Source organism: Petaurus breviceps, unplaced genomic scaffold, assembly GCF_028583685.1.
Source record: "Petaurus breviceps papuanus isolate PSGF00001 unplaced genomic scaffold, PetGlider_PUasm1.0 98, whole genome shotgun sequence".
Classification (NCBI taxonomy): Eukaryota; Metazoa; Chordata; class Mammalia; order Diprotodontia; family Petauridae; genus Petaurus; species Petaurus breviceps.
In genome coordinates, this window is record NW_027187460.1 from 48,701,374 (window position 1) to 48,773,462 (window position 72,089).

The window sequence follows — 72,089 nt, forward strand, 5'->3', positions numbered from 1 at the left end:
AAGATAACTGGCAAAATGAAGAAGAAAGAGTAGGACTGACCTATAACAAAGAAGGAAGAAATGGACTAGGGTCATTGGCCTAAAGTGTATGTTGGAGTAGAAGACTTAGGTCACTAATTCTAAAAATAAACTTGATGTTTCTTAAACTTACCCATATTATGATAGGAAGAGGTTATGGTAGCAGGCAATGTAATACAATTTCCTTCTTTACCTAACATTTTTGTGTCAGAATTTTGTGCTAATTACTATAAATGATGCAATTAGTAAAAATAATAGTCTATATTTATACAGCATTTTAAAGTTTAAAAGTCACTTTATAGATACATCATTTTTTCCTTACAAATCTGGAAGGTAAGTACTACTCTTGATCATATCTAAAATTTGCATAGAACTTATTCTATTCCAGATATTGGACTAAATACTTTATAATTATCATCTCATTTGATCCTCATGACACCCCTTGGGAGATAGATGCTATTATCATTCCCATTTTACAGATGTTGAAACTGAGACAAATAGCATCTAAGTGACTTCCTCAGGATCACAAATATGTTATTGTTCAGGAATTTTAGTTGTGTCTTATTCTTTCTCACTCCATTTAAAGTTTATGGTTTGTTTGGTGTTTGGTGTGTGTGTATGTGTGTGTGTGTGTGTGTGTTTCCCCAAGATACTCAAGTGGTTTGCCATTTCCTTCTCTGGTTCATTTTACAGATGAGTAAACTAAGGCAAACAGGGTTAAATGACCTGCCCATAGTCACATAGCTAGTAAGAATCTGAGGTCAGATTTGAATTTAGGAATATGAGTCTTCCTGACTCTAGTAACAGCATCCTATGCACTGCACTTCCTAGCTACATTGAGATAATGTTTGAAGCTGGATCTGAATCTAGGTCTTTCTGATTACAAGTCTGGTGCTCTATCCTTTGCACCATCTATTTGCTCTCCCCCCACCCTCAATACAGATGAGGAATCTGAGTCAGGCAGAGGCTAAATAAATACTCCATGTTTACACAGCTAGTAAATGTCTAAGGACAGATTCTAATTCATAGCATCCTGATTTCAAGTTCAGAGCCTTTCTACTATACCACTTAGCTGCTCAGAATTTAGTTATAATTAATTTTGAAAGTAAATTGAGGTAAAGAATCAAATATATACCTAGAAGTTCAGATTTTTTTTTCTTAACAAAGAATTCAGATTGCTAGTGATTGTTCTTCTATCTTTTTGCTTTAGTCTAATTTCCTACAGAAATAGTGGAGTGAAGGCCTCTGATATTGCCTCTGGGCTTAAAACAAGCTACTTCTTGTAATAGGGCAGGAGAAACAAGGAATCTTTTCTAAAAAACTCCATTTTATTAGATGTGTACAGCCAACCCCCATACCAAACACACACATGTGTTTAGGACATAGGAGAAGGCCCAGGAAGCTGGAAGAACCAACAGCTAACTCTTCCCCCTCTCCTACTAGAGTGCAGTACTTAAAGAGGCTCTCTATTACAAGCACATTCCTCAGGGTTCTCACCTCCATACATCTCAAACTATACCACTCATATTCCATTCTAACACTGTCTACCTCCTCTATTATGCCCTCTTCAATGTCCATTCTGAGCAAAAAAAAAATCTCCTTCATTTTGAATCTCATCATCTCATACTTCAACTAGTATATCTCATTTAAAACTGACTCCCTTTTGATGATAATGCATATACACATTCTCCCCATCAAAGGCCATAGTCTATCTTTCCTCACCCAACCACCCTATCCCTATGATACACTGGGTATGGAGTCAAAATATGATATATATGATATATGATACACTGGGTATGGAGTCCTTGCTAATCTCAAGGGTTTTCTGGATTGTTCAGATCTTTCAGTGTTTCTAACTCACTTGGAGGGATTTTTCAAACAATTTCACATACTCATAAAAATGAGTCATAAGAATAAGAAATTAGCATGTACATTTAAAAAACACACTCAACTTTTCATATACTCCCTAATTGGATGGTTCATTTTATCCTATTGATGAACTTGCTTTATTTTTTAAATAATGCAGATTAAAATTTATATAATTTTTAGGTTTTGAATTCAAATTCTTTCCCTCCCTTCTACTCTTTGCTTGCCCACTGAGAAGACAAGCCAGAAGATTTCAATTACACATTTGAAATCATGCAAATCATATTTCCATATTAACCATATGATAAAAAATGCAAGAAAATCTAGAAGGAAAACTATACTTTTATTTGTATGCAGAGTTCATTAGTTCTCTCTTTGGAGGGGGATAGCATTTTTTTGTTATTTTAATTCCTTTGGAATTGTCTTAGATCATTGCATTGATCAGAGTAGCCAAGTATTTAGCAATTGAATGTCATTACAACATAGTTATTACGTTGCACAAAGATCTCCCTCTTCTTCACCTTGCATCAATTTATAAAGATCTTGTTAAGTTGTTTTTATTTTGAAGCCATCTCCCTTGTAATTTTTTATAGCACATTACTCCATCACAATTGTACTCTTCAAATTTTTAATCCATTCCCCAATATATGAGCACCTCTTTAATTTACAATTCTTTGCCATGAAAAAGAGCTGCTATTAATATTTTTGTACAAATAGGGCCATTTTCCTTTTTCTATGACCTTTTTGGGATAAAGTCCTTGTAGGTTATTTGTGGGGGCAAAGAATATATAGAGTTTTTTAGTCCTTTGGGCCTAGTTCCAAATTATTCTCCAGAATGGATGGATCAGTTCATTACTTCACCAGTGTTTCATTACTACACCTATTTCCTCCTTCATCCACTCCAGAATTTTCTATTTCTGAGAGGAGTGGGATGGTACTTTAGGGTTGTTCTAATTTATATTTCTCTAATAAATAGGATTTAGAACATTTTATATGGCTGTAGAAAGTTTTGACTTCTTCTGAAAATCACCTCTTTATAACCGTTGATCATTTATCTATTGGAAAATGGCTGTAATTTTGTTTTTAGTAAATTTGACTGAGTTATATGATCAGTATATATGTCTATATATACATATATATATATGAAAAATGAGAGCTTTAATTAGAGAAATGTGCTGTAAAAATGTTTATATTTCTTCATTGTCTATGGTACATTTTAGCATAGTTTCCATCTCCACCTCTTTTAATTAATACCATATTTTACATTTGCTTTGTTTGAGATAGTGATTGCTATCCCAGCCATTTTTATTTCAACTGGAGCCTCCAGTTATTTATTTTAGTTTTATGTGTCTTTCTGTTTTAATTGTGTCTTTATATAAGAAGCACATTGCTAGATTCTGGTTTCTAATGGATTCTTTGGTTTCTGTTTTATGGGTGAGCTCATTCCATTTGTGTGTACAATTATGATTACTGTGGATTTTCCTCAATACCATTCCTTCTCCTTCTCCTTCTCCTCCTCTTTCTCCTCCTCCTCCTCCTCTTCCTCCTCCTCCTCCTCCTCCTCCTCCTCCTTCTCCCTCTTCTTCTTCTTCCACTCCTTCTTCTTCTTCTTCTTCTTCTTCTTCCCCGCTTTATTCTTCTCCTTCTTCTCCTCCTGCTTCTCCTCATCTCCTCCTTCTCCTTGTTCTTCTCTTTCTCCTTCTTCTTTTCCTCCTCCTCTTCCTCCTCCTCCTCCTTATTCTCCTTCTCCCTCTTCTTCTTCTTCCACTCCTTCTTCTTCTTCTTTTACTTTTTAAAATATTTTGGGCTTCAGTTCAATTTAATTTTTTTGAGGATTTGTGTGTAGCTGTTTTCAAATCATTGTTGTCTTCTGAGTTTTTGTCTTTGTCTTCATTGCCACTAACTTTTTTTAGGGCCAGGTCCTTTTTTTGCTCTTTGATTGTTTTTGACCCGATTTTTGACTATGGACTGAACATGAACTGCTAACCTGAAGATGGAGAATTGTTGTCTCAAGCATCAGATATTTTCATTCTGGTGTTTTTATAGCTAATTCTGGAAATCTAAAAGTTCATGATGCTTCCAAATTGAAGTGCTCTGAAGGGGTCTGGTCAGTGCTCTCCTGGTCTCCATTATCGTCTTTACTAAAGAAGGTCCTGTGCTCCTCTGCTGACACAAAGGAGCACAAAATCTCCTCTTTGCCCTGGAAATATGATCAAGCTCCCTGCTCCTCTGAAGCTACAGGATTGTTACTCCACTCTGCCTTAAAATTATGACCAGAGCCCCTACTCCCTTGAGTCCAAACACAAGTGCTCCTATTTGCCTTGGACTATGACTCAGAATTGCTTATGGAAAATAGAATTCCAGATAAGTTCCAGCTTCACCCATTGCAAGAATACATTCCCCTGTTATCTTTTTTTATGAATAATGTGACCCTCTTACCATATCTTGCCTGAACACTATCTTTAAGCTCTTGCTGTTGCTACTGTCACAAGTGCCTCTAATCCACACTGTTAACACTGTCACTGTGAGTGCTCCAGTCTACTCCAAGCTGGCCTCCACTCTGTCAAAGAACTATTATGCCAACCTCCTAAGTTGTCTTGGGCCAGAAAAATTAGTGTGGATGCATGCATGCAGACACATACACACACACACACTCACACATACACATACATGATTTCTGTTGATTCTGCCTCTCCAGATTTCAATTTGAGGTGTTATTTTAAAGTTTGAGGGCAATGTTGGGAGAGATCACTTGATTTACTGTCTGTACTGTCATAGTGATGAACTTGGTTTCTTGAAGGCTATGCCAAAGAAGTGTAAACTGTGATGGATTCTCCTTTCCTCTTCTTCAGTAATAGAAATACAACAACAGAAAAAGGAAATGGCCACTTAAAATCACACAAACTAGGCCTTACAACCTGTGTTCAGGCTACTTATGACATGCCAAATGATTTCAGATGGTCCAGGAAAAATGTAGAGGAAAGCATCCTTTGTATATAATAGAAATTCTTTGGTGTTCAACAAGTGGCCTGAGTGCTGTCAGCAGCCCGTGGGCCATGGATTGTGCAGGCCTGACACAGACTTTTAAATGATCCATAAATTCTACCTGAGTTCTTGGCATTCTATATGTTAGATGCTTGATCAGTGATCCATAAGTGAAATATAACAAGATGAATAAAATCATAGTCCATCTTGACATTGCAAATATAAATGAAACTAAGAAAAAGAAGCAAGTTGTAACTAAATGAAAGAATGGCTCACAGTATCTCAGGATAGAAATCATAAAAAGAGATGTTTTAGTTAGTTTTATATTACTTAGAAATGTAAAAAGAAGCAATACTTCATTAAGTATTTGAACATCTCAAATTGCATAAAAATAATAAGTATCCACAATAGCTACGATAAGAAAAACTGTGGCTTTGGAACAAACATTTTTTAAAGAAAAACATAAAGCATTAGAAAAAAGCCATGAAGAATTCAGTATATTCCTCCAAAATAGATCCACATTTTCTTTGATATGTGAAAATGTCAATGCAAAGGTAGGAATAGCCAAAATTTAAGCATGATCATCCTGAATGCATTTAAGAAAGAAAACAAGAGCCTACTCTTACCCTAAAAGAGAAAAAAAATGGAATTAATGTGCAAAAAAAAATCTCTTTTGAACATTAATAAACATTCAACAACAACTTATTGAGTGCTTACTGAATGTCAAGCACTGTGATTGGTGCTGGATAAAAATATATAACACATATAAAACTTAGTCCCCTTCATTGCGTTTACATTCTAATAGTTTGATTCAAGGTATAAAGATTAGTGGTATATAGAAAGGAGTTTAGTTCTATGTATCTTAGATTTTTTTCTATTATGTATGAAATTTTTAGCAATTACTGTGGTAGTGAATAACTGATAGTAAAGTAGAGGGTCATGCCTATCTCAGAGACAGTGGTACATTTTAATCTCATCATCGTTTCCATATTGAGTAATAGAAGTAAAAAGATGGTACAGTTCTATGCATGGTGTCAAGGTAAAGGCAGCATAAAGAGAATTACTTTGATTAGTCTTTGTGTTCTGATGACTGGATGACAAATCAAATATGTAGTAGATTAGTTTTAAATCACTCTGAAATCAGGATCCCTTATCATCAGGGCAGAATTATTCTAAGACTCAGTACAATTACCTACTCCTTCAAGGGTGAGGGGATATGGTCTTGGGATATTGTGATCTAGATCTGGGGTCAGTGTTATTGTAGATAGCAGGATGCCCATTTTAGATGAGCAATGAAACCTTTGCAGCCTTCCTAGACATTAATTTTTCTTGGATAGATGAATAAGATTTAAGAGGATAGAGTCATAAGGTTCAGATTATAACATCGCCATCTAAATGTGCTTGTAGAAAAAGATAGATTGACAGAAAAATTATTTGAAATAGAAAAAAATACCTAGGTGAGATTAGATGAAAAAAGAGGAGAACCACATCAGAAACTAATGTTCAATTAGTTGTTTTACAAATGAGGAAAGGGAAGCCCAGAGAAGTTAACCAAAGTTACAAATTTACTAAATGGAAGAGTCAAGATTTGAACCTATATCATCTGATTCCAAATAAGGCATCCTTTTTCATTATACTAATTTACTACTGGCTAATTTATAAACCAAAACAGGTTCATTACTTTTTTTTTCCTCCAAATTTGATTCTTTATTGAGAACCAGAATAATAACTGACATTATGTGAAACTTTTTTCTTCAAATGTAAATAAAATAGAGTGCTTAGCCAACTTTATCTCTTACCATAATTTATTAACGTATATGGGGAAAAAATCATTATTTCTTTCATGGAAACTCATAGAAAATCAAATTGAGTCTCATCTGAATCCATGACTATAATTAAGGTATTATGAGAACAAGCTTTAACACTGTGAGTGGACAAAACATAATTTATTCTGTTCTGTAGGAGTCTTACAGTCCATTAATTATTGAACAGGCCAAGGCAGCTCTTTATACTGCATCTTTATTCCTTTTCCTAATCTTTTCTTAAAAACAAATAAGTAAAATAAAATTTATCATTCAAAAGTGGCATAAATTCATACACTAAACTTTTTGTCCTTTTAAAAACAGAAACTAAAAAAAAATCTGTTAGTTTGCTAAAAGTAGATATGTGTGTCATAGAATAATTATTTTTGAGACTTTCAAAAGATAAAAAAGAAATCATGTGGTAATCAAATTCTTGCATTCATCCTTTTTCACTCTGTTTTCCACTGCATTCAGGGCCATATCCAGTCATCCTGATCTATTTCTTGCCAATGGACTCATATGGCTGTAGAGGAGAAAGTGAAGTTGTTGACTTTGCAACACTCTCCCTCACTTAAATGCAATTCCCTTGCATGTCATGGTGTCACCTTCCTGCTGTCAAGGTCTTCCTTAGATACAAAGGACAACATCAATAACAACAAAAATAACATAGACACTTCATTAGCTCATCAACTCCATTGCAGATCTCCAGACCTGAATTCTCTATTTCAATCCATCCTTTAATCAGCTTTGTGTTATTTTCTTAAAAGTCATGTCTGATAATATTTTCCCCCTATTCAATAAATTCAGATAACTGACTCCTTCTTGCCTCTGGGTAAAGATAGAAACTTTGCTTGGCTATTAAAACCTTCCACAATTAATCAAAAATCTAACTTTGCAGGTTTCTTATGCATTATATCCCATATTCTTTTTCTGTCTTTCAAAATCAGAGTGGTTTTCTTGCTATTCATCATTGTTGGCACTTCATTCCATAAGTGACTTTGCATGGACTGTCTTGTATGACTGTGATGCACTCTTTCCTCATCCCTCTCTGTATCAGGAATGCCATATTCACAATGCCTATGGAAATTACTGATATGCTGATATAATTATCCATCACAAAATACATCATGCTTGCCATATGGGGGAATAAGCTAGAAAATTTTTTAAGATACCAAAACACTGAGTCCCAAAACCAGAAATTGAAAACCATCAGAGTTGTTATGAAATTGGCACAGGTAGATAAAGTAGAAAGCACCCACATTCTCAAGCCTTTAAAACAGAACAGCCTACCTCAGGCAAAGGTCCTCCTCTCCCCACTCACAGCAACCACCCAGCGTCCAGAAAGCGCACTCACAGCAGCTCCAGCCCCTGGCAGTCCTCAGCAGGAGTCCTTAGCAGAAATTCTGGCTGACTCAAAAAGGGCTTCGCACTGCCGCTGCCTCTGCTGCTGCCGCTGCCGTTGCCACCACTGCTAGCCACCGCAGGAACTCTAGCTTGGCTTCCGCTTCCTCTTGCTCCACCCCTTCCTACTACATCAGCAAGTCCAATGGGGCATGGAAGATCTTTAAATCCCATAACCCTTACACTCTCTTGTAAAATCTCTTATTTCTTCTAAGAGTCGATTCAAGCACAATTTCCAAATGAAGATTGAGCTGATCCCTTTATCTGTTAGTTTTGTTCCTCCAATTTTATTATATTATTTTTATTTTGTGTCTACACTGTATGTAGTCTTCTGCACAGCAAAGGATGTTTCAATTTTGTCTATCTCCAGAATTTGGCACAGTCCCTAGAATATAGTAGGAACTTAATGAATGCTTTTTGATGGGTCACTGATTAGATCCCTAAGTGGTAACAAGTACCATGAATTTTATGGAAAAGTTTTCAATAAAACACTTTTATTTTTAAACTTGATTATTTATGCTCAATAATTTATAATTTTCATCCCCATACTTCTAGAAATCTAGAGGCATTGTAGCACAGTAGAAAGAAAGCTAGATTTGGAGTTGAAAGACCTATATTTGGATACCAGGCTGATAGTTATTACTCATATGACTTTGAGCAAATCACTATTCTCCTACTTCAGGGAGCTGAAAATATCTTTGTGAAAGAGACAAGGGACTTCTTCAAAATACAGGTTTACACTATGTACCCTGGATGTAGTTGTCAGACCCCAGGGTCCAAGGACTTCATCAAAAAAATCATGCTGCTTTCAAATGTCTAGTGAAATAACCTGAAGAAATGAACTTTCTTAAGCCCTTCAACTTTGGTATATATGATTTCCACACAACATATACTAAAGAAGAGGTCTAGGGAGAATATCTAGGAACATCTAAGACCTTCACAAAGGTCCTCCTATTCCAAATTCAGCACACATAATTCTTCTTCTACCATGATGCCTCACATCTCATTGACAAAATAAAGGAGAAGAAATGAAGAAGTGAAGTCAATTAATTTCTCATATTTATGCATTTTCTGTCCCCTTTGCCTTTAATAGTAATGGAAAAATAGGAAGAGGAAAGAGCTTGGAAGGAATAGCAATAATAAGTTTAGTTTTTAGCATATTGGGTTTAAGATAGTAATACAAAATCAAGTTCTTTAAGAACTTGGAAATTTCTTGATTCTTAATGACTGATTGTGTGTTTTCATATATAGAATTTTAGCAGAGCAGAGAAGGAAAAGAAAAAAAAAGTATTATTTTAATGTTTAAGCGAATCACACAGGATTGTAGAGATAGAGAGCTATCTAGAAACAAATATCACATGTTTTATGCTCCTCAATTGAATGTAAGCCCCTTGAAGCAATGGACTTTTTTTTTTCCCTTTGTGATCCTTGTGCCTAACAGAGTGCTTGTCAAACATGAGGTGCTTAATAGCTACTTGGCATATTGGAAAGGACAAGACAGAAGATATATATATATAAAAAACATAGTCACTATATCTCAAAAAACTCAGAAGCTATGGCCAATTTAGTGATAATTTAAATGACATTCTGTGCCCTTGAAGCCCCTTGGGGTATGACTTTATTACAGTACAGCACAATGATTGACATTTACGATGATGAACAATCAATATATAGTTAAGTTTTATTCAGGGGTGGCCAGGTAGCACAGCGAGTAAGAGCACTGGCTCCAGTGTCGGGATGACCTGGAGATCGAACCCCGGGCTCAGACACTCAGCACCACACCCAGAAATAACTGACCATGTAACCTTGAGCGAGTTACTTCACCCTGATTGCTTTAAAATATATATATCTTCAGTATCCTCTATTATGAGATGAAGAATGTCTCTCGTCAAGGCAATGATATGCAATTGTATGAACAACATCTAGGCTTATCCTTCAGTATATCTGAAACCTGAAGAGATTTAGCTAATGATCTAGTGCCAGAAATGGAGACTTGTAAAGATGGCTTGACATGCCTTTGTGAAGTTATGCTGTATTTTTAATGACCCCATGCTTCTTCCTGAGACAAAAATTAATCCTTAAAACAAATATTTTTTCCCCAGTGGTGTTGTATGACTCTGAATCATGGTATGTTATGAATTCCAAAATACAAGTTACTAACAATAGCACCAACTCCCATTGTTGTTGTGATGATAAAGTGAGATAAGATTTGCAAAGTTCTTTTAAAATCTCAAAGCCCCATAACCTGAAGAAGTTAATGAAGGACCTAAGACACCAAACATTTCCTAAATACATGCTAGGTGTCAAGCACTTTGATAAGTGCTGGGGATATAAAGGAAGGCAAAACAGTCTCTAGTTTCAAGGAGTTCATTGAATAATAGAGGAAGGGTACACAGTCAGGTCTACTGGCTAAAACACATTAGAAATAAATAATTACATGGCAGAAGTAATGTGAAGAATTATATAATGGAAATGTAAAATTGAAGGAAAAAAGAAAAGATACCCCAGTCATATATAAAACATAAGTGATAAACCAATATATAAACCATATACTCCATTTGTATCCTTGAAATGTCACCATAATTCAAGTAAGTCTCCAAAATGCTAGGAAATATATTGTACAATAAATGCTATATGGCATGGACAACAGTCACAAAATTTGTAAACACATGTATGGATCATAATCTGTATCCCTGGAAGAAATAATCATATTGATGGAATCATTCTTCACTCTGCACTGCTGCTTTGCCTGTTTTCAACTCCACAGACCAAGATTCTACTCCAAGATTAAATTCATTACATAGTAACTTATAACAATAATGCTGACTAAAACTTTAACGGACACCACCATTCAGCCTCCTCTCCTCTCAATTTGGAGGCATTGAGTGGGGAATGCCAAACTCCTAGCAAGGTCTTCCATTATATTTGCTAAGACATAAAATTTATAATTAAATGTAAAAAAAATGTAGAAATACAAAACAATCCTTCATAGACCTAATAAAATTGCCCAATAAAAAAGCAAACAACAATTCAGACAAATTAAAAGCTATAGACATAAATTGAGATTTACTAATGGTAGCTCAAATAAAATAAAATAAAAATTAATAATGTAAATAAATAGCTTTTTAAAAGAGAATGATTCCAATTAGAAGAAAAACAGTCTTAATGGAACATGTATCTTTGAAAAAATATAACAATATAAGTTAATGAATAAGAATTATATTAGCATATAAGCTATCCATATGAGAAAAAAAAAAACATTAATAGCAAGCAAAGTGGCATGGCACATATGGCACTGGTCATGGAGTGAGGGAAAGTTGAACTCAAGTTCTACCTCAGACATTCAGTAGTTATATGACCTTGGGCAAGTTATTTAACATGTTTGCCTCAGTTTAAAAAACTTTACAGTAAGGATAATAATAAATTATATCCTAGAGTTACTGCGATGATAAAATGTGATATATTTAGGGTACTTATCTGGATTTCTGAAAATAACAAACTATATTTATTATTGTTATAATTAATTTTACTATCGCATTTTATCTCCTAAACTTAGAATAATGCCTGCACATAATATGATTTAATAGGTTTTTTTTGCCTGATTGACTGATGAACAAATTTTATAATTTTTTTCTTTTTTTTTGTTAAGCAACTGGGGTTAAGTAACTTGCTCAAGGTTTGACTGCCAGTTATTATTTCTGGGTGTGGTGCTGAGTATCTGAGCCTGGATTTGATCCAGGTCATCCCGACACTGGAGCCGGTGCTCTTACTCGCTGAGCCACCTGGCCGCCCCTAGGCAATTGGGGTTAAGTAACTTGCTCATGGTTACATGGCCAGGTGTTTCTGGGTGGGTGCTAAGTGTCTGAGCCCGGGATTCGATCTCCAGGTCTTCTTAACACTGGAGCCGGTGCTCTTACTCGCTGTGCTACCTGGCCGCCCCTCAAATTTTATAATTTAAAAACCCAACAAAACATCAAATTAAAAAAACTTAATGACAGATTTAGTCATTACATTAGAAATGTTGAAAAAATAAAGTAAAAAAACATTAATATAATAGCAATTTAAATGTTAAAAAGCTTTAAATAATACATAAAATCCATGCAACAAGTATAATAAAGAAGAAGCATGATAGGAAAACATTTTCATCATAAAACCTCTGATAAACTGGAGAAGGAAATGGCAAAACTCTCCAGTTTCTTTCCCAAGAAAACCCCAAAGATTGCTGTGATTGAATGTGACTGAAACAACTGAACAACAACTCTCATCAAGGTTTTACATACAAAATAAATAGGTAATTGACAAAGGCTTACAAAAATGGGAATGGATAAGTAGTCAACAAATATGAAAAAAAATTCTCAAAATTATTTCAAACTGTTAACAACCATGTAAAATATTGCTTCAGATCATTCAAAATAGTAAAAATTCCAATCAAGACCATTCTGAACTACCACTTTACATGTAACAAATTGGGGAAATAACAAAATATGAAAATAATTTTGGAAGGTATATGGAAAGAAAGAAGTCTGATACATCTTTTTGATAAAGCTGTGAATTGGTTCCATATAAGAAAATGAATTGTATGCCCATATGATTTCACACTAAATAAATGCTTGTTTATTGATCCAAATTTCTCACTTGTAGGTATATAATTTTGAGAGTCAGAAATGGAGAAAATGGTACCATATCTACTAATATCTTCATAGCAGCACTTTTATAATAGCAATATATTGCAAATAAATTTTTTGATCTTTGATTAGAGAATTACTAAACAAATAAAAATGCATGAATATAATGGGATATTACTACATTATAACAATTGGCAAGTATAAAAATTTCATATCACCTTGATAAGATGCAGATGAAATGATGCAGAATGAAGCAAGTTAAAGAAGGTAAGTAGCATATGCATACGTGAACAAAGGCAAGCCAGGCTAGGAGACTCAATGAGAGAAGAAACAAGAAGCATTTTGTGCCAGTCAAATCAAACCATCATCACCATCTTCTCACAGATGCTAGTAAAGATAGCCCAGGACTTACGAACCTAGGGAGTATCAATCACACCCCACCCTAGACCAGAAGTTACTCTCCTAGCATAATAATACAATTCCTAGCAGGGGAGCCCAGTAGAGATTCAATCTGGCACCTACTACTGTGGATACTGCAGCCACAATTACTGAAGACTCAAAAAAAAAATAAAGTTGTCATTACCAAGGTACTGTCATTAACAAAGTATTCAATATCAGAAATTGATACAATTTTACAAAGAAATACCATTAAACAAAATGCATCACCACCTTCTTGGCTGGTGCATCCTTAAGATTATGGGAATTTTACATCTGATTTTCAACTGAAACTTAAACATATAGAGAAAAATATGTAACACAATGGATAAAATGCTAGATTTGGAATGAGGAAGACCAAAGTTCACATTTTATCTTTAACATTAATTATGAGTGGGCTGGCTACGTGGTGCAGTGTGTAAAGCGCCAGCTGCGGAGTCAGGAGGACCAGTTTGGTTCCAGCCTCAGATACTTAACACCCACACAAAAAAAACTAGGGCAGGTTAATTAATCCCAATTGCCCTCCAAAAAAAAGGGGGGGGTGGGCAAAGTAAATTACTTAAACTTTCTTTATTTGTTGTTTTCTTCATATGTAAAACAAATATATCAAGAGGAACCCTGCATACTGATTATTATGAGAATAGAATGAGTTATTATCTATAAAGCACATTGCAAACATTAAAGGAATATATGTTGTTATTGGTAGTGGTATTAGTGTTAGTATTTTGTTGTTTCTCGTTTATGTGTAATATACTTTAAAGCAGGGACTCATTACTTTTCATAAATAGAAAGATTCTTGACCCCAAAGAAGAGTTACAAATTATGAACAAACACTGCAAGTATTAGCAACCCAGACACACTTTTTCATTTTTGACAGCTTTGAAAAAGTTTTATAAACTTATAACAGATGTATTTGGGCCTCCATTCTATTAACTAGGTGAGACAATTGATAAAGCATGGGACGTGAAGCCATGAAGTCTTAAGTTCAAATCTGGCCTCAGACAATTAACTAGGTGACTGATCCTGGCCAAGTCACTTAACCTCTATTTGCTTGTTTTATGATCTACACAATGGGAATAAAAATAGCACCTACTTCACAGGGATCAAATGGGACAATAATTGTGAATATTTTAGCATAATATATCATATAAATGCTACCTTTTGTTCTCTGGTGTTGATTAAGCTAAATAACAGGGAATACTTAAAAGAGAAAGTATTTCCCCCAATGAGATACCATACCTTTGTAGAACACTTGTTGCAATTCCATGATACTGTTTCTAGAAATTAACTACTCAACTAGTATAAAATAGAAAATCTAATTTTAGAGTTTTTTGTCTTGACCTGTTTTCATTTATCAGTATGGGAATCTTATTCTATACTTTATAATTAATACAAATGGATATCTAGCTTGAATCAGAGGTAAGAATTGAATGCAAGTCTTTCTGTCTCCAGGGTCTGCCATCTATGTTTTACTCCATGCTGCCTCTGAAAAAAAAATTGCCTTTTATACTAGGTAGAAGGTTAATTTAATATCAACATTCTATATTTTGTGAACTAATGATCTTGCCAGTAATTTAGTGGTGGCTAGTGTTTCAGTTCTTACACCATTGTAGAGCATGTTGTTCATATTTCTGAACACACAAATTAAATACTCACAGTATGTACTTCCTTCTCTCCCTTGCTCCCAGCCCTGTGCCTTAGATCACATGCAGAATTAGGAGTATTTGAGTACTTAAGAATACTCTGGGATGGCAGAGTTGACAGCATTTCCAAGGCAACTGAAGACTCCTGAAAATCTCCTACCTTTCATCTTTTTTAACTTCCAGCCTTTCTTTATGGACTTGAGCAGTCTATGTTAAGTACCACTTGATGAAAATCATAGATTGTGTAGAAATGTAACTGCATTCTCAATTAGACACAAAATTGTCAGTTATAGACAGTATGCTAGACCTTCCTTGCTGACAATAAACCCACAAAACCTGTATGTTAAAGCAGCCATTTCTTCATAAAGCTCTACCTGGGTACTGAATGCCAGACTCAAAAAGAAGCATAGTTTCAGAAGTCAGTGCTTCGGGCACATGTTGGATATAAAATTTAAAGGGTAAAGGGACAATGAGGCTATGTTTTAAAAAATCAGCACAGGGATTTCTAAAAATCTTTGCCACTGACAGCTCTTTCCTGATATATTGGTCTGGCAAGTTTAGGAACCCTCTAGAGCATAAAAATGGAAATTTTAACCTCTAGTTAAAAATTATATTAATCAATGGACTGATATTTTTAAATATTAAAAAAATACTTTGATATGAACCTCTTTTCAAATGATATCAGATGAGTCAGAAAGGTAAAATTATAGTTAAGGTACAAGGAGCTACCTTAAAAAAATTCCTTTTTATATTTCCATAACCAAATATTGCAATCAGTTGGCAGGACACGATCCTGTTCCTTGTTTTCCATTTCATATACCAGGAATAAACAGAGGAAATTCAATTTCAGGTTAGGAGGAGTGACAGAAAGGTACATCCAATCCATTGTATTTTAGTAAATATTAAGCACTGTGTTAAGCCTTGAGGATACAAAGGAAAAAAAAAAAGGAAGAAAGCGATCCTTATCTTCAAGACCCTAGATTTAGGTGTTTTTCACCTAGATAGAGGTAAATTTCAAGGTCTTTCTTTGACTTTATCTCTTCATTCCAACTTTCTCTTGCTTTCTTTGAAAGGTACAACTGAAAATCTCCTACCTTTCATCTTTTTTAATTTCTTTTTATCTTTCCTCATCTTTTTTTCATCTTGCTTTCAAAAATGCTACTTTTTGTTAAGTCTATTTAATAATAACGTATTAAACTTACTCTGGAGAATACATATATAGTAGAAATCTAGATTGCTTATCTCTTAGAATTAAAAGAAAGACTTGAATAGAAAGTAACAATGTCTAGTATTTTCTCGTAATAGGATAGAGAGCTCTCATACTAGTTTAATAGAATAACATAGGAGTGGAATCCATGGTCTGAGTAACAGACTTCAAGACATGGGCTGGACACTACCTTTTTGGGCCTTGGACAAAGCAGTAAATAGATTATGAGTAGCAACTTCCTCATTTGTAAAATGTATGTGATAGCAATATTAACTGCCCCATAAATTTGTTTCAAAGAAAATGCTTTGCACATTTTAAAAGCCCATATAAAAGTGAACTATTGAAATTGGTAGAGTCTTAGACATACTTGTCTTATGACTCCCTTTTTAAAAATGTATAATGACTAAATCTTCCCTACCAATTAACATCTAAACCCCTTATCTCCTATTAAAAGTACTCCACAATGTGGACTTACATACTTTTTTCAAACTTATTTCTTTGCATCCTTAGATAAGAGAACTGACTTTTACTAAAGTTGTCTGCTTCATTTTCTTTACATAAGTCTACTATACTTTTATCCTTCTTAGCCTCATTATATTTTCCCATAATATTACCTTTTCATGTATTTTCTTCCTCTTAGCATATCTCTACCTAGTAAAAGCTTACATAGTTTTCAAAGGCCAATTCCAAAAGCAGCTCCTATGTAGACTTTTCTGGTCACCCTAGGTAGAGGTAATCTCTGCTCTTTCATCAGTGAGAACCTTTTGTTTCATTATGAAAAATCTGATAATTTCTTATATTTTAGTTATGTGATTATTTCTATCTTTTTAAATAGAGGGATAACTTCCTACAGTTTATTTCAGTGTTTAAGTATTTTTATATAATAAAGACCAAATAAATTATATTTGAATTGATTAATGAATAGATGAATGCATGAATGAACGAATAAAACTTTTTTTCCAATTGCATTTTTCCCTTTTCCTTTCCAAGTATAAAGTAATGATAAAAATATGATAGTTAGCAAGTTAGTAACAATAACAACACATAGTAAAGGTAATCATCTTGTTCATGCTCATTCTGAAGAGCTTCTAAACAAGAAACAGTCCAGAAATTAAAATGGACAAAAAATACACAATCTAGTGTAATAATTCATATGAAAAACCTGTTGAAACAGGTCTGCTAGATAATGCCAGAAGTTAATGAAAAGCACTTTGTTGACTTTTCCAAAGGCTTAGCCAAATGGTTTCCCCCTTTTCAAAGATGTCTTTAGTGTTTATTTCTCATAAGCCTGAAGACGCAGTAGCATAGTTTTTTTCATTAAACTAGTGTGCCACTTATACAAGTTAGCATATGGTCAGTCTGTTTAAAATTAAAAGCGATGTTTTCTCATAAGTTGGAGAAAATTAAATTTCCATAAACACCAGTGTAATTATAATTCCACTAAACATGAAGACCCAAATGTTTAAGGCAGAGATGAAATAACTAAATTAAATTTTATGAGTTAAACCACAAAAACAATTTCTTGTCTGTGATTAATTTTTTGCAGATAGAATCAGAACTGAAAACCTCAATAGAATAAAAGGAATTATCTCATCACACATATGGGAAGGAATTCAGATCAAGTTAATTGCATCTCCTGAAATTAAGTAGGGGTTTGTATACTTATGTCAATGAAGTTTTCCTATATCCTCAGTGGGATTATATGAGAATGGACAGCATTCATATGTTCACTGACAGAAGGATTAATGTGATTTAAATTGATTGGAGGGTAATTTTTCATTCAGTGATTGGATCCATTTTTTTTCTAAAACAAGCACCCCTACATTGGCATGTCTTTCACCATGCTCTGCCTTCTAGAGACAAATAACTTTAGTCATGGTATTCAAAATGGAGCTATGGTTCTACTCAACTCAAATAAGTGAGATCCCAATAAATCCCAAGTGAGATCATGAATTAGTTGGGACAGGGAGAGAACAGCACACAGGGCCATTCCACAAAATGAAAATGTATTACATAGTGGCAACCTTGGTAGCTCTAATTCAAGGTGATTTGGAATATTCCTAGGAAGTTGCATCCATGGTGAAAAGGATTTCAAAGAATTAATCATATATACTGGCATGTCTGGAGATTCAGCACAATTTTCCAGTAGTTAATAACTGAGTTGAGATTGCCATGGATCAAACGCAGAAATAATTAAAGAACACATTTAGCAAGGCAAAGTAGCAGGGACTAAATAAGATTATAAATGACTGCTGAATCTTAGCCATAAGATTGTATACACTACAATGAATAAGTGATCAAGTATCCTTACTAGAATAATAGATGTATAAACGCTCTCTGGTTTTCACTTCCTTTATTTGTGAAATGAGATGCACTGAATCAGACGACTTCTAAAATAACTTTCCTCTCTTTTTTTATTTTTTTAGTTTACATTATTCATTTCCAAAAGATTTTGAGTTAAAATTTTCTCCCCAATTTTCCCTACCCAACACCCCAAAACAGTGTTTCCACTGAATATCCCCTCCCCCAATCTTTACTCTCCCATATCTTTCCACATTCCCCCTTTTACTTTCCAGTAGGGCATAGTGGATCTCTATGCCTCAGTGCATGTATATCTCATTCCGCAGTTATATTTAAAATATTAATAATAATATGTACATATATATGCATATATATATATTAAACATTTGATTTTAACATTTTTCTTTCCAGATTCTTTTCCTTCCTCCCTTGTCACCCACCTTCACTGGGAAGATAAGCAATTCAATATAGGTTGTAAATGACTAGCTTCACAAAACCTTTCCAGAGTGGATATACTGTGGAAGATTGACTATATTTCCCTGTATCCTATCCCACCCCTCACTTGTTCTATTCTCTACTTTGATCCTTTCCCTTTTCAAAAGTGGGTGCTTCCAACTTCCCTCCTCTCAAGCCTGCCCTCCTTTCCATTGTGTCCACTCTCTTCTCCTTCCCCTCTACTCTCCTGCAGGGTGAGATACCCTATTATTGTGTATGTCATTCCCTCCCTAAGCAAAATTCAATGAGAATAAGGCTGAATCATTCCATTTTGCCTTCCTGTTCTTCAGCTCCATTATAACAATTTTACCTTGCCTCTTCTATATTAGATATTTTACCCTATTCTGTCTCTTCCCATCCCCTCTCATTATATTCCTCTCTCACCTCTTAATTTCACATTTTAACTATCATCCCTTCAATTCAACCTCTGTCTATGTATACTTGTACACATATATACACACATTCACATATGTATTCATATGACCATATACCCTCCTATATAGACACATATATGCATGTATACATATATACACACATACATATATATATACACACATATTCACATATATACATTTCTATTTCCTTCAACTATTCTCAAACTGAGAAAAGATTCATAAGTTACAATTATTTTTCCACGTAAGAATATAAGTAGTTCGACTTTCGTAAGTTCCTTATGTTTTCTTTTCCCTCTTTACCTTCTCAACCTTCTCTTGCTTCTTCTCTCTGAATGTCACATTTTCTATTCACCTTTGGTTTTTCCATTAGGAATGCTTGAAAGTCCTCTATTCCATTGAATGACGATATTTTCCCCTGGAATATGACACTCAGTTTTTCTGAGTAGGTGATTCCTGGTTTTAATCCTTTAATCCTTTGCCCTCCAGAATGTCATATTACAAGGCCTTCCATCCCTCAATGTAGAAGCTGCTAGATCCTGTGTTATCCTGATTGTGTTTCCACAATATTGAAATTTTACCTTCCTGGCTGCTTGTAATATTGTCTCCTTGATCTGGGAACTCCAGATCTTGGCTATAATATTCCTAGGAGTTTTCTTTCTGAGACCTTTTTCAGGAGGTAATCAGTGGACTCTTTCAATCTCTATTATGCCCTCTAGTTCTAAAACATCAGGACAATTTTCCTTGAGAATTTCTTGAATGAAGATGTCTAGGTTCTTTTTTTGATCATGGCTTTCAGGTAGTCCAATAATTTTTAAATTATCTCTCCTGGATCTATTTTGCAGGTCAGTGGTTTTTGTCCAATGAGATATTTCACATTACCATCTTTTTTCCATTTGTTTGGATGTGTTTAATACTAATTTGATTTCTCATAAAGTCACTAGCTTACATTTACTCCATTCTAATTCTGAAGAAATGATTCTCTTCATTGAGCTTTTGAGATTCTTTTTCCATCTGGCAAATTCAGCTTTTTAAGGTATTCTTCTCCTCATTGCCTTTTTGAGCCTCTTCTGCCATATGAATTAGTCTATTTTTAAGGTGTTATTTTCTTCAGTCAGGCTGTTGACCCTCATTTCATAATTTTCTTGCATTGTTCTCATTTCTCTTCCCATTTTTTTTCTCCACTTCTCTTATTTGATTTTCAAAGTCCCTTTTAACATCCTCTATGGCCTGTAACCAGTTCATATTTTTCTTGGAAGCTTTGGGTGCAGGAGTTCTGATTTTGCTGTCTTCCTCCTGTTTCATGCTTTGATCCTTTTTGTCCCCAAAATAGGAGTATAAAGTTGGGTGGCTCTGCTTGCTTTGCCTCTTTTGCTTGCTTATGTTGCCACTCAATTACTTGATTTTTGGGCATTTTGCCACTGTAGAACTCTATTACCAAAAATGGGAACTTATCCCCAACACTGGTGTTTTTGCTGCTGCCAAAGGTATTAGTTGTGTGCACTCTCTGAAGCCTCCACACTCTCTGGCAAGCTGGTCATGCACCCCAGGACCTCCACCCTAGACAGTAATCAAAATCCAAGCAGGTTAAAGGAAGAGTGATTACCCCTCAGACTGTTCACTTTTTCCCCCTACAATCTGCAGACCAGGAGCTGAAACTGCCATGTGGTGGCAGCTGCACATTCACAGCACCTCAGCCACTTCTCACCCTGTGGGCAAAGGCTGGTTTGCACTCCAAATTCCCAGGTCCCAAAGTCCACACTGCAGTGACCTCTTACTTTGTCCTTGGTATCTATGGGTTGATAATTCTGGAAACTGCAACAGCTACTGGTGATCTGAAGTCCTTCCAGGAAGAGACTGGTTGGGCTACCAAGGGGCTAAGACCTCCAGCTCAAGGTGGACTGTGGTCGGCTCCCAGCCACACTGGCCCCTTGCTGCAGACCTGCTGAGCTGTCCTCAATGGGGGGTTAGCTTCTCTGTGACATTTTGTGGGTTCTATAGCTCCAAAGTTTGTCAAGAGTGATTGTTTTACATGAATTGGGGGAGGTGGGAGCCAGAGCTGCAAGGAAGTCCTGTTTCTACTCTGCCATCTTGACTCCGCATCTCCAAAAATAACATTCTATTCTAAAACTGAGGGAACCTGTCTTAATTTTGTCCAATAAAATATATGCTATTTCATATTCTGTCTGCTAAGGCAGAGTACTCCAAATACTTTTCTAATCTGAAGAAGAAGCATGGAATAGTTGATAGAGTGTTGAACATGGAATCAGGAAGACCTGGATTCAGATTCTTCTTTCAACATTTACAAGCTCTGTGACTATGGGAAAGTACCAGTTTTCTGGGGTTATTTTGCATTTTAAAAACTGTAAATAAAATAGTACCCAACCTAACAAAGTTATCACAAAGTTATCAAAACTAATCACATGTGGAATATTCTTCGTATGTATGATAAAGATCTTATTAGTGTACCTTAACGTTTTCTAATAATGGTTTTGATATAGCCTTCAATGAAAAAGTGAATGTTCAACATTAAAAACCAACAAACAAAACTGCATTTGTATTCTCTTGCCAACATCAAAGTATTCTGTGGTTGTTCACATCAACCATTAGCAGAGTCCAGGAGTATGCATGTTAAGAATGCTCAAGTGGCAAAAGAGTTAATTTATACTTTCTGAAATTCTCTTTTCTGAAATCCTCAATATAATCCCTTATGTATAGCATAGATTTCTGATGCATTCCTTATAAGGTACTGAAGCTGCCTTTTTTCAGTGTTTCTATATATTTCTTTAGTTCTTTGTACAAACAATGCTGTAGAAAATAGATGTTAGATGCTTCTGATTTAGCAAGTATATAGATACACACAGACACACACACATACACACACAGAGAAAGAGACATAGAAAGACAGAGAGAAAGAGACAGAGAGGCATAGACAGAGAGTAAACATTGTAAAACCTACAAAAAAAATCATCTTCCATTATTGTATTGATGTTGTTAGTATTTTATAGCAAGGTACTTCTTTTATTCATTTTAGCTGCTCCCCTAAGCTTTTACCCATTTTGTATCTCTTCTTAAAATAAAAATTGGAAAATGAGAATCCCATGTATTCACATTTTAAAAAGAAAAAGTCTACTTCTTTCCACTTTAGCATTCATTTCTTCTTTGTCCTAAGTTTTTCATTCTTCCTTTCACTTTTGTTGCAATATCTGTGGATATTTTAGCTAACTTTTACTTTCTTTCAAGGATGGGGTGGTGAAACTCCATTTTTTTTTCCTTTGAATTCCTTGAAATACATCCTCTTAAAATCAAAGGTATATTCAAGACTTTTCATCTTTATTTTAATCATTCTCTATCTATAAATTGTGGAACAAAGAAATGAAAAGGTAAAAGTCTATGTTGACTATTCAGAATTCTCATGTCTTTATATAACTTTATATAATTTATAACTTTATAAAATTTTTTTGAGTCTGAAGGTAGTTGGAATGGTGAACACTAAACAAACTACTCCTGCTCCCCCATGCCAATAAATGTAATAATTTACTTTAACACACAAAAACTCACTAGTTATCTGAGTGTGATTCATTTCAGAATAAGCTATTTGTGCTAGAGATGTTTAAATCAAACATCAAAATCACTACCATGTTAGATGAAAATAAAAGCTGAGAAAATGGAATTGAATCCAATAAACAATACCAACCAGACCTATTTAAATAAGCAATCTATATCAGTAATTGGAAAATAATAAGACATATTTTTCTTGTACAGTTCTTGTGCAACTTTCTCTGACCCTATTTTGGGTTTTCTTGGCAAAGATATTAGCTTATTTTAAGACGAGGAAAGCAAGGTAAATACTGTTAAGTGAATTGCGCAGAGTAGCAGCACTAATAAGTGTCTAAGGATAGATTTCAATTCACAAAGATGAGTCTTCCTAATGCTAAGCCTTGTGCTCTATCCACTGTGCCACCCAGCTTTCTGAGAGACATTGGTTAAGATATTAAAATTCCTTAGAAAGAGTTAATCACTGAGAACTGAGTCAAATTTATGAGAACACAAGTCATTCCCCAATTGATCAATGGCCAAAGGGACAGACAATTTTCTAAAGAACAAATCAAAGTTAGCTAAAGTCATATTTTATAATATGCTCTGAATCATTATTGATAAGAGAATGCAACCCAAAATGACCAAGAGATTCCACTTCACACCTAACATATTTATTAATATGACAGAAAATGGAAAAGATAAGTTTTGGGAAGGATGTGGGAAAAGTGGGACATGGATCAAACCACACGTGAGAGAGCAATTCAAAGGCAATAAAACTGTACATAAAAGAGACTTTTTTAAGGCAAAAGGACCTAATTATGAAAAAATAAAATATTTATAGCAGCTCTTATTGGGGTGGAATTGAAAATTGAGTGAATTTCCCTCAGTTGGGGGATGACTGAACAAATAGTGGTATATGAATATAATAGAATACTAATAAGCTATAAAAAATTATGAGAAGGATAATATCAGAAAAAGCTTAAAAGACTTTTAAAAACGAATTCAAAGTGAATTGAGAACAAGAGAACATAGTATACAGTAACAGCAATATTATATGATCATCAACTATGCATGAGTTAGCTATTCTCTGCAATACAATGATATAAGACAATTCAAAATTACTTATGATGTAACTGCGAATGTGAATGGGATAAACTCTCCCATAAAATAAATAGCAGATTGGATTAAAAACCATAATCCTACAATATGGTATTTACAAGAAACATTTGAAGCAGAAAGAGAGAGATGAAATAAAGGTAAAAGACTGAGGTAAAATAAATTATGCTTTAGCTCATGTAAAAAAAATCAGGGGTAGTAATGCTGACCTCAGACAAATCAAAAGCAAAAATTCATACAATTAAAAGAGATAATGAAGGAAACTACATCCCACTAAAAGGTACCATAGACAATGAAATAATGTCAATACTAAATATGTGTACCAAGTGGTATAGCATCCAGATTCTTAGAGAAGTTATGTGAGTTCCAGGAAATAATACACAGCAAAACTATATTAGTGGGATACCTCAGTCACCCCTTCTCAGAACTAGATAAATCTAACCATAAAATAAACAACAAATAAATTAATGGGGTGAACATAATCTTAGAAAAGTTAGATATGTTGGACTTCCACAGAGTCAGCTGACCCCAGAGCTGGGGCCAGAGTTTCCCAAGCCCCAGCCCCTGAGCTGAGTGCATGGGAGGATGCAGCTGCAGTAGCTGGGGCAGGGGGGGCAGCTGGGGGTGCTGGGGCAAGATCTGGCACTGGGACATGGGCAGGGGGAGGGGCCAGGGCCCGAGGTCCAGTGGCAGGAGGGAGGGCCAAGTGGCTGACCCAGATCCCTGACTGGGGAGGGAGCTGAAGCTGCTGCCGTCCATCTTTCATTGTGTCCACAAGCACTTCCATATTGCCAGGGCCCACCTGGATGAGTTGAGCTGTGAGTTCCTGATGGTCAGGACCAGGTCTAGGGTGTTAGGAATGACAGGGGTGGCACCCAGCCTACATATTCCCCCACAGGACCTTGCTCCAGGGGACTCCATCTGCATCCATTACAACATCACAGAATCTTATTCTGTGGTGTCCCCAATCTGGTCTGTGGAATCTGATGACCCTAAATTGGCTGCCATTCTGGAGAGTCTTGTGGACATAAAGAAAGAAGGTGAATGACTTAGCTTTTGCTAAGATAGCTAATATATTGCTGAGATACTGCTGTTGCAGTATATGAAGATGATCATTTCAGACTTGTAAAAACTGTAGAACCTCCCTCAGCATCCAGATATTGAGATGCTGGACCAGTCACTTCCGGCAAAGCAGGGAACACAAGAAGATGTTTCTTCTGAAGATGAAGATGAAGAAAAGCCTAAGGGTACAGAAGACCTAGATTGCTATGAAATGAAAGAAGAAGAACCAGCTGAGGGGAAAAAAAATTCTGAGGATGATGGCATTGGTAAGGACAACTTGACCACATAAGAGAAAATTAAAAAGAATCAGAAGCAAGATTACTTAAATGGTGCTGATGAAGGAGCTCAGGGACATTTATCAATTGCAAAGTTTTATAGGGAGAAACTATGCAGTCAAATTAGTAGATTATAGCCTGCACAATTGAAACTTCAAACTCCTCAAGGTTTAACAGGACAATGTTTTGTACAACAATCTCCAAATCCTCAAAGAGGAGCTTATTCATTCTCCTCAAATTTTCTCTTTTAAAGACAATTTTCACTTTCACCTGCCATTTGTTAGGTCTGTCTCTCCAGTCCTCTCAGCAAGGTATGTTCTGGGTGGAGGTGCCATATGCATGGAACTTCTTACCAAACAGGCCTAGAGCAATGCCTACTCCATAGAGTCCATGATCATGTGGATCAGTGCCACCCTTATGAAAGGGAAAGCATGAGTACAGTATGGAGCTAACAAATCCAGTCTGACAAGAGCACAGCAGTCCTACAAGTCCCTGGTGCATATCCATGAAAAAAAAAATAGCTGGTACACCACCCCTTGTAATGTAATGCCAAAAGAAGGCAACTTCCCAGGTTCAAAATACCAGCATAGGTGCTCTCCATTTTATTCAGTAACAAACCCAGAACAGAGAAGATCAAAACATAACATCATTCAAAATACAGCATTTACTAAGCATGATTAAATAATCTCCAAGTACTATCCCACCCCAGGACCTTCCAATCATTCAATCAATTACAAAGTCCCTGTTCTAAATACTACTCCACCCCTAGGCTATACCTTAATTAAGTCCACCACAAAGCCCCTCTTCTCAAATGGAGATTAGTTTCCAAACATAAGGTCAAAAGTTCCCCACCCCTGGATCACAATTGAATCTACCCCAGAGTTACATCAAGTTTAAACACAGCACTTAATACCCAAATGGAGGTCTTTTCTTCATCTTGACACGAGGCAAATTCTCAGCAATCTTAGTTCCTGGGGAGACAAGGCTTAGCAAGGCCATAAGATACATTGCCAGTGCCTTCATGAATTTATCCTCTGTCTGTAGAACAGCCCTAGAACCCCTGAACACATTAGCAAAGCCCTCTCCCAGGATTTCTGTAAACATACAACAAGAAAATCCTTCTTCAGGGCTTCTGAACCAACAGAAAGGCTCCCAGACCCCTGCAACAACAGCACTGTCCCTCACCAGTGGACAGTATTCACTCTCTGTCTGCAGGACAGTCTCAGGGCTTCTTAGCAAACAGCCAGGTTCCAGGACTTCTTCAACAAAAGGACTGTCTTTCACCAGTGGACAAATCTGGCAAAACAACATCAAAACAGACAGACAAAGTACCAGCAAAACAGCCATGTCTCCTCAGTCCTTGGCAGCTCAGGGGGCAGGTCTCAAAAGTCCAGGGCAATTCAAAGCGGCCACCAGCAATTCTCTTAGTGTCTCTCTCTCTCTCTCTCCACGAGGTGCTGCTTCCAAAAAAAGATCTTCCGCCTCTCTCTAGTGTCTCTCCAAATCTACATCACCAGCTCCTCCCAGTTCAGGACTTTCTTTTCACATCAACAAGCCCATCCCACAGGTGGGATTAACAAGCTCTGGGTTTTAACACAATCAATTTGAAAACCAAGCCAATACAGGGGGAACTTTAAATGCCATTACTATCACACCCCTCCCCCCAAAAAAGAAGATGGCTAACCAGGAAGTTCCTCCCTCCACCTCCCCAACACCACTGGAACAATTACCTTTGAATGTTGTATTTGGATCTTATGCTACTTCTGTGGTTCCCTTCCTCATTCACTCTTTTCTTGGACATGGCACTGCCTATTGCAGGACAATGATGGCTATTCTAAATGCTAAGGAAAACAAAACAAAATAAAACACAGAACTCTTTCAGATATTCAAGGTTGACTTAGAAACCAACCAACCACATTGCTGGGACCCTTGCTGGCAGAAGTTCTTATAAAAGAAACATTTGAGCCTTCTTATATCCCTGGAAACTCATCTGTGCTCCAGACTAGAGCAGCCTCCTTACATGTCATAGGGATTTTTAATTTATTTTCTCTTACTTCATGTACACTACTTTTTTTGGTGACAATGTATGATTGATATGTATGAAAAAACGTATCTTTGGGAAAACAATTACAGTTTGTTAATTTGAAAATGAAATTAGATAGCATAGACAATTGGACAAAATTAAATGTGGATGGAAAAAAAATACAACTTTTTCTCTGTGGTACGTGGCACCTACATAAAAATAGGCCATGAATTAGGATATAAAAACCTCACAATCCAACGCAGAGAAACATACATATTAAATGTATCCATTTCAGATCATGATGTAATAAAAATTACATGTAATAATGGGCAATGGAAACATACACTAAAATTAATTGGAGTATAAATAATCTAATCTTAAAGAATAAGTGGGTCAAACTACAAATCACAGAAATTATTAATAATTTCAACAAAGAGAATGACAATAATGAGACAATATTTCAAAACTTATGGGATGAAGTGAAAATAATTCTTAGGGGGAATTCTATATCTTGCAATGATTACATGAATAAAATAGAGAAATAAGAGATTAATGAAGTGGACATCCAACTAAAACAGCTAGTTAAATAACAAATTAAATATCTTCCATGGAAGACAAAATGAGAATTTCTTAAAATCAAAACAGCAGGGGAAGCTAGGTGGCTCAATGAATAGAGCAGTGACCCTGTTATCAGGAGTATCTGAGTTCAAATCCAGCCTCAGAAACTTAACTTACTATCCATGTGATCTTGAGCAGGTCACTTAAGCCCAACTGCCCTACCTTCCCCCTCCAAAAAGCAAAAATAAAATAAAATATAATCAAAGGGGAGATTGGTAAATTTAAAATTAACATAACTACTAAACTAATAAAACAAAGAGTTAACTTCATAAAAAAATAGAAAAAACCTTTGGGTAATTTGGTTTAAAAAAAAAAAGAAAACCAAATTACCTGTATCAAAAATGAAAAGGGTGAATTCAGAATGAATAAAAGGAAACTAAATCAAAAATTAGGAGCTATTTGGCCAAATATATCCCTATAAATCTCACAATCTTAATGAGTTGGGTGAATATTTACAAAAAATATTATTTGCCCATATTACCAGAAAAGGAAATAAAATATTTAAATAGCCCCATTTCAGAAAAATAAATTAAATTAACTATAAATAACTTCTCAAAGGAAAATATCTCCAGGGCCAGATGGATTTACAACTGAATTCTAACAAATATTTAAAGAGCCATTAATTCCAACACTATATGAACTATTTGGAAAAATAGTTGGAGTCCTATAGGATTATTTTTGTAATATGGATATGGTGCTGATATCTAAAGCAGGTAGAGCCAAAACAAAGAAAAAAATATAAACAAATTTCCCTAATGAATATTAATGCAAAAAAATAAATAAAATATTAGCAATTAGATTACAGTAATTTATCACCAGGATAATGTACTATGACCATGTGGGATTGATACTAGGAATGCAGAGCTGGTTCAATATTAGGAAAAATATCAACATAATTCATCACATCAAAAAAATTCATAAAGGAACTCATGATTGTCTTAGTGGGTGGAGAAAAATGTTTTGAAGAAAATGCAACATTCATTCCTATTAAAATACTAGAGATGGGGCAGTCAATTTGGTGGAATAAAGAGAGGTACTTGCTTGAGTTCTCCCCAAAATCCTATGTAACAAATTATTCTAAACAAATTCTACAGCAGCAGAACCCACACAAAGACAGAGTGAAACTAATTTCCAACCTAAGACAACCATGAAAGTTGGTAGGAAAGCTCTGTGATTCTAGACTGGCAGAACTCAGTCCAGGACAAGCCACACCAGCATAGACTGGTTCCAGGAAACCTAGGGCAGAACCTCAAGGGAGGGATTCACAGGCAGCTGTGGTGACTTCCAGACTTCTGTAAAGCCAAGCATATGAAACATTCCCGAGGACTGCTGCTGTGAACAGATTCAAGGTTCTGATTACACAGTACAGTGAACTCTCTATTTATTCAGTAACAAACTAAGACAAAAGATTCACAGAAATCAAAGTACAGCATTCACAATTTTATGACATAACAACTTATCACTAAAATGGCAATATATTTTTCACCAAAGTGGCCTCATAATTTTAAACAAAGTATATTCATTTAGTAACTCAATCATTTAGTAAGTGCTTAATTCAATCATCCTTAGAGATGCTTGTCTCCTTAATGGACACAAAGTACAAAGATCAAAGTTTTCTACTCCTAGGTCACAGTAAATCATAATCTTCTCAGTCAGCATCAGGTACCCAAGAAGAGATCTTTTTATCTTGACTCAAGGCTCGCCCTAAGCTTCCATGGTTCCTCTTCCATTGTCCCAGATCCTGCCCAAATTTACACAGCTGTCATCTGTAATGTTAAGGGAATCTGAAGATCATTCATGCCCCTTTGTATTGGCAAGTGAGCAGGTACTTAGTACCTTGTTTCAAGTTAACACTTTGTTTAAGGTATTTAATTAACACAGAAGTAGTTAACACCTTGGGAGGAAGTTGCTGGAGTAACAGAAAAGGGCAGAACAGGGAGGAGCTATACAGTATATGTAGAAGAACACAAGTTGGACAGATAGAATTTCCTGGGTAAGCATTGTGGAGGCAGGGAATTTTCTGCTGGACTGAAGACTAAACTGAGAATTGAAAAGAACTGAGAAGAGGAATGAGAATTGAGAACTGAGACAGAATTTCTTGGAGCAAGCCATGTGGAGGAAAAAGTGATTTTCATTTTGAGAATGGAGCTTATGGTGCTGAGGACTTCCAAGGGCCAGCCAGAGCAGCTGAGGATTTCCAAGGGTCATCTGGATCTGAAGAAGATTTCTGAGGGCTAGCTGGAGCTGCCAAAGACTGAGGAAGCATTACTGTGCTACTGGTACTTTGTACAAATGTTGTTGTGACTTTTTTAATATGTATGAATGTCCTTGTGGCTTTGTTAAGTCTTGTCTTCCCAGGAACAGAGACTCTGAAGAATATGGGATGGATTGGATACTGTGAGCTTCAATGTGGAGCAGGAACTGCACAAAGAGCTGGACAAGGAACTGGGAACTGTCTGCCTTTGAACCCAGGCAACAATTTGGTGGATTTAGGTAGGCTACCTGCCTCAAGTCAAGATGAAAAGACCTTTCTGTGGATATTGAGTGGTGACTAATGAAATTGCCTGAGTAGTGACTGATGAAATAGAATACTGAGTAGTGACTGACGAAATTATAATTTACTAGTGACCTAGGGGTGGATGGCTTTTGTACTTTCCACTACCCCTTAAGAGGGTACTGAGTAGTGACTGTTGAAGTTGGAACTTTATTGCGCCGCATGGGTGAAGAACTTTGACTTTTGCACTTTGTGACCCTTAAGGAGGCAAGCCTTAAGGATGATTAAATGATTGAGTTAATAAAAGATTCTCCTCTGTTGAAAACTATGTGACCACTTTGGTAAAAAACTATGTGGCCATTTTAGTGTAAGTTGTTGATCTGTGACATGGTGAATGCTGTATTTTGATCTTCTGTGATAAGCTGTAAATTGTCAGTGCTGTACCTTGATTTTCTGTGAATTCTTTGCTCTTATTTGTTATTGAATAAACAGAGAGTTCAATATACTGTGTAATCAGAATCTTAAAAGCTGATCACAAGAGCAGTCCTCTGGAAAGCTGTGCGTGTATGGCTTTACATCACCTTGGTTCAAACGCCAGCAGCTCCCAGTTCCTTGTCCACCTCCTTGTCCAGTGTTTCATTCAGTTCCTTGTCCAGTTCCCATTCCATATTGAAGCTCATCATGTCCAGTCCACCTCAAGTCCTTCACAGTTTCTGTTTCTGGGAAGACAAAGATTAGCAGAGCCAAAACAACATTCATGCACATTGCCAGCACCATCATCAATTCACTATCTGCCTGTGAAATAAACATAGAAGCACAAACAAGGTCCAAGAGATGAACACAAATCATCAAAACAGACCAATAATCAAGGTCCAAGAGGTCGGTACAAATCATCAGTAATGTCGCAGGAACTCCAAAACCTTCCTCCAGGACTTTTGTAAACAGATAATGAGAAAATCCTCTTTCAGGGATTCCATTAATGTCCCAGTACAAAGTATCACAAACAAACATCAATACAGACAATACAGACAAATATAGAGTGCCAGGAAACCACAACTTTTCTCCTTCTCCACCACAAGAGCTCCCTTATCAGTTCTGCTCTCTCCAGCCTGGGCATCTCCTTATGATCATTAAGGTCATTTAGCTCCTTGCCTTTCTGTTGCATGAGTTCACAATTTCTAGCATTTTGGCATCTTAATACTTGTTACAAACATGAACTGAAACAAGGTGTTAAATACTTCTCTATTAATTCAATAGCTGAAACATGTTGTTAACTATTTCTTTGCTTGCCATTAAAACTTCTCAACTCACAAATGCCAAAGACAATTTATAACCTCAGTAGGAAAGGTCTGTTGGACTTGGGTGAGAGAGGAGCATAATCCAGCACCAGGTCCCACCACAGCCCCAGGGTATAGGTCGTAGCAGTGGCAATGACAGCTTCAGGAACTCTCAGCCCACAGAATGTAAGGGGATAGAACAACTGATCATAAAGAGATTACAGTCCTATTTGGTAGCACTGAGGCAGGATTCTTTTGCTTTGCCCATTCTTGGATATTGGTTGTAGTCCTGGAGTAAAGAGGAGAACATGCATAGCAGAGTTTATGGCAGAGGTGGATAGGGAATCATACTCACACTTCCAGGGCAGAAAAGAGTGCTTGTGCTCACTCATAGACCAGAGCACAGGCCAGGAGAAGAGTAAACACTTCTTCTTATATCATACCTCCTTGGTAGAACTAAAACCTTACAGGGCCCTAGGAGTGTCTCTGAAAAACACTGCAAAAAACATGTGAAGCTTTGGATAGTATGACCTCTACATTGGAAGCAAACTCTGCCTTAGAAACGAGTTAAAATGTCAAGTAGTTGACTAGGAAAATGAACAAACAGCAGGAGAAAATGCAGACTGTATAAAGTTACTATGGTAACAAGGAAGAGTAAAACATATACTCAGAAAAAGACAACAAAGTCAAAGTTCTTATATCCAAAGCCTCTAAGAATAATAAGAATTCGTTATAGGCCATGGAAGAGCTCAAAAATGGTTTTGAAAATCAAGTAAGAAAGACAGAGGAAAAGTTGGGAAAAGAAATGAGAGTGATGGAAGAAAAGCATGAAAATGAATCAACAGTTTGCTAAAGGAGACCCCCCAAATTTTTTTTGAAAAAAAAATAATACCTTAAAAAATAGATAAGACCAAATGGTAAAAGAGGTCCAAAAAACCAACAAGGAGTAGAATGTCTCAAAAAGTAGGATTGGCCAGATAGAAAAGAATGTCAAAAAGTCCACTAAAATTAAAATGGAGCAAATGGAAGGTAAAGACCCTATGGGAAATCATGAAATTATAAAATAAAACCAAAAGAATGAAAAAAAGAAGACAATGTAAAATATCTCACTAAAAAAAGAGCTGACCTTGCAAATAGATACAGGAGTGAAATTTTAAAATGATTAGAATACCTGAAAATAGTGATCAAAAAAAAAAAACCACAGCCTAAAAAAAAAAAAAACCACAGCCTAGACAACAACTTTTGGACCCAAGATTGTGCAACAAAAGCAGGAACTTACTTGAGCTCATTCCCAATAAGCTCCAATGCCTGTAAAAAATTACTCTGAACAAATTTTACTGGCTCAGAACTGACAAAATGACAAAGTAAAATGCATCACCAGCTGAAGAAAGCCTGTCAGGTCAAAAGGAAAGGTCTATTGCACTGGATTGGGACCTGGATGTAGTCCCACATGGGTCATGCCAGCACAGACTGCTGGACCAGACCAGGTGGAACAGACATCAGGGGACTGAATCACTGGCAGATGTGGTAGTTTCCAGAATTCTAGACCCATAAATGCCCAAAAGAAAGTAAAATGTCAGTGGGGAAACTCTGTTGCACCTGGGTGAGTGAAGATTGATGTCTGGCCCCTACCCCCAGGGTAGTGGAGATGGTGGCAGTTGCAGCAGCACGGCAACTGATTCCCAAACTCCAGGACCATAGATAGTAGAGGAACCAAGCAGCTGATCAGAGGGCACTTGCAGAAATGTCTTTGCTGCCACTGAGGCATGATTATCATTTATTGCCCTGCTTGGATCAAGGTCACAGCCCTGGGTGATGGTAATGGCTGAGGATGACTGCTGGCATGGCAGAACTTGATTAGAATATAGAGAGTCAGTCCTCCTCACAGTTCTAAGGTAGGGGCCCAGAAGAGACTCTGACAATAGCTGTGCAAAATTCATGAAATTTGGAACACAACACTGTCTACTCTGGAAGCAGAGTTCTGCCATGGTAAAGAGCTCAAAAGTCAGGAAATTTACTGGCAAGAAGAGCAAACAGAGGAAGAAATATCAGGATTGTTCTTTGACAACAAAGAAGATCAAAACATAGACCTAGAAGAAGAGAACAAATTCAAGACTCCTGCATTAAAAGCCTCCAAGAAAAATATTAATTGGTTGCAGACCAATGAGCTCAAGAAGAACTTTTAAAATCAAGAAAAGTAAAGGAAAAATTGGGAATAGAAATGAGAGCTATGCAAGAAAATAATGACAACTCAGTCAGCAGCTTGCTAAATGAGACCCAAAAATTACAGAAGAAAATAATACCTTAAAAATAGACTAATTGAAATGTCAAAAGAGGTCTAAAGAATCAATGATGAGAAGACAGCCTTAAAAAGCAGAATTGCCCTGATGGATAAGGAAGTTCAAAAGATGACTGAAGAAAATAATACCTTCAAAATTAGATTGGAGCTAATGGAAGCTAATGACTTTATGAGAAATCAAGATATAAAACAGATCCAAAAGAATGAAAAAAATAGAAGGCAATGTGAAATATCTCTTTGGAAAAACTACTGATATGGAAAATAGATCCAGGAGAGAGAATTTAAAGCTTATTGGAGTACCTAAAAGTAGACTAGACTGCAAGATCTAAAAAGAGCCTAGACATCATCATTCAAGAAATTATGAAGCAACATTTCCCTGGTAGTCTAGAAACAGAGGGTAAAACAGAAATTCCCTAAATCAAGGGGAACATATTACAAGCAGTTAGGAAGAAACAATTTGAGTGTTGTGGAAACACTATCAGGATAATGTGAGATGGGTTCGGAATATGATATTCCAGAGGTCAAATGAGCTCCACTTAAAAATGAAGGATCACCTACCAACAAAACTAAGCATAATACTTTGGAGGAAAATATGGACATTCAAGAAATAGAGGACTTGCAACCATTCTTGATAAAAAGACTAGAACTGAATGGAAAATTTGACTTTCAAATGCAAGAAGCAAGAGAAGCATGAAAAGGTAAGCAAGGAAGAGAAATCATAAGAAACACTAAAGTTGAATGGTTTAAATTACTACATGGAAAGACAAAATGTGTAGCTCATAAAGTTTCTCTCAGTATGAGGACAGTTGAAGGGAATATATTTGTATATATGTGTGTGTACATATATATATATATATATAATGTATAGGTATATGCATTATATATGTATATATAAATATGTATGTATGGATGGGTGTATTTGTGTGAGTGTATGTGTATATGTGTGTATATGAGTGTGTGTATGTGTATATGTATACAAAGACAAAGGGCACAGTGTGAGTTCAATATGAAAGAATGATATCTAAAAATAAAATTAACAAGTGACAGAGGAATATATTATAAGAAGGAGAAAGGGAGAGTCAGAACAGGGTCAATTATCTCACATAAAAGAGGCAAGAGAAAGCTATTTCAATGGAGGGGAAGACCAGGGATATGAAAGGGAATGAGACAACCTTACTCTCATTAGATCTGGCTTAAGGAAGGAATTCAATACACACTCCATTGGTTTCTTACCCCACAGGAAATAGGGGGCAATGGAATACAAGGTTGGGATGAAAGAAAGGAGGGCGGATTAGGAGAGGGGGTAATCAGAAGCAAACAGTTTTGAAAAGGGACAGGAACAAAGGAGAAAATGGAATAAACTGGGGGTCACATAGGATGAGGGAAATATAATGATTCTTTCACAATATGACTATTGTGGAAATATTTTGAATGACTGCACATGTATAGCCTGCGTTGAATTTCTTGTCTTTCCAGTAGGAGTGATGAGGAGCGATAAAGGGATAGAATATAGAACTCAAAAGTTTAAAGACCAATGATGAAAATTTGTTGTTTTATGCTACCAAGAAATGAGGTGTACAGGCAATGGGGTATAGACATCCATTTTTGCCCCTGAAGAAAATAAGTCGTAAGGGGGTAAGTGGAGGGATGGAATGGGATATGAGAGGGCATATTTTTGGAAAATGGTAATCACTATGCTTGCCATCTTGGGGAAAGATGGGGAAATTTTTGGAAATAAAAATCTTATGGAAATGAGTGTTGGAAACTAAAAATAAACAAATTCTGAAAAAAAAGAAAGAAATTATCAAGGAAGTGCTGACATTCTAGAACCTGAGGGTAAAATAGAAATTGAAAGAATCCAACAATCACCTCCTGAAAGTGTTATCAAAAGGAAACCTGACAGGAATATTATAGACGCAATCCAGATTTCCCAGGTCAAAGAGAAAATATTGCAAGCAATCAGAAAGAAACAATTCAAGTATTGTGGAAACACAATCAGGATAACACAAAATTTAATAGTTTCTACATAAAGGGAAAAGAGGAGTTGGGATATGATATTCTGGAGGCCAAAGGAGCTAGGAATAAAACCAAGAATCACTTATCCAGCAAGACTGAATATTATCCTTCAGGGGAAAAAATTACATTCAATGACATAGAGATATTTAATACATTTTTTTTAATCTTGTGCATATATTTATTTATTTATTTTTACTTTACAACATCCAGTTTCACAATATCTAGAGTTTCAAACTTTCTATCCCTCACTCTCCCCTCCCCCCACCATGGTGGCATACAATCAAATACAAGATCTACAAATACCTTTATACTAAACATTAGTCATGTTGTAAAAGATTATAACCAATGGGGTGAACAACGAGAAAGAGGAAATAAAATAAAACAAGAATAAGTGAGAGAGCAAGTAGTTTGCTTCAATCTTCATTCAGACTCTCTAGTTCTTTCTCTGGTTGTGGATAGCTCTTTCCATCATGAGTCTTTTGGAGTTGCCTTATAGCCTTGTATTGCTGAGAGGAGCCCAATCTATCAAAGTTAATCATCACACATGCATTGTGTCTGTAATTGTGTACAAATTTCTCCTGGTTCTCCTCTTCTCACTCAACATCAGTTTATATAAGTCTCTACAGGTTATTATGACCTCCCTCTGCTCCTCATTTCTTATATCACAAAAATATTCCATGACATGAATATACTACAAATTGTTTAGCCATTCCCCAATTGATGGGCATCCCCTAAATTTCCAGTTCTTTTCCATCACAGAAAGAGTGCTATAAATATTGTTGTACATATAGGTCTTTCTCCCACTTCTACAATCTCTTTGGGATACAGCCCTAGAAGTGGTATTGCTGGGTCAAAGGATATGAATACTTATAGCCCTTTGGGCATAGTTCCAAATAGTGCTCCAGAATGATTGAATCAGTTCACAACTCCACCAGCAATGCATTAGTGTTCCAATTTTTCCCCAACCTCTCCAGCATTCATCATTTTCCTGTTTTTGTCATCTTAGCCAATCTGACTGGTAAGATGTTGCACTTCAGAGTTGTTTTCATTTGTATTTCTCTAATCAATAGTTATTTAGAGCATTTTTTCACATGTTTATAGATATATTTAATTTCTTCCTCTGAAAAGTGCCTGTTCATATCATTTGACCATTTATTAATTGGGGAATGATTTAGATGCTTATAGATTTTGCTCAATTCTCTGAATATTTTAGGAATGAGGCCTTTATCAGAGACACTGGTTGTAAAAATTCTTTCCCAATTTTCCATTCCCCTCTTAATCTTGGTTGCATTGGCTTTATTTGTAAAGAATCTTTTCAATTTAATGTGATCAAAATTATCCATTTTGCATTTCATAATGTTCTCTAACTGTGGTTTGGTCATAAAATCTTCCTTTCTCCATAAATCTGACAGGTAAACCATTCCTTGTTCTCCCAGATTACTTCAGTATCAGCCTTTATACCTAGATCATACACCAATTTAGACTTTACCTTGGTATACAGTGTAAGATATTGGTCTATACCCAGTTTCTGCCAAACTAAATTCCAGTTTTCTCTAAAGTTTTTGTAAAATAGTGAGATCTTATACCCAAAACTGGGGTCTGTGTGTTTATCAAAGAGTAGTCATTGCCTGCTGTGTATATAATCTATTCCACTGATCCACTTCTCTATTGCTCAATCATTACCTGGTAGTTTTGATTACTGTTGCTTTATTAAAACAGATCAAAATCTGGTATGGCTAGGCCACCTTCCCTAGCATTTCTTTTCATTAATTCCCTTGATATTCGGTAAATTTTGTTCTTCCAAATGAATTTTGTTACTAATTTTTCTAGCTCTATAAAATAATATTTTGGTAAATTGATTTGTATGACACTAAATATGTAATTTAATTCAGGTAAAATTGACATTTCTATCCTATTAGCTTGACTTAGCCACAAGCAACTAATTTTTTTTTTCAATTAGTTACAACTGACTTTATTTGTGTGAAAAGTGTTTTGTAATTATGTTCATATAGATCCTGCATTTCTTTTGGCAGGTAGATCCCCAAATGTTTTCTAATGTCTACAGTAACATTAAATGGAATTTATCCATCTATCTCTTGCTGTTGCATTTAATTACAAATACATAGGAATGCAGAAGATTTATGTGGGATTATTTTACATTCTGCAACTTTATCAATTTTTTTTATTATCTCAAGTAGTTTTTTACTTGATTCTCTAAGTATACCATCATAGAAGCTGCAGAGAGTGATGGCTTAGTCTCTTCTTGGCCGAATTTGATTCTCTCATTTTCATTTTCTTCCCTTATTGCTACTGCTAACATTTTTGTACCAAATTGAATAAGAGGGGTGATAATGGACATCCTTGTTTCATGCCTAATCTTTTGGAAATGCTTCTAGCTTCTCCCTATTACATCTAATAATTGATGATGATTTTAGATAGATACAACTTATTATTTTAAGGAAGAATCCATTAAGTCCTATAGTTTCTAGTGTTTTTAATAAGAATGAGTGTTATATTTTGTCAAAGGCCTTCCCTGTATCTCTTGAGATAATCATATGGTTTCTGCTAGTTTTGTTGTTGATATGAACAATTACACTGGTTGTTTTCCTAATATTGAACAATCCTTGCATTCCTGGAATAAATCCTATCTGATCAAAGTGTATTATTCTCATGATAAGTTGCTGTGGTCTTTTAGCTAATATTTTATTTAAAATTTTTGCATCTATGTTCATGAGGGAAATTAGTCTATAATTTACTATCTCCATTTGTCTCTTCCTAATTTAGCTATTAGTACCACCTTTGTGTCATAAAAAGAATTTGGCAGGACTCCTTCTTATGCAATTTTCCCAAATAATTTGTAAGGTGTTGGAATCTATTGTTCTTACATGTTTGATAGAATCATTAGTAAATCCATCTGGCTCTGGAGATATTTTCCTAGGGAGTTCGCTGATGGCTTGTTTGATTTGTTGTTCTGAGATGGGGTTATTTAAGTAATTTACTTCCTCTTCAGTCAATCTGGACAGTTTATATTTTTGTAAATATTCATCTATTTCACTAAGATTCTCAAATTTATTTGCATACAATTGGGCAAAATAATTCCCAATTATTGTTTTAGTTGCCTCTTCATTGGAGATAGATTCTCCCATTTCATTTTTGATACTTATAATTTGGTATTCTTCTTTCTTTTTGTCATATTGACTAAAGATCTATCAATTTTATTGTTTTTTTTCATAAAACCAGCTCTTAGTTTTATTTATTAATTCAATAGTTTTCTTAATTTAAATTTTATAAATCTCTGCTTTTCAGTATTTTTTATTTAATATTTAATTGGGGATTTTCGATTTATTCTTTTTCTAGCTTTTTCAATTGCATGCCCAATTCATTGACCTCCATTTTCTCTATTTTATTCACATATGCATTAAGACATATAAAATCTCCCCTAAGAACTGCTTTTGCTGCACCCCACAAGTTATTTTTTATGCTGTCTAATTATTATAATTCTCTTAAGTGAAATTATGGATTGTTTCTATAATTTCTTGTTTAACCCACTCAGTCTTCAGGATTAAATTATTTAGTTTCCAATTAGTTTTTAGTCTATTTTTCCATGGCCTTTTATTACATGTAATTCTCATTGCATCATGATCTGAAAAAGGATGCATTCAATATTTCTGCCTTTCTGTACTGTATTTTGAGGTTTCTGTGTCCTAGTACATGGTCAGTTTTGTTCGTGTGCCATGTGCCACTGAGAAGAAGGTATATTCCTTTTTATCCCCATTCAATTTTCTCCACAGCCTCGGTAAGTTATTTCTTGTTTGTTTTGATATTAGATTCATCATGTTCAGAGAGAGGGAGATTGAGGTCCCCCACTAGTATAGTTTTCTATCTATTCCTTCCTCTAACTCCCTTAGCTTCTCCTCTAGGAATGTGGATACTATACTGTTTGATGCATATATGTTTAGTAATGATATTCTTTCATTTTCAATGGTGCTTTATAGCAGGATGTAGTTTCCTTACTTATGTCTTTAATCACACCTATTTTTGCTTTTTCTTTATCTGTAATGAAGATTGCTACCTCTGCTTCTATTTTCTTTACCTGAAATATAATATATTCTATTTTAGCCTTTTACCATTACCTTCTGCATATTCCCCTGTTTCAAATGTGTTTCTTGTGGACAGCATATTGTAGTATTATGGTTTTTAATCCATTTTGCCATCACCTCCGTTTTATGGAAGAGCTCATTGCACTCACTTTCACAGTTATAATTACTCTCTTTGTCTTTCCCTCCATCCTATTCCCTTCTCTGTTTATGCTTTTATTTCTCCCCTCTCCCTTCCCCTCCTTAAGAGTTTTCCTTTTGACAACCTACTCCCTCAGTATTCCCTACCTGTGATCCCCCCTTTACCTACCCTTCACCCTTACTACTTCGTCCCTTCCTTTTAACCACCCTTCCTTTTCCTCACTTTCCCCTCTTACTCCCTAGGGCACAACAGATATTTACACTTAGCAAACTATGTTATTCCCTGCTTGAACCCAAACCGATGAGAGTAATTTTCATAGAGTTCCCCTCTCCCTCCCTTCTTTCCCTCTACTATAATGAGTTTTTGTTTCTTTTCACATTAGAATCCTAAACTTAATTGATTAAGTTAATCCCTTCTCAAATCAAAGCCAATGAGAGTAAAGTTTATCTAATGTTCTTCTCCCTCCCTTCTTTCCCTCTACTGTAATATGTTTTTTTTATGCCTCTTTGTTTGGCATAATTTAACCTTTTTTGCCTCCTCCTTTCCTTTTTGTCCCATTATAATTTCTTTGCGCCCCTTACAAAGGTCTTCTTTATCATCAGAGTAGTTAATTTATATCCACTCCCTCTATCTATGTATAGCCTTTTTGAATGTCATAATAATTATGTGATTCTCAATATTGACAGGTATCAGCTTCTCATATAAGGATGTAAAGTATTGTCTCTTATCGAATCACCAGTTATGCTGTATGTGTGTGTGTGTTTTCCTTGTTTACCTTTTTATGTCTCTCTTGAGTCTTTGGAGATCACATTTTTCATTGAGCTCTGGCTTTTCCATCAGGAAGCTTTCGAAGTCCTTCATTTCATTGCATGACCATCTACTTGCCTAATATATTGTGCTTAATTTTGCTAGATAGTTGATCCTTGGTTGAAATCCAAGCTCTTTTGCCTTACAAAATATCATATTCCAATCCCTCCAGTCTTTTGATGTATAAGCTACTAGGTTCTGTGTGATCCTGACTGTAGTTACACAATATTTGAATTGTTTCTTTCTCGCTGCTTATAGTATTTTCTTCTTGACTGGATAACTCTGGAATTTGGCTACAATATTTCTTGGAATTTTCTATTTGAAATCTCTTTAAGGAGGTGTCCAGTGAATTCTTTAGATTATTATTTTAACATTTGGTCCTAGGACCTCAGGACAGGGTTTTTTTTTTTATAATTTCTTGGAGGATGTTGTCCAGATTGTTTTTTACATGATGGATTTCTGGTAGCCCAATACTTCTTAGATTATCTCTCCTGAGTCTGTTCTCCAGGCCAATTGTTTTTCCAATGTGATATTTTACATTTTTTTTCTAATTTTTCAATCTTTATCCTTTGTTTGACTGATATTTGATGTGTCATAGAGTCATTAGCTTCAACTTGCCTGATTCAAATTTTTAGTGATTTTTTTTCCTCAGTTAGGTTTTGAAGCTCTTTTTTCCATATGTTCTGATTTCAATTTTAGAGAGGTATTTTCTCCAGTTAGATTTTGTTCCTACTGTCCCAGTTCAAAAATTTTACTTTTTAAGGATTTGTTTTCTTTACTGAGGTTTTTTTTTTTTTCCATTTTGGCCAATGTAATTTTTTTTTTAATTGGTCGATCTATCTTTTACCTCTCTAATTTGGCTTTTAAAATCTTTCTTGAGCTCTTCCAAGAATGCATTTTTTGGATTGAAACCAGTTCATATTTCCTTCTGTGGTCTCATATGTGGATATGGAGTTTATGGTGTCTCTTGATTCTTTTCATTCACAATAATAGGATTCAATTGTCTTTGGTTTTCCTTTTCCAAGTGCCTTCTGGCCTCTTGTGATTGCCTATTTCCTAGCTTTTAAAGTTGATTTCTGTTTCTGGGGTTCCAAGGGCTCTGACCAATGGTTCTCAACCTGGGAGATAGGAGCCTGGTTGTTGACATTGTGTGCTGTATCCTCTGGGTGTCTAGATTGAGGCCAAGGGCAGGATTCTTAGTGTTTCCTCTGAGTTACACTGAGACTCAGACAAGATATTGGGGAGAGGTCTTCTGGTCACTTCAGGTTCTGTCTCTGTGCCCCTGGGCTATGGCAGGCTCAGCAGCTGTTGGTCTGCTCTGCTGGTATCTACAGATTTCCTTGATTGTGGTAAGGCAAACCTGGGCTTCTGGTGTTAGGTCTTTCTGGCTCCACCCCTCCTGGTCTTCAGGATCTTCCACTGGTCAGTTGAGATGTGGTTGTTGGAACTCCTTCCACCCTTTACTTCAGGCTAAGCACAGCTTAAATTACACCCTTTATCTAGGATTCCCAAGACTGCTACTGGTTCAGTTATTTCAGGATTTTACACTGGGGCAATAATTTCTCAGTTTTCAGGGTCAGGGAGGGGAATTACAGAAGCTAGGGTTTACTTTGTCATCTTTTTTTTTAATCAAATTCGTTATTAACTTCTAGTTTACATCATGCATTTCTGCAAGATTTTGAGTTACAAATTTTCTCCCCCCTTTTCCCCTAGTGACCACCCCAAAATAGCAATCACTCTGCATATCCCCTCCTCTAATCTGCTCTCTCCCATATCTTCTCCCATACCCCGTCGAACTTTCCAGTAGGGCATGGTTAATCTGTATGCCCCTATGGCTGTATATCTTATTTCCTATTTACATGTAAAATAATATTGGTAATATTATATATACTTTTTAAACATTTGATTTTAAAACTTTGAATTCCAGATTTATTCTCTTCTTGCCTTTTTACCCACCCTTACTGGAAAGATAAGCAATTCAATATAGGTTTTACATATGTAGCTATGCAAAACATTTCCATAGTAGATATATTGTAAAAGACTGACTATATTTCCCTCCTGCTAAGCCTCAGCTGCTTCTTGCCCCAGGGGCAAAGCTGACACGATTCTAATTCTAAGGTCCCTAAGTCCACACTGCACTGAACTCTCACTCTGTCCTTGGCATCCATGTGTTAATAATTCTGGAAATCACCACAGCTGCTGGTGATCTGAGGTCCCTCTAGCTCATGGCTGGTGAGGCCTGCCCTGGGGCTAAGACCTCTGGATTGCGAGGGGCTGGGGTCAGCTCCCAGGGTGCTGCACTGGCCAATTCCTGCTGGCCTGCCTGGCTTTCCTCAGAGGGAGGTTAGCTTCTCTGTGTCATTTTGTGGGTTCTGTAGGTCCAAAGTTTTTTCAGAGTCACCTTTTACATGAATTGGAGGAGGTGAGAGCTGGAGACCCTCAGAAGTCCTATTTCTACTATTCCATTTTGACCTTACTCTGTCATCTTGGCTCCCAGAAGTTCAAGTAGGTGATTTTTAAACATCTAGGCTGTGGCCTGATAGCCCAAGGAGAAGCTGCTGTCACTGCTGTAGGCCCTGTGCTTTCTCGTACCCAGCTCTGATAGATCCTCTCTACCACCATGAGGGGTCTGCAAATTGTCCCTACTGTAGGTGAATCCACTGGCTGCTGCCTGAGGCTTGCTCATGCCCCACTGTGTTCTGGCCTATGTTCTGCACTGGTGCAGACTTCACACTCAATGTGCTCACCCTGCTCAGTCCTATGTGCACAATTTCTTGGACTGGGAATCTGCCACCCTCCATTTGCCAATGGATTCTGTCACTCTAAAATTTGTTCAGATTCACATTTTAGAAGCTACTGATGGAATTAATGGAGGAGTTCAGCTAAGTTCCTCCTTTCACTCAACCATCTTGGCTCTACCTCCAATTTAATGCATTTTTGAGGAAAAAAAAGAGCTAAAGAGGAAAAAAAAGAGAAGCAAGAAAAAGTAATCAGGAAAGAGAAATCAAGGAATTTGTTAAAGTTGAACTGTGTACATTCCCACATGGAAAGATATTTGTAATTCATGAGATTTTTTCTCAGTATTAGGGTAATTGGAGGGTATATATGTATAGACAGATTGCACATGGTGAGTTGAATATAAAGGGATGATATCTAAAAATATAAAATTAAGGGGTGAGAGAGAAATGTACTTGGAGGATGAGAAAGGGAGAGAGGCATAATGCAGTAAATTATCTCACATGAAAGACTCATGAAACAGCTTTTACAATGTAGTGAAAGAGGGGGAAGGTAAGAAGGAATGGGTGGACCTTACTCTGATCACATTTGGCTTAAGGATAAAATAACCTACACACCAAATTGGGTATGAAAATATAGCTTACCATATCAGAAAGTAGGGGGGGAAGGAGATAAGAAAGGGAGCTAGATAGAAGAGAAACATTGCAGGAGGAAGTAATCAAAATCAAACACTTTTGAGGAGGGACCAGGTCAAAGTAGAGAACAGAATAAATAGGGGCAGGCTAGTATGGATTGAAAACTTAGTTTTTACCAATATGACTATTGGAGTACCTCAGGAAGATGGCAGAATAGAAACAGGACTTCCGCGCGGCTCCCACTTCCACCTCCTGCAATTCATGTGAAAAATGACTCTAAACAAACATTGGAGCTATAGAACCCACAAAATGACAGAGAGAAGCTAACTTCATGCTGAAGACAATTTGGCAGGCTGGCAGGAACCGGCCAGCACAGAGCACTGGGAGCCAAGCCCAGCCATGCTTGAGCTGAGACTTTAGCCTCACGGTGACCACAACCAGCCACTGGCTGGAGGGACTTCAGATCACCAGCAGCTGTGGCAGTTTCCAGAATTATCAAGCCATATATGTTAAGGACAAGGTGAGAGGTCAGTGCAGTGTGAACTTTGGGAACTGGGAGTCTGGGAGTATGGTCCAGCCTTTGTCCCCTGGAGGGAGAAGCTGCTGAAGCATGGCAGCTGCCAATACCACCAAGTGGCTGCTTCAGAGCTCCTGACCTGAAGATTGTAGGGTGACCAAGAAACCAGTCTGAGGAGTAATCACTCTTGCTTTAACCTGCTTGCATCTGGATTGCTGTCTATGGTGGAGGTCATGGGGGGGGGGGGGAAATACCAGTTTGCCAGATAGTGTGGAGGCTTCTGAGAGGGCACGCAGCAAATATCTCAAGCAACTTGCAAAAAGCCCAGAATTTTGAGACTAAGCTCCCCTCTCTGGCAGCAGAGTTGTACTATGGGAAAAAGCTCATAAGTCAAGTAATTGAGTGGCAACATGAGCAAGCAAAAGAAGAAAAGCAAGGAGAGGGATCCAACAATAGACTCCTATTTTGGGGACAAAAAGGATCAAAACATGAAACATGAGGAAGACAGCAAAGTGAGAACCCATGCACCAAAAGTTTCCAAGAAAAATATCAGCTGCTTACAGGCCATAGAGGAGCTTAAGAGGATTTTGAAAACCAAATAAGAGAAGTGGAGTAAGAAGTAGGAAGGGAAATCAGAATAATCCAAGAAAATTATGAAATAAGAGCCAACAATCTGACTGATGAAAATAATGCGTTAAGAAATACACTTACTCAGATTGCAAAAGAGGCTCAAAAAGGCAATGAAGGGAAGAATGCTTTAAAAAGCTGAACTTGCCAAACAGAAAAAGAATCTCAAAAGCTCACTGAAAAGAATCATTCCTTCAGAATTAGATTGGAGCAAATGGAAACTAGTGACATTATGAGAAATCAAGATACTCTTAAATAGTACAAAAGAAATTTAAAAATATAAGGCAATATGAAATTATCATATTTGAAAAACCACTGACCTTAAAAATATATCCAGGAGAGATAATTTAAAAATTAATGGTTAGCCTGAAAGCCATGATCAAAAAAAGAATTTAGAAATCATCCTTCAAGAACTTCTCAAGGAAAATTGTCCTGCTGTTTTAGAACTAGAGGTTGAAATAATCCACTGATTACCTCTTGAAAAAGATCCCAAAAAGAAAACTCCTAGGAATATTATAGCCATGTTCTGGAGTTCCCAGATCAAAGAGAAAATATTACAAGCAGCCAAAAAGAAACAATTTGAATATTGTGGAAACACTGTCAGTATAACACAGAATCTAGAAGCTTCTGCATTGAGGGAATCAAAGGGCTTGGAATATGATATTCTGGAGGACAAAGGAGCTGGGATTAAAACCAAGAATCACCTGCCCAGCAAAACTGATCATCATATTTCAGGAGAAAATATCGTCATTCAGTGAAATAGAGGACCTTCAAGTATTCTTGATCAAAAAACCAGAGTAGAATAGAAAATTTTACATTCAGATATAAGTACCAAGAGAAGTATGAGAAGGTAAACAGGGAAATCATAAGCAACTTATCAAAATTGAACTGTTTACATTACTACATGGAAGAACAATAATTGTAGCTTATGAAACTTTTCTCATTATAAGAATAGCTGAAGAGAAAATATTTATATATATGTACATATGTGTATATATAGGAGGATATATTGGTGTATGAATAAATATGTGAGTGTGTATATATGTGTACAGGTATACATAGACAGAGGGCACAAGACCAATTAGGTATAAAGGGATGATACTTAAAAGGTGAGATTAAGGGGGGAGACAATATTATAATGAGAGGAGATGGGGAGAGACAGAATGGGGTAAATTTTCAAATATAGAAGAGGCAAGAGAAAACTGTTACAATGGTGGGGTAGAACAGGAAGGCAAAATGGAATGATACAAACTTATTCTCATTTAATTTGGCTTAGGGATGGAATGGCTTACACACTAAATAGGATATCTAACCCTGCAACAGAGTAGGGGGGAAGGGTATTGAAATGGGGGATAATGGAAGGCAGGGCAGGCTGGAGGGCGAGGGCAGTTGGAAGCACTCACTTTTGAAAAGGGACAGGATCAAAGTAGACAATAGAACAAGGGCGGTGGAATAGGATAGAGGTAAATATAGTCAGTCTTTCACAATATATCCACTATGGACATGTTTTGCATTACCACACATGTACAAACTATAGTGAATTGCTTGTCTTCCCAATAAGTGTGGTTGACCAGGGAGAAAGGGAAAGAATCTGGAATTCAAAGTTTTAAAATCAAATGTTAAAAACATGTTATTATTATTATTAATGGGAAAATAAGATCTACAGGCACTGAAACATAGACATCCACTGTACCATACTGGAAAGTCAGAGGAGGGATGGGGAAAGATATGGGAGAGAGTAGTTTGGGGGAGGAGATATTCAGTGATATTGCTGTTTTGGGATGGTGGGTAGGGGAAAAATGTGGAGAAAATTTGTAACTCAAAATCTTTTGGAAATGAATGATGTAAACTAAATATTAAAAAGAAAAAAATATGGCTATTACAGAGGTGTTTTGCATGACTATATGTGTAAAACCTGTATCCGATTGTTTTCCTTCTCAATGATGATGGTTTCAGAGAAGGAAAGGAGAGAATCTGTAATGCAAAGTTTTAAAAATCATTGATAAAAATTGTTTTATCAGTCAAATGAGAAATAAGATACACAGGCAATGAGGTATAGAAATCTCGTTTACCTTACAGGAAAAAAAAGGGAAATAGAATAAGAGAAGGGGGGAAGATAGAAGGGAAGGAAGATTGAGGGAAGTGTTAATCATATTGCATACAGTGTGGGGGTGGTGGGAGGGGAGAGAAGAGGAGAAAATTTGGATTTCATAATCTTGTGGAATTGAATAATAAAAATTAATAAATTATGAGACTCCTTACCATAATATTTAGCACTCTCAATAAGCTGATTAATGTACTTTTACTCAATTCCTTTATTAAGTTTACATTTTACCCAAACTGGATTATTTCCAGCTTCATTTTCAGCCTATCCCTTATAATTTTCTTCATGTCATTTGTCATGGCTCTGAAATGGACATTCTGCTCTTTAATAGCTTTGAAATTGAAATTCTTGCCTACTTTAGGTATCCCTCTCAAAATCTTCTGCTCAAAATTATTTCTCCTTCCTGAAATGTCTTATGGTTCTCTGGATTTCTCATTGGCATGGATCACATTCTCTCTTGTATTTTAATGATTCATTTGGATGTGGGTATCTTTCAATTAGACTGTAAAGTCTTTGAGGAGAGGGTACATATATTTGCTTCATGCAGTACTTTGTGTACAGAAGGGGTTTAATAAATATTTCTTAAATTCTCTTTGTAGAAAAATCACATTGAAAGAAAAAAAAGAAGCAGATGTAGAAAAGAAAAAAAACATGTATTGGTGAGTATTGGGAAATTGAGTATGTTCAAGAGAAAAATGCGCAGAGGTCATCATGGGAGATAAATTTTATACATTCTTTAGGATTAGACTAATTCATTTCCAATTAATTTTTAATCTATGCTTGCATAGACCTTTATTGAATGCAATTCATATTATATTGTGGTCTGAAAAGAACACATATAATATTTCTGCTTGTGTTTGCTTACATTACTTTTTATGCCCTAATGAATGGTCAATTTTTTGTGACAGTGTCACATACAGGAGAGAAAAAGTATACTCCCTTCTGTTTCCATTTAATTTTCTCTAGAGATCTATCATATCTAACTTTTCTTTGACTCTTTTCATTTATGCCTTTCATAAATATTTAAATTACACTTAAAATTTCTAACTTTATATTCAATAAAGACAAGATTCTATGAGACATAATAAAAAAACACTAGAGAGAAATGAATAAATGGAGTCTTCCTTAAAATGATAAGCAGAATCTATCTATAACTAGCATTATATATAATGAAGAGAAGTTGTAAATATGTCCAAGAAGTTGAGAAGTGAAACAGGGATGCCCATTAACACCACTATTATTCAATATTGTACTATAAATGTTAGTTTTAATAATAAGAGAAGGAAAAGTAATTGAAGGAATTAGAATAAGCAGAGAAGAAACAAAGATATCACTCTTTGCAGAAGATATTGTGATATACTTAGAGAATCCTAGAGAGTCAAGTAAAAATTATTTGAAATAATTAACAACTTTAGAATAGTTTTAGGATGTAAAATAAACCCACATAAAACATCAACATTCCTGCATATTACTAATAAATTCCAGCAACATGAGATAGAAAGAAAAATTCAATTTAAAGTAACTAAGAACAATATAAAATATTGTCAATGCAACCAAGATTAGCAGGGCAGTACAAAACTGGGAAACAATTTTTACAGCCAGTGTCTCTGAGAAAGGCATCATTTCTAAAATACATAGGGAACTGAGTCAAATTTATATTATTACAAATCATTCCAGATTTGATAAATGGTCAAAGTATATGAACAGGCAGATTTCAGAGGAAGAAATTATAGCTATCTATAGCCATATAAAAATTTTTTCTAGGTCATTTTGATTAGAGAAAAGCAAATTAAAACAACTCCACGGTACCACATCACACCTATCAAATATTCTAATGTGTCTAACAATGTGATAAAACAAGAAAATGACAAATGGTGGAAATGTGGGAAAATTGAAACATTAATGCATTATTGATGGAGTTGTGAAGTGATTCAACCATTCTAGAGAGCAATTTGGAACTATGTACAAAGGGTTATAAAACTGTGCATACCTTTTGAACTAGTGATACCACTTCTAGGTTTGTATTCCAAAGAGATCATACAAATGGGAAAACGACCCACATGTGCAAAAATCTTTATATTAGCTCTTTTTGTGGTGGTAATTGAGGGGATGTCCATCAATTGGGGAATGGCTGAATAAGTTGTGGTACATAAATGTAATGGAATACTATTGAGCTATAAGAAAAGATGAGCAGATGGACTTCATAAAAACCTTAAAATATTTACATGAACTGATGCTGAGTGAACTGAGTAAAAAAGGAGAATGTACAATGGAACATAGTCACAGCAACATTGTGCAATGACCAACTATGACAGTCTTATCTCTTCTAAAAAATACAATGATCTAAGACAATTCCAAAAGCCTCAAGATGGAAAATGTTAAACACATCCAGAGAAAGAACTATGAAGTCTGAATGCATATCAAACCATACTGTTTTGTCTCTATTTTTGTTCTTTCTTCTTTCTCGTGGTTTTTCCCTTTGGTTCTAATTCTTCTGTACAACATGACTACTTTGAAACTTTGTTTAGTGTGTGTGTTTGTGTGTGTGTGTGTGTGTGTGTGTGTGTGTGGAGAGAGGAGAGAGAGACAGAGAGAGAGACAGAGAGAGAGAGACAGAGAGACAGAGAGAGAGAGACAGAGAGAGAGAGACAGAGACAGAGAGAGAAAGAGAGAGAAAAGCCTATAATGGATTGCATGCCATCTTGGAGTGGGGAAAGTGAAAAAGGAGAGAAAATTTAGAATTAAAAATCTTACAGAAGATAATTTTGAAAACTAAAAATAAATAAATTAAAAATGTTTTTACATAGAATTGTAAAGAAATAAAGTATTTGAAAAAGAAGTCTTCTTGATGAAAAAATGCTATCCATATTCAGAGAAAAACTGATAGAGTCTGAATGCAGATCAAAGGACATTATTTTTCCCTTTCTTTTTATATTTATTTTTTGTTTTGCATTTCATATCACTATTGTGGAAATATATTTTACAGGATTGCACATGTATAACCTAAATGAAATGGCACACTTTCTTAGGAAAGGGGGGTGGGCAAGAAGGGAGAAAATTTGAAAGGTGAAATGTTTTAAATGAATTTTAAATTTGTTTTTAAAAGTAATTAGGAGTAATAAAATTTTATTTTGAAAAAAGAAGTTTGATGAAGATTGTACAGAAAATGAGGAGACTGATAGAGCCCAGAATACATCTCAGTCAAAACAAACAAGCATACAAAAATGGTTACAATCTTTCCCAGGAAAAGTGCCATTTTAACATGACATCAACATAATTACAAACACATTTGCAAAATATCTTGGAGGAGGATAAAAGAATATTGTTTCCTTATCCCCTTTCTAAGGACAACTAAGAGGCATCTGAGGGGGAAATAATGTCATAGAGGACTTGACTGTGGAAGCAATTTAGTAAAAATATAAGAGGAATATTTATTAATCAAATTTGAAAAAAAATTACATGTGAAAATGGATGAATTCAGTTAATGCTGTTATGTAGTAATCTATTTTTATCAGTGACAAGACTAGAAATGTCACATTCTAGCTTTGCTATTTTAGTCCTTATGTATGTAATGAAGAAGTAGCAAGGGTACTTATGAAAATAGAGTTGACAAGAAGTGTCCCACTTAGCCCATGCAATTACTTAGAGAGAAAAGACAATACCTAGAAATGCCCTCTTACTTTCACATTCCCACAGGCAATACATCTTCTGTAGATTTTTCCTGGATAAATTATAAATATATGTAATCTTTTTTATTATGAATATGCATACATAAACAGATACACATATACACATTCATATATGCCTACATATTCATATAGATACATTAATATATTGTGCATGTAAATATGTATGTGTATATGTATCTAAAGTTATATGTTGGATAAATAGCTATATGCACACATATTTTATAAAATATGTGCATATATACACACATGACATCAATAGTGGATAAATTAATGTTTAAAAATCAATCCATGGGGCGGCTAGGTGGCACAGTGAATACAGCACCAGTCCTGGAGTCAGGAGGACCTGCGTTCAAATTCGGCCTCAGACACTTAACACTTACTAGCCGGGTGACCTCGGGCAAGTCACTTAACCCCAATTGCCCTGCTCTCCCCGCTCCAAAAAGCAAAAAAATTAATCAATATTTATGTTACTTGCATTTGAATCCTTCACCAGTATGTAAAAGCATACTAAAATATGTAGCTAGCTACAATTTAGAATAGCTACAAAATATACCTCTGGGAACAGAAGGATGCAGCTATATTATTTTCTCTGTTTCCTTCCTAATTTATAAGCTCGGGGTAAAGTAGTAGATGAAAGCATGGAAAATAATAAGAACAGAGTACAAATAGAATAGGCAAAAGAAACTAGAAAGGTGACAAATTGCTCAAGAGAAAAGAAGACAAAGTCTGCCAAATACCCTCCCAAGAGAAACCTTGATGAAATTCCAAGGATGTTTTCATGAAGAGATTTTCAGTTCAGTAACTTTAGGTTACTAAGAGAAAGAAAGGGTTTGTGAATACAACAACCTTTTTTCCAATATTGTTTATAAAAATTTATTTCTTCATTTGAAAACTATATATTGATTTTCTTTGACCATTTACTGATTGGGAAATGACTTGTATTCTTATAAATTTAAATCAGTTCCCTATATATTTAAAAAGGAGGCCCTTAACAGATACACTGTCTGTAAAATTGTTACCAACTTCATGCTTCCCATCTAATCTTGGTTACATTGGCTTTGCTTCTACAAAAAAACAAAAACAAATTTTCAATTCAATGTAATTAAAATCATTCATTTGAATTTCATAATGTTATCTATCTCTTGCACATAAATTCTTCCATGCTCCATAAATATGATAGGTAAACTATTTCTTGCTCTCCTAGTTTGCTTATAATATCTGCCTTTATATACAAATCATGTACATATTTTGGCTTAATCTTGGTATTGGGTGCAAGATTTTGTAAACCCAATTACAGCAGCTCTCCTTAGGACTGCTGCTGTGAATAATTTTAAGGGTCTAATTGCATATTATAATGGACTCTCTATTTATTCAGAACTAATCATTGTTCAAGAAAGTATAGCATAATATTCACAACATAAAAACTCTTACTAAGGTGATCATATAGTCTTAAACAAAACATATCATTCAGTATATCTTATAACACTCATCAGAATCCCCACACAGCAAATATTATTGCATCTCCAAAATCAGAAGGTCCCAGACAAGGTTTTCCTAAGATTACACTTTCTTAAGGGTTAGAAGAAAATACAAACACCATCCACCCCTAGGTCACAGTAAGTTACAGTCTCCTCAGCCAATAGAGAGTGTCCATGTAAAGTCCTCTTTTATCTTGACTGGAGATTAACTTCCCAGTCCCATGGCTTTTCCTCTGGAGACTGAGCTTTCCTAGATCTTGCCTGGATTGACACAACTCTCACTTGGATTCACATATAGGCAGCTCTCTGCTCCTGCCCCTTGTCTCAGGTCACAAGGACTGCTCCACTCAAAGGTCTTCCTTCTCCTAATTGACAGCAGGCTCCAGGGGCTCCTGCCCACCACTTCTCTTTCTAAGCAGACAAATCTTAATAAGATTTCAACAACATTTACACACATTACCAGCACTATCATCAAAATACACTTTCTGTCAGAGAAATCAGCACAAATTGACAGACAGATCTTCTGTCTGAGAAATTAAAACAGAGCAACAGAGAGGACTTCTTTCTGAGAAATCAACACAGAACAGACAGGACTTTTCTCTGTAAAAGTAACACAGATCAACAGGCAGAGTGTTGACATCATAAACATTCTTTCAGTTCTTCTCTCTCTCTCAGATATCATCATGCCTTTCTCTTCTCCATCCTTCTTGTTCCACCCTTTTGGGAAGCTCCTCTGACCATAGTCTCCATGTGATCACATTCTACCTATTAAGGGCAAGGAATATGACCATCATCATTACATACTCTCTTCTTTCCAAGCAAAGACTCTTAATTCAATCAAAGGCAAAGCCCAATCAAAGGCACTTGATTGGTTAAATTCAGTCCAGAAAAACAACAAAAATTCCTACTTTTCTTGCCATTGCAGATGTTGCTGTGATAGTAATGGAATGTGGAGATTCCCCTGTATTGGGCTTGGTTTTCAAATTGATTGTATTAAAACCCAGAGCTTGTTAATCCCACCTGTGGGATGGACTTTTTGATGTGAAAAGAAAGTCCTGACTGGGAGGAGCTGGTGATGTAGATTTGGAGAGACACGAGAGAGAGGCGGAAGTTTTTTTTTTGGAAGCAGCACCTCGTGAGAGAGACTAAGAGATTGCTGGTGGCCGCTTTGAATTGCCCTGGACTTTTGAGACCTGCCCCCTGAGCTGCCAAGGACTGAGGAGACATGGCTGTTTTGCTGGTACTTTGTCTGTCTGTTTTGATGTTATTTTGCCAGATTTGTCCACTGGTGAAAGACTGTCCTGTTGAAGAAGTCCTGGAACCTGGCATTTGGTTAAGAAGGCCTGAGACTGTCCTGCAGACAGAGAGTGAATACTGTACACTGGTGAGGGACAGTACTGAGAGTGAATACTGTCCACTGGTGAGGGACAGTACTGTTGTTGCAGGGGTCTGGAGACTGTCCGGCAGACAGAATGAATACTGTCCACTGGTGAAGGACAGTGCTGTTGTTGCAGGGGTCTGGGAGCCTTTCTGTTGGTTCAGAAGCCCTGAAGAAGGATTTTCTTGTTGTATGTTTACAGAAATCCTGGGAGAGGGCTTTGCTAATGTGTTCAGGGGTTCTAGGACTGTTCTACAGACAGAGGATAAATTCATGAAGGGACTGGCAATGTATCTTATGGCCTTGCTAAGCCTTGTCTCCCCAGGAACTAAGATTGCTGAGAACTTGCCTCGTGTCAAGATGAAGAAAAGACCTCCATTTGGGTATTAAGTGCTGTGTTTAAACTTGATGTAACTCTGGGGTAGATTCAATTGTGATCCAGGGGTGGGGAACTTTTGACCTTTTTGTGTTCTATGGTTGAGCAAATGAATGTATTTTACTTATGTTTGGAAACTAATCTCCATTTGAGAAGAGGGGCTTTGTGGTGGACTTAATTAAGGTATAGCCTAGGGGTGGAGAAGTATTTGGAACCGAGACTTTGTAATTGATTGAATGATTGGAAAGTCCTGGGGTGGGGTAGGCCTTGGAGATGATTTAATCACACTTAGTAAATGCTGTATTTTGAATGATGTCATGTTTTGATCTTCTCTGTTCTGGGTTTGTTACTGAATAAAATAGAGAGCACCTATGCTGGTATTTTGAACCTGGGAAGTTGCCTTTGCTTGGTATTACATTACAGTTTCCTAGTTTCAAACACACCGTTTTCTACCTTTCCTAGCAGGTTTTGTTGAATAGTGAGTTCTCATCTCAGAAGCTGGAGACTTTGGGTTTATCAAACAGTAGATTATTGTAGCCATTAACTATTTTATCTTATGTACCACAATTGTTCCACCGATCCACCAATCTATTTCTTAGCCAGTAAAAAGTAATTTTGATGATTGCTACTTTATAATACAATTTAAGATCTGGTATGGCTAGGTCACCCTACCTTGCTTTTCTTTCCTAATTCCCTTGCTATCTTAAACACAATTTTGTTTTTCTAGATGAATGGTGTTATTATTATTTCTGGTGCTATACAAAAGTTTTGGTAGTTTGATTGGTACAGCAATTAATAAGTAACTTGATTTAGGTAGAACAGTCATTTATATTACATTAGCTCAACCTAACTAGGAGCAACTATATAATTGTAATGCAATTTGATCCCTTTGTATTAGCAAGTAAACAGGTACTTAGCAATTAGTAATTGATCAAGCCTCTCTTGGGGAAACAGAAGGTATGAACTCCTGTCTCCTGTTGCTGATGTAACAGGGAGGGTTTGGCTGAAACAGGAAGTTAATGTTGCGTGTGTGTGTGTGTGTGTGTGTGTGTGTGTGTGTGTGTGTGTGTGTATATATAAGAAAAATCCTGGAGAGGCACAGCCACAATTTCTCAGGACAAGAATCTGGAGGCAGAGCAGCTAGAGAAGAGAGAAGAGAGAACTGAGCCAGAATTTCCTGAGAATTTGTGCTGGTGTCTTAAACAAAACATATCATTCTTCTTCTGAACAGGAGCCCAGGAGTCCAGGACCCCCCGCCCCACCCCACCCCAACAGGCTGGATAAGATGATTCTGATTTTTTGAACATGCTACAGAAGAAAGAGAAAGTAAGACTGTGGTTCCGGGACTTTTTCTGTTTGTGGCTTGGTTGAGACTTGAATTCACAGGAGCAGAAATTGTGAATGATTTGAGATGTACTGGACCCTGTGAAATTCAGTGTGGACCAGAACCTACCCAGAGACCTGGACAAGGAACTGGGAGCTGTCTGCCATTGAACCCAGGTGACAGTCTGATGAATCCAGGTAGAGTCTGTTACCATGGAAGGCGATACAGGGAATCTGAGAATTGCCCCCAAATCAAGACGAAAAGACCTCTCTGTGGGTACTGAGTAATAAAGAAATTGTAGTTTACTAGTGATGTAGAGGTGGCGGATTTGTGTATTTTCTAATGATTGTACTTAGTGTTTAATGATACTTAGTAACTGAATATTGAATGAGTGACTGGTTGATTTAATTTAGTGTGCCTCATGATTGGAAGACTTTGACTATTGTACTTTGAGATGATTGTTCTTTCTTCTAAATATTGTGAACACTTTGGTGAAAACTATGTGGCCATTTTAATGATAAGCTGTTGTGAATACTATATTGTGATTTTCTGTGATAAATTGTAATATTGCAAATGCTGTACCTTGATTCTGAATAGTTTGCTTTGATTTGTTATGGAATAGTGTTCACTATACTGTGTTAAAAGCTTTTCACAGTAGCATTCTTCTGGAAAGCTTCTCATGTGTGGCTTTACAAACTATTTTGCCAATTATTTAGATCTGACTTTATTTGTATGAAAAGTGTTTTGTAATTATGTTCATACATTTCCTATGGGTGTTTAGGCAGGTAGACTCCCAAATATTTTATAATGTCTACAGTAACTTTAAGTGGGATTTCTTTTTCTATCTTTTTCTATTGGCCTTAGTAATGTATTGAAATGCTGATGATTTATGTGAGTTTATCTTATATCCTGGAACTTTGCTAAATTTGTTATTTCAAGTATTTTTTTTCTTGATTTTCTGTGATTCTCTAATTCTACCATCATATCATCTGCAAACAGGAATAGCTATGTTTTTCCTTTGCCTGTTCTAGTTCTTCAACTTATTTTTCTTTTCTTATTGCTAAATTTAACTTTACTAGTACAATATTGAATAACAGTAGTGATGAAGGATGCCCCTGTTTCACTCTCAATCTTACTGGAAATGTTTTAAGCTTATCCCCATTACACATAATGCTCTCTGATTGTTTTATATGTATGCTACTTATCATTTTAAGGAAGACTCCATTTATTTCTATGCTCTCTTGTGTTTTTTAAAAGAAATGGCTGTTGTATTTTGTCAAAAACTTTTTCTGCCTCTATTGAGATAATTTCATGATTTTTGTTGGTTTTATTTCTGGCATGGTCAATTATGCAGATAGTTTCCCTTATATTGAACCAGTCCTGTATTCCCAGTATAAATTCTACCTGGTCATAGTATGTTATTCTTGAGATTAGGTGCTATAATCTCTTTGTTTTTATATTATTTAATTTTTTGGTATCGATATTCACCAGTGAAATTGGTCTATAACTTTCTTTCTCTGTTTTGGCTCTTCCTGGATTCAGTAGCAGCACAATTTTTGTATTGAAAATAATTGTTCTTTACATTTTGGGTAGAATTAACTTACATATCTATCTGACTCTGGAGATTGTGTCTTAGGGATGTCATTGATGGCTTCTTCAATTTCTTTTTCTGAAATGGAGTAATTATTTTTTTAAAGCAATTGAGGTTAAGTAACTTGCTCAAGATTACATGGCCAGTTATTTCTGGGTGTGGTACTAAGTATCACAGCCTGGATTCGATCCCAGGTCATCCCAACTCTGGGGCTGGTCCTCTTACTCACTGTGCTACCTGGCCACCCCAAAATGGAGTAATTTAAATATTTTTATTTCCTCTTCAGTTAACCTTGTGAAATTATATTTTTTCAAGTCTTCATCCATTTCACTGAAATTGTCAACTTTTTTGGCAAACAGTTGGGCAAAAATATCTTCTAATTCTCCTTTTAATTTCTTCTTCATTGGTGGTGAATTCACCCTTTTCATTTTAGATAATAGTAATTTTATTTTTAAAAATCAGATTAACCAAAAGTGTATCTATTTTCTTGCTGTTGTTGTTTTTTAATCTAACCAGGTCTTAGTTTCATTTCTTAGGTCAATAGTTTTCTTAATTTCAATATAATTAATCTCTCCTTTGGTTTTCAGAAATGTTAAGTTGTTATTTAATTGGAGATTTTTAATTTGTTCTTTTTCTAGTGTTTTTGGTTGTATGCCCTATTCATTGATCTACTCTTTCTGTATCTTATTCATGTAAGCATTTAGGGATATAAAACCTCCCCTAAGAACCACTTTCCTTCTATTCCATAAATTTTGGTATGTTGTCTCCTTATTGTCACTTTCTTGAATGAAGTTACTGATTGTTTCTTTTATTTATTATTTCACAAACTTATTCTTTAGGATTAGATTACTTTCCAATTAATTTTTGTCTATCTTTTCTTTGTCCTTTACTACATGTAATTTTTATTGCATAATGATGTGAAAAGAATGCGTTTAAGATTTCTTTCTGCATTCAATTGTGAAGTTTTTGTGCCCTGATACTGTCAATTTTGGGGTAGGTGCCATATATCACTGAGAAAAAGGCATGTTTCTTTTGATCCCCATTCATGTTTCTCCAGATGTCTACCATATCTAACTTTTCTAAAATTCTATTCACCTCCTTACCTTCTTTCCTTCTGATTGTGTGGTTATATTTATCTAGTTCTGAGAGAGGGATGTTGAGGTCCACAACTAGCATAGATTTGTTGTCTATTTTGTCCCATAACTCCCTTAACATCTCCTCTAAGAATTTGAATACTATACCACTTGGTGCATACGTTTTTAGTAATGATATCATTTCATTGTCTATGGTTCTTTTGAAGAGGATGTAATTTCCTTCCATATCTCTTTTAATTACATATATTTTTGCTTTTCTTTGTCTGAAATTAAGATTATACCTCTGCTTTAAAAAAACACTTCAGCTTCACAATATGCTCTACTCTATCCTTTTCCCTTAACTCTGTGTGCATCCCTGTTCTTCAAATGTGTTTCTTGTAAACAACATAGTGTATTTAATGAACTCTGCTATCTGCATGGATCTCATAGGAGACTTCCTTTTATTCACATGCATAGTTATTATTATTATCATATTGCCATAACATATTACTATCACCCTATTCCCTCCATCCTTATGGTTTTCTCTCTCTCTTTTTCCCTTTCCCTCCTCACTAGTATTTTGCCTTTGGCCCCTGCCTCCCTCAATCAAACCTCCCTTCTCTCAGCCCTCTCCCTTTTCTTCCCCTTTACCCTTACTACTTCTTCCCTCCCTTCTATCCATCCCCTAACATTTCTTACCCCCTTCCCCTCCTGCTTCATATAGGTTAGATTTCTATTCCTAACTATATTATTCCCTCTTTGGGTTAAATCTGATGAGAGTAAGGTTCAAACAATGCTCATCACCCTCCCTTCTTTCCCTCTAATGTAGTAGGTATTTATGCCTCTTCATGAGATGTAATTTACTCTTTTCTTCCTCCTCCTTTCCTCTCCCCCAGTACAATTTTTCCTATTTATTAGATTTTTCTTTATCATACGATCAACTTCAACCAAGGCCCATGCCCTCTGTCTATATATATCTATTTATACCCCTTCTATATATCCTAATTATGATACAATTCTTAAGAGTTACAAGTACCATCTTCCCTTGTAGGGATGTAAAGTTTCCCCTTAGTGAATAAAATGGTTTTTTTTTTTTGGTTTTTGTTTTTCTTTCCTATTTAACTTTATATGCCTCTCTTGAATCTTGTATTTGAAGACCAAATTTTTTGATTACCCTAGTTGGTAGTGATTTTTTTAATACACAAATTATATTTATTTGTATATTTATCTTATCAGGTTTATCTGTTTGTAAACTGTGTTTCCCAAGAAGAATTTATGTTCTTTGAAGGGAAATACTGTTTCACATCTCAAACACCAAGCACAACATCTTACATATAAAAGGTTATACTTGTTGAATTTTCATCAGCACCTGCTGAAGAGGTGATTTTGTACTTGGCTCTTTTTTTGCTTTTTGGAGGGCAAGTGGGGTTAAGTGACTTGCCCAGAGTCACATGGATGGCAAGTGTGTCAAGTCTCTAAAGAGTAATTTGAACTAAGGTCCTCCTGACTACAGGGCCAGTGCTATATTCATTGTGTCACATAGCTGAGATTACTTGGCTTTATTTTTTAATCAAGGTGCTTTATTAACTTCTAGTTTACATCATTCATTTCTGCAAGATTTTGAGTTACAAATTTTCTCCCCATTTTTCCCCTACCCACCACCCCAAAATATCCCCTCCTCCAATCTGCTCTCTCCCATATCTTGTCCCATACCCTTTCTGACTTTCCAGGAGGGCATAGTGGATCTCTATGCCGCAGTGCCTGTAGGTCTTATTTCCCAATTACATGTAAAATAATATTAATAATAGTACACACACACATATACATATATATTAAACATTTCATTTTTAACAATTCGAATTTCAGATTTGTTCCCTTTCTCCCTTGTCACCCATCCTTACAGGGAAGATAAGCAATTCAGTATAGGTTTTACATGGGTAACTATGCAAAACATTTCCATAGTGGATATATTGCAAAAGACTGACTATATTCCCTTCCCTCCTATCCCACCTCCCACTTTTTCTATATTCTACTTTGATCCTGCCCCTTTTCAAAAGTGGGTGCTTTCAACTTCCCTTCCCCCAAGCCTGCCCTCCAATCCATTTTCCCCACTCTCATCCCCTTACCCTAGACTCTTCTGTAGGGTGAGATACCCTATTTTGTGTGCATGTCATTCCCTCCCTAACTCAAATTCAATTAGAATAAGATTGACCCATTCCGTTTGCCTTCCTATTCTTCCCCTCCATTGTAACCATTTTCCCTTGCCTCTTCTATATGAAATCGTTTACCCCATTCTATCTCACCCCCTATCCTCTCATTACATTCCTCTCTCACCTCTTAATATCACATTTTAAGTATCATCCCTTTCCTATTAAATTGGTCCTGTGCCCTCTATCTATGTATACTTGTAAATATATATATATATACACACACATTCACATATTTATTCATATGCCCATATACCCCTCTATACACACTCACACACACACACACACACACACACAAATATACATTTCTATTCCTTTCAACTATTCTAATACTGAGAAAAGTTTCATAAGTTACATTGATTATTTTTCCATGTAGTTCATAAATAGTTCAACTTTGATAAGTTCTTTATGAGTTCTTTTCCCTGTTTATCTCCTCATGCTCCTTTTGTTTCTTATATGTTACTGTCAAATTTTCCTTTCAACTATGGTTTTTTCATCAAGAATGCTTGAAAGTGGGGAAGCCGGGTAGCACAGCAAATGGGACCACTGGCCCCAGAGTTGGGATGACCTGGGATCATATCCGCACCCAGACACTTAGCACCCACCCAGAAACACCTGGCCATGTAACCTTGAGCAAATTACTTAACCCCAATTGCTTAGGGGTTGCCAGGTGTCTCGGTGAGTAAGAGCACCAGCCCCAAAGTAGGGATGACCTGGATTGAATCCAGGCTCTGATACTTAGCACCACACCCAGAAATAACTGCCCATGTAACCTTGAGAAAGTTACTTAACCCTAATTGCTTAAAAAAAAGAATTCTTGAAAGTCCTCTATTCCACTGAATGACAATATTTTCCCCTAAAACATGATATTCAGTTTTGCTGAATAGGTGATTCTTGGTTTTAATCACAACTCCTTTGACCTCTGGAATTTCATATTCCAAGGCCTTCAATCCTTCAGTGTAGAAGCTGCCAGATCCTGTGTTATCCTCATTGTCTTTCCACATTATTCAAATTGCTTCTTTCTGGCTCCTTGTAATATTTTCTCCATCTGGAAATTCTGGAACCTGGCTATAATATTCCTTTGAATTTTCTTTGTGGGATTTTTTTTCAGGAGGTGATAAGTAGATTCTTCCAACTTCTATTTTGCCCTCTGGTTCTGAAATATCAGGGCAATTTTCCTTGAGAATTTCTTGAAAGATAATTTCTAGGTTCTTTTTTTGATCATGGCTTTCAGGTAGTCCAATAATTTTCTTTTAAAGCAATTGGTGTTAAGTAACTTGCCCAAGGTTAGTTGTGTGTGTGTGTGTGGGGGGGGGTGTTAAGTATTTGAGGCCAGAATCAATCAAAGGTCATCCTGTCTCCAGGGCTGGTTCTCTTACTCTCTGCACCACCTTGCTGCCCTAGTCCAATAATTTTTCAATTATCTCTCCTGGGTCTATTTTCCAGGTCAGTGGTTTTCCTAATGAGATATTTCACATTGCCTTCTATTTTTTCATTTGTTTGGATCTGTTTAATAGTATCTTAATTTCTCATAAAATCACTAGCTTCTATTTGCTGCAATCTAATTCTGAAGGAATGATTCTCTTCATTGAGCTTTTGAATTTTTTTTTTCCATTTGGCAAATTTGTTTTTTTAAGGCATTCTTCTCCTCATTGATTTTTGGGCCTCTTTTGCCATTTGAGTTAGTCTATTTTTAAGGTGATATTTTCTTCAGTCAGGTTGTTGACTTCCATTTCATAATTTTCTTGTATTGTTCTCATTTCTCTTCCCACTTTTTCCTCCACTTCTCTTATTTGATTTTCAAAATCCTTCTTAAAGTCCTCTATGGCCTGTAAACAGCTCATATATTTGTTGGAAGCTTTTGGTGCAGCAGTGCTGATTTCACTGTCTTCTTCCTGTTCTATGCTTTGATTCTTTTTGTCACAAAATAGTAGTATAAATTTGGGTTGCTCTTTTTACTTTGCTCCCCTCATTTGCTCATGTTGCCACTCAATTACTCGACCTTTTGGATTTTTGCCATAGTAAGACTTTGCCACCAGTCAAGGGGACATTTGTACTAAATGCTGGGGTTTTCTCAGCTGCTGAAGGTACTAGTTGGGTGCCCTCTCTGATGCCTCCACATGTACTGGCAAGTTGGTCACTCATTGCAGGACTTTCACCGTAGACCACAATCCTGATACAAGCAGGTTAAAGCAAGAGCAATTACCTGTCAGACAAGTCACTTGGTCCCCCTACAAACTGCAGACCAGGAGCTGAAGCTGCCATGTGGCAGCAACTACACAACCATCTCTCTTCAGCGGCTTCTTTCCATGGGGGCAGAGGATGACCTCAAGCCCAACTACTGAATTCCAAAGTCCACACAGCCCTGTCCTCTCACTGTGTCCTTAGCATCTATGTGTTGATAATTCTGGAATCCACCACAGCTGCTGATGATCTGAAGTCCCTCCAGTCAGCAGCTGGTCAGGCCCACTGTGGTGCTATAACCTCAGGCTCTCCTGGGGCCAGGTTTTTCTCCCAGAGCACTGCGCTGCCCTCTTCCTGCCGGCCCACTGGGCTATCCTTAGTGGTAGATTAGATTCAATTTTGTGGGTTCTGTAGGTCCAAAGTTTTTCAGAGTCATCTTTTCCATTAATTGGAGGAGGTAAGAGCTGGAGTCTTATGAAAGTCCTGTTTCTACTCTACCATCCTGATTCCACCCCACTAGGTTCTTTTCATATCAAATTTTCTTAACAATGCATGTTGTTATTGTTGTTTTGTTTTATTTTATTTCCTTTCAGCTATGTCCAACATTTGTGACTCCATTTGGGGTTTTCTTAAGAAAGATTCTTGGAGGAATTTGCCATTTCTTTCTCCAGTTCATTTTACAGATGAGGAAATTGAAGCAAATAGATTTATGTGACTTGCCAAGAGTCACAGAGCAGGCAAGTATCTGAGGGCAGATTTTATTCCAGGCCCAATATTCTCTCCACTACAAAACCTAGATTCCTTTAAGCATGCATGTGACTTTCAAATTAACATGTGCATCCAAAGAATAACTTAGAGCAAAATTTATTCATTCATCATCCCATTAATAGACATAGAGAACTCGTGGGGAAGCATCCGTTTATTAAAATAAAAAGAAGCATTTGTTATGCTCTTATTATATACCAGGAACTGTACTGCAAACTGGAGACATAAAGAAATAAGATAATCCCTTTTTAGCATTGAACATGATAAATTTGAAGTACTAGAGGTATGCCTAGGTATACAATAGGAATTTGGACATTTGCGACTGGAAATCTGAAGAGATTTTGGGAGTGCAGAAATAAGATTGGGAGTCATCTCCGTGATTAAAATATTGTGAGTGGAGAAATCATCCAGGAATGGAGTGTAAAGGTTGACTAGGTGAAAGCTAAGGACAAAGCATTAGGGTATACTCAAAATTAGGGAGCAAGAGAAAGAAAAATGTGGCATGGCAAGGAAGATTAATGGCTAAGAAATGAGGGAGCATGACATTTAGCACTAGAAACTTACACATTCTTTAGAATTCAAAAAATACCACTAAATATGCCATCTGCTAAAATGAACATTGATCCAAAAGTCCTGAATAACATCCCCAGAATCACTTCTCACCACTCAAGATGTTGCACAATGTTTATTCATTCAATTAAAAATGTGCTTTTATTCCTTGCTAAAATGCCTGAAGCTACTGTATAATAAAAGTATTAATTAAAATATGTAAAACAACTGACAGAATAGTACTACATAGCAGAAACAAGCAACAACAACAACAAAAAAAAAACCAAAATGTTTTATGGGATGATAAGTCATTTTTACAAAAAATGGACATGATAGGGGTAGAGCTAAGATGGCAGTGTAGAAGGAGGAAAACTCCATATGCCTCCTCCATAACCACCAGCAATAGCTATAAAAAATGATTCTAAAAAAACTGTAGGGCTACAGAACCCACAAAGTGACTGAAAGAAAAAAAATCCTTCTGAAAACAGACCCGCAGGCTTATAGGAAGGGTCCATCACATTGCACTGGGAGCTGAGCCCATGTCCACATGAGTCTGTGGTTTTAGCCTCAGGGTGGACATAACCAGCCCCAGGTGGAGGGACTTCAAGAGAGTGGATCACCAGCAGCTATGGCAGTTTCCAGAATTATCAACACATAAATGCCAATGACAAAGTCAGAGTTCAGTGTGGACTTTGTGGGAAGAAGGGGTCTGAGAATGAGGGCTGGCCTCTGCTCCCAGAAGGAGAAGCAGCTGAGGCACAGCAGCCACCACACTGTGGCTTTTTCAGAGCTCCTGGCCTGCAGGTTGTAGGGATTCTGAGGGGTAATTGCTCTTGCTTTAACCTACTTGGATCTGGATTGATGTCTAGTGTGGAGGTCCTGGGGTGCATGACCAGTGTGCCAGAGCCAGTGGAGGCTTCTGAAAGAGCACTCAAATAATAGCTCTGGCAGCTGACAATACCCCAGCAATTTGGGAAAAAGTTCTCCTCTCTGGAATCAGAGTTCTACTGTGGCCAAAAGCTCAAAAGTCAAATAATTGAGTGGCAACATAAGCAAGCAAAGAAAGCAAAGCAAGCACAGCAATCCAACTTTGGATTCCTGTTCTGGGGACAAAAAGGACTAAAGCATGGAACAGGAGGAAGACAGTGAAGTCAGAACTCCTGCTCCAAAAGCTTCTAAGAAAAATATTAACTGTTTACAGGCCATAGAGGAGCTTAAGAAGGATTTTGAAAACCAAATAAGAGGAGTGGGGAGGAAATTGGGAAGACAAATGAGAATGATGCAAGAAAATCATTAAAAGAAAGTCAACAACATGACTGAAGAAAATAACACCGTAAAAAATAGACTAATGGGGGAGCTAGGTGGTGCAGTGAATAGAGCACTGGCTTTGGAATCAGGAGGACATGAGTTCAAATCCAACCTCAGACACTTAACACAAAAACTAGCCATGTAATCTTAGGCAAGACACCTAACCCTAATTGCCCTCCAAAAAAAAAAGGCAAAATAAAATAATAATAGACGAACCTGGGAGAGGAGCCTAGTTGGCAGCAAAGAAGCAGGAAGGCTCCATTCCTCCGATAACCACCTCAAATGCCTATAAAAATGACTAAAAAAACTATAGGGCTACAGAACCCACAAAGTGAAAGAGGAACAAATCTACTGCTGAAGACACCCGGCAGAACTGCAGGAATCATTGATTGAAGCATGCTGGGAACAGCCCAGCATGAATCTGTGGTTTTAGCCTCAGGGTAGCCATACCTAGACCCAACTGGAGCTCATTTCAGGAGAGTAGATCACCCACAGCTGTGGCAGTTTCCAGAATTATCAATCCATAATTGCCAAAGACATAGTGAGGGGTCAGTGTAGACTTTGCAGAACAGGGAGTTTGTGAGTGCTATCAGGGTTTGGCTTTTGTTGAGAAGTGATTGAGGACCTGCAGGCATGCAACCACAGGCTCATGGCTGCTTCAGAGCTCCTGGTCTGCAGATTGTAGAGGGACCAAGCAACCAGTCTAAGGGGGTAATTTCTCTTGCATTCACCAGCTTGTATCTGGATCACAATCTAGGGTGGAGATACTGAGGTGCATGATCAGTTTGCCAGAGCCTGTGGAGAATTCTGAGAGGACACCCAACTAATGGTTCTAGCAGCTGAGGAAACCAAAGTGATTTAGGAAAAACTATTCTCTCTGGAAGCATAGTTCTACTGTGGCATAAAGCTCAAAAGTCAAGCAATTGAGTGGCAACATGGGTAAGCAAAGGAAGCAAAGCAATGTTACTTTGGACTCCTTTTGGGGGGACAAAAAGAATCAAAGCATGGGACAGGAGGAAGACAGTGAATTCAGAACTCCTGCACCAAAGCTTCTGAGAAAAATATAAACTGGTTACAGGACATAGAGGACTTTAAAAAGATTTTGGAAACCAAATAAGAGAAGTAGAGGAAAAATTGGGAAGAGAAATGAGAATGATGCAAGAGAATCATGAAAAGAGAGTCAACAACCTGACTGAAGAAAATAACACCTTAAAAATAGACTAATTCAAATGGCAAAAGTTGCTCAAAAAGCCAATGAGGAGAAGAATGCCTTAAAAAGCCAAATTTGCCAGATAGAAAAAGAATCTTAAAATCTCACTGAAGAGAACCATTCCTTCAGAATAATATTGGAGAAAATGGAAGCTAGTGACTTTATGAGATATCAATATGCTATTAAACTGATACAAACAAATAAAAAATAGTAGGCAATATGAAATATCTCATTGAATAAACCACAGACATAGAAACTAGATTCAGGAGAGTCAATTTAAAAATTATTGGTCTACCTGAAAGCCATGACTGAAAAAAGAATTTAGAAAACATCCTTCAAGAAATTCTCAAGGAAAATTGCCCAGATGTTTTAGAACCAGGGGGCAAAACAGAGATTGAAAGAATCCACTAATCACTGCCTGGAAACGATCCCAAAAAGAAAATTCCTAGGAGTATTATAACCAGGTTCCAGAGTTCCCAGATCAAGGAGAAAATTACAACAAGCCAGGAAGAAAAAATTTGAATATTGTGAAAAAACAATCAGGATAACACAGGTTCTGGCACCTTCTTCATTAAGGAATCAAAAGCCTTGGAATATGATGTTCTGGAGGTCAAAGGAATTGGGTTCAAAACCCAGAATTACCTACCCAACAAAACTGAGTATCATGCTTCAGGGGAAAATATGGTCATTCAATGGAATAGGGGACTTTCAAGCATTCTTGATGAAAAAAAAACAGTTGAATAGAAAATTTGACTTTCAGAAACAAGAAGTATGAGAAGGTAAAGAGGGAAAAGAAATCCTAAGGAACTTATCAAAGTTGAGATATATACATTCCTACATGGAAAAATGATAAGTTTAATTTACAAAACTTTTTCAATATGAGAATAGTTGAAGAGAATATAAAGTTTTATACATACATACATATATATATGAATGCATAAATATATGTCTATATAGGAGAGTGCATGGGTGTATGAATGCATATGTAAGTGTGTGTGTTTATATGTGTACAGGTTTACATCGACAGAGGGCACAGGACAGATTGAATATGAAGAGATGTTACTCAAAATGTGAAATTGAGAGGAGAGAGAGTAATATAATAAGAGGAGATGGGGAGATACAGAATTGGGTAAATTATCTCATATAGAAGAGGCAAGGGAAATCTGTTACAATGGAGGGGAAGAACAGGAAGGCAAAAGGCAATGAGTTAACATTACTCTCATTGAATTTGTCTTAGACAGGGAGTGATATACACAGTAAATAGGGTATTTCACCCTACAGGAGGGTAGGGGGGGAGGGGATGAGAGGGGAGATGATGGAGAGGAGGTCAGGTTGTAGGAGAGGGAAGTTAGAAGCACCCACTTTTGAAAAGGGACATGGTTAATGTAGAGAATAGAACAAGTGGGGAACGGGATTGTATGGAGGGAAATATATTCATTCTTTTACAATATACCCACTGTGGAAATATTTGGGATAGCTACAGATGTACAACCTATATTGAATTGCTTATCTTCTTTGTAAGGGTGGGTGACAAGGGAGGAAGGGAAAAATTATGGAATTCAAAGGTTTAAAACAAAATGTTTAAAAATATATTATAATTATTATTTTAATTATTTTTACATGCAACTGGGAAATGAGGTATACAGGCACTGGGGAATGGAGATCCATCTTCCCTTACTGGAAAGTTGGAGATGGAATGGGAGAGGATATAGGAGAGAGCTGATTTGGGGAGGGGTATATAGTGGGATCACTCTTTTGGGGTGATGGGCAGGGGAAACATGGGTAGAAAATTTGTAAATCAAAATCTTGAGGAAATGAATGATGTAAACTAAAAATGAACATAAAATTTAATTTATAAAAAAAATGATGTAAAAAATTTGATGAAGACTAAATTTATACCCAACTTTTCAGGCACATATTAGGCTATAAACAGAATCTCTCTCTCTCTCTCTCTCTCTCTCTCTCTCTCTCTCTCTCTCACACACACACACACACACACACACACACTTAAAATTGGTAACATTTTATGTGGTCACACAAAGTTGGCAAAAGTTCAAGTGTGGGGGGGAGGAGTTACAGTAAAAAAAATGGACTACCTTAAAAAAGGAACATACACTGCTTATTTTTTCTTCACCATTTATCAGTACCTGAGAAGAAATATTTTAAGTTTATAAATAGGGACAAGAAAGAAAGAGAATTTGTGCCTACTTCAGCCTGATTTGCTATCAATGTCCATCTTGACATAACAAGAAATTATCCAGGGATGAATTACCTTGCTTATGTTCTCAGATTCCTTGTTTTCTTTAGAAGCACAAGAGTTAAGCTGAGTCTCTGGGGACGTTATTGTTCTGCTTTCTTTTCACAATCATGGTTGTAATAGAAACCAGTCCCAATACTCAAAGGATATTCAAGCTGCCTTTTCTAGTAGTGAAATGCAAATGAATTACAAAACAAACAAAACACATGATGCATTTTCTAAGCCACAGGTCTTAACTTCCCTTTTCTCATTTTATCTCCATAGCACATAGACATCCTTTCTTTTATGGTGTTGACCTATTAGATATTTTACATTAATTTACCCAAAAGATAAATTACAAATGTTGAGCCACACACTTGTCATTTTTGAAATGGTGTGCGAACCTGTCTTACAATTTTATCACCGTTTTAGCCATTATTTTGAAAGAATAATATTATTTCCATGACATCTCTTCTTGTTGCACCAATCCACTTTATAAGACTATTATGAGAATCACTCCTTCAGTGGATCTGTGAGTTTACCTGTGTAATCTATCCATGAAAATATACAGGCCACAATCTATGCATACTTTGATTTACTAAATGACTCTTTTGCATGCATTCCACAAGCAAGTCCACTTAACATGCTCAAGTGCTCTCCCTTGATATCTTGACATTGAGTATATAGCAATACTTTGAATGAGAAAAAAAATTTCCTGTTTTTAAATGTGATGCAATGAACCAGATTTTTTTAAATTTCTGACATTTAATGACCAAGAACAATTTTTTTATAAGATAATTTAATCAACCTCTACACTTTTGTCAGGGAAGTAATAAACAATATTATCCATTTAAAAATATGGATAGATTACAGGCATGAGTAAATAATATACTTACATATTAAGCAATGGGAATTGGAATAGAGCTCTCCCAGCTTCAACCCCAAGACTCTAATTAAAGTTAAATTTAACAATAATGATCTTTAAAGGGTCATTATGATTTAAAATTTTGTCCACTCTTCTCCTTGTGTATTGGTAGGCCCAGGATGCTTTTTAAAGTCTGCTCCATTCTCCCAAATAATGTCCATTAGTTAGAGCTGTGAAGGTCAGCTTACAAATGTGTAAAATTAAGACATTATCTTGTGAGGACTAAATTCTGCTTCATAAATTATATTTAAATAGCAACAAAATAACTTGCAATGGACATCTATAAGGTGGTATAAGTGATCATTTTTAATGAAAGTCCACCACAATACCACTAAGAAAAGGAAAGATGCTTTCAGTTTGAATGAACACAGATACACAAGTAGAAGAGGACACTAATTTCTGAAAATATTAGGTTTTATTTACACTCCAGTGGTAAACAATAACCTCAATAGGATGAATAAGTTTCTCTGTAGATCATTAAAATACAAAAATCCAGAAACAGACAGTTAACAAACACTAGATGTGGTCTTACTGGAAATCCTTAACCATATACTAGTCTCTTCAGAACAAACTTCAAAATGTTTTGTTTCCTAATTAGTAAAAGTCTATGCATTTCTCTAAGAAAGAAATGGAGGCACAGCAAGTGCAAGAAAACTTAAACCCATCCAACTACTGGGCTGAAAAATACTTTGGTTGGTTCTTCAGAAGGATTTCTCTTTTCTAAACCAATATTGGTATCAAATAACAGTGTGGATAATTTTTGCAACTGCAGTCTAATAGTTACATTACAAAAGACTTCACAAGAAGCAAACTACCCGTGTTTCCCTGATAATAAGACCTATCCCGAAAATAAGCCCTCCCCTTACTGTGTAAGATTCCTCTAAAATAAGCTCTCCCCTGAAAATAAGCCCTATTGAGATTGCTACTGTAGTGAAGGTGATCCCCTGCACTACACACTACATTACGGTACCCTCTGTATGCACCGTTCTCCCCCCGCCCCGGGTGAAACGCACGCCGCTCTCCAAGCTGCACTACGAGCAGGTTACCTGGACAAGACATATTCATTTAAAGAGAGCTATATTGCTGGACATGACAGATTGGGTCCACTTCTTCTGAAGGAAATGGAGGCGCAAGACATCCAGGATGGAATTCAGGGTATGGACACTTATGACGATGTTGTTGAAGAAGATGACATGATCATTATTGAATAAAGGTACATTTGTTTTGTTCACATTTACCTGTTTATTAAAATTGCTGTCAATGTTCATTAAAATAAGCCCTCCCCTGAAAATAAGACCTCTGGTGTTTTTCTGTCCAAAAAAATTAATAAGACAGTGTCTTATTATCGGGGAAACACAGTATGTAGCAATGGACATGAATTAGGGAATTCATTACACTCTACATATCTGGCAGAAATTATACTAAAAATGCTAGGTAGAATGATCCTATAGTTTAAAGTGGTTCTTAAACATTCAATTTTTTCTTTTTATTCTTTGTCTAACAAAAAATATTTACTTAATTCTATCAAGAAAATACAAAATATAAGACTAAGTAATGATTAATTGTGTTTAGGCTGTCACAGTGCTGTAATCCTCAAGGCCACAGCACACACTGTTCACTACTGCTAGCACTTGGCTGGGTTTGGATCTTTCTTTGGATCATATTCTAGATCATTTGAGTCATTATCTTCTTCTTCCCCTTCCTCATCATCAAACTCTTCACCTTCTTCATCAGAACCATGACCATCATTTTCAATAGCTTCTCATGTAAAGTATTATACTGATCATGGGACTATACACTCACATAAAAAGTAACCAATTTTGAAGTCTGCTGCAAGGATAGCTTCCACATTATCATCCAGTTCTACACTCTCAAGAGCTTCAGGAGGAAAAAAAAATGAAGAAAGAATCATTAGAAACTGTTTTTGTCACAGCTCAAATGGTCCCACATTCCTTGTGCTTTTCTTTCTTCTTAATAGTTTTCAAAATGACATTTTTCCCTTTTTGCCAATCTACCTGGAGCCCTGGGCAACTCATATTTTCTGGTCCATAAAAGAAGAAGGGATCAGAATATTTTGGCTCTGACAGCATATGATAAGTCTTTATCAGTACCTAATTTGTGAAATATTCATTGGATTCAAAGCGAAATTCTAATGTAAAGCTTTTAATATTTTTCAAGTGCTTCAGAATAGGTTCATCATGTACCTGAACCATATCACTGAGCAAGTCAACATTTTTAAAA

General features: G+C 36.2%; 2 pseudogenes; one reads left to right on the forward strand and one right to left on the reverse strand.

Annotated features, from left to right (window-relative positions):
* Nucleotides 1-24,685: 24,685 nt before the first annotated feature.
* LOC138156072 (ubiquitin-conjugating enzyme E2 Q1-like) lies at nt 24,686-56,083 on the forward strand (annotated as a pseudogene).
* A 15,389-nt stretch (nt 56,084-71,472) lies between these two features.
* The window catches only part of LOC138155815 (nucleosome assembly protein 1-like 1 pseudogene), a 1,133-nt pseudogene continuing 516 nt past the window's right edge, over nt 71,473-72,089 (reverse strand).